Source organism: Pelmatolapia mariae, linkage group LG6, assembly GCF_036321145.2.
Source record: "Pelmatolapia mariae isolate MD_Pm_ZW linkage group LG6, Pm_UMD_F_2, whole genome shotgun sequence".
NCBI lineage: Eukaryota > Metazoa > Chordata > Actinopteri > Cichliformes > Cichlidae > Pelmatolapia > Pelmatolapia mariae.
In genome coordinates, this window is record NC_086232.1 from 12,722,070 (window position 1) to 12,794,158 (window position 72,089).

Genomic DNA, 72,089 nt, shown 5'->3' on the forward strand with positions numbered 1-72,089 from the left:
TGATTTATGCCTCTTTCACAATGTATACATGTTTGCAGCATGTATTTTACAGCCAGCTAGTGCACTATGGTGTGGAATATTAGTGTGCTATTAGTCTTGCTTGTTATGCTTCACCGTGAAGGCCTAAAAAGTGCAAGCCTCTTCTAATCCCTCCTCTGTGCAGTCATGTCATCTCCTATCACAACATGACCCTGCCTGGCCCAGAGGGCCTATTGTTGTGCTGAGAAGTAGTTGCACTGGAGCCCAATAAAACCTCAGCTGCTGCCCCAAGGCTCTGAAGTCCTCCCCTCATACTGTCTACCTGGAAGCTGCCTATGCTGAGTGCACGTTCTTCCCTTTTGCTTCTCTCTGTCCATGGTGGTTAACTTTTCTCTTTAATCTTCTATGGATCCAGTAACTGATGTACCAAATGAAAGAAAGAAAAAAAACAACAATTTCTGATTTCATTTGACAAGACAATAATTTATTGGCACACAAATTCAAATTCCTTTCCCTTTCTGCTCTCTTTTCTGCTCTCTTTGTCATCATCACTTCATTGCATCTATTAGTTACAGCAGAGATGGCAAGATCTCCAGTTTGCATACTTTTACAAAAATGTTTTTAGCTAGCAGATCCAGCTCTCTGTGCCATGTCGGTGGTCCTGTGATATGCAGTGTTAAAGATTTAAATTTTAACTTCTGCCTCAAAGAACATGGAAATCATTAGGGGCCCTGGGTAAGAGGAGACCTTTGGGTTCTATGGGCAGATGAATGGCAATTAAAGCTAATTCAATTAAATGTTGTATTGCATTTCAGAGAGGGTAAGAGCTATTCGCAGCTTTATCCACTTTGTTTTTCTCATGAGAAAAGGAACTTGAGCTCTTAACCAAGGCAGTGTGGGAAGCCATTTTGAAGGCAACTACAAAGTGAACCAGCATTGCATCTCTTTAAGTGATGCATTTTATCGAATAGCAGTGCTGTAAACGCTGTTACCATCAGTCTGTTCCCCATGAAAAAGGTAAGTTTCATTAGAAATAAGGAGAGACTGTTTTTATTATAAGCAGCCAATTTTTATTTTTGCTGCTTCAAAAAAGTTCATTACAAGTTCATTACAGATATTATGTTCCTCTGAGGGAAATATCTGTTACCTTCAGTGAACAGATTTGCATTCATGGATGCCAGCATGGATGCTGTGTGCCTACCTACCTACCTACCTACCTACATGCGTGTGTGAGTGCCAAGAGTTAAATGTCAGGTATATGCAGGTATGCTGACATTTGAAACTATGGCAGGACAAATGGAAATCGTTGTTAATTTAATGCTCAATTTAATGTAATGTTAAATAAAATATCACCTTGATTAGCAAGTGATTAAACAACTTCAGGTGTGAAACGCAAATATTAGCTTGCAAATATTTGTTTTCTTAGAGCAAACACACCCAGGGCAGAGCACTGCATGGGTTTCACTAATTCTGAAAAGCTGGCCATTGCAAATTCATCAAGTTTCACCTGAACAAGTGTATTTATTCAGTTTAGACCTGAAGCACAGTGGATTTTAGTTTGGAATTTATTTTTCTTGTTTTGTTTTATTTAGTTTTTTACATTTGCTTTACATTAAAGGCTACAAAATTCAGAGATTGTAACAATTATTTTAATTTTTGGAGTGCATTGTAGCAGTGGGACTAGGCATTTTAGCAACTTAGTCCCTAATGATGTGAAAAAACAATTAAAGCAAAACTAGTGTGTTCCTGAGAGGTCAAAGACACAGAAACCTAGAAATAAAAAATAAAAGCTTTTTTTGAAAAAACAAACAAACAAACAGTGGAAGTGACTTGGGGGACACAATGTGACAAAACAGTTTCTGAAGTGACCGATAGCAGGCATGTATCTACAGTATTGCATAAATCATGCTATTAGAACACACATTACCTCTTTTTATTCCCACAACACCAACAATTCCATTCTGAGTACTTTTGCAGCATTTTCGCAGTGCAGGTTACAGTGCATTTGTCCTCTCAGAGCCGCTGTACAAAGCCGGCCATTTGCTTAACCAAAAGGATTTGTTTGAGTCTATCCCCCAGAGCCAACCTGCCATTTCTAACATGATCACCTCCTACACTACAGTACATTCTCTTCACCTGTTTCGTCATGGGCATTTGTTTGTGAGTTATTTGTTAACATAGGAGTGGCGTCCTCCAAGTCCCCACACTATTCCCACTGGCACACCTGTATCTCCTTGGCAGTTACACCAGCTGTGATAAAACACCAATCCTTCCTCACACTCATCACCACATTGTTTCACCAATTAAATGCTAGACTTGCTTGGGCTTTTTAGCTGCTTGATTTCAATGTGCTTATACTTCATGTATTGGACTTAATCTTTTACTCTGCTCTGCAGAAACTCTGATTGCTGGATCACACTTTTACTTTTTACCCCATTGCACGGTTAAAAAAATAAACCTTTGAATTTACTGTATAAACCCAACAGAAAAAGGGAAAAGTAAGTAACAACTAAATACAACAAACATCATGAGGTCATGTGATGCCAACAAAGGTCAAAGGAAGAAAAATGACCAAAAAAGTTTGCTTGAAGTGGTTTGCTTGTAAATATATTTAGCTGTAAGAGAATGAATTTGGGGTTGCAGAGCAGTCTGGTACAAGTCCTGTTTCACATGTTGAAATTGGTGAGCTAATTTAAGTCCAAATTTCCAGTCTTAAACTCTCATCTCGTGCTTGAGGGCATCAAAGATTAGTTCCAGAATATTTTCCAATTTAAATGCCACAGCATTAATGTGGCTGCCTTAGATAACAGAATGGCAATTTAACAGTAATGTTATGAGTAATGACAGACAACAGCTGGGTCTTTTTATTTTTTTGTTATCTGTCAAACTAGTCAATAACCAACCAATCACACAGTGGAGTTGGTAAGGCAGGTGAATTGGTAACCAAGACATTTGTTTAATAAACTGTAGCTCTGCCTAAGGGAACTGCAGTGTGGATAATCAGTAGTCTCTGGCCTGGATACAAACCCCAAGACATAAAGTTGAAGTTGCAAATTTCCCTTCAAAGATTAGAAATGCATTCCAGAAAAAGACCACAGATCTCTGATAAGAATTCTTGCCAAAGTGTTTAGTGCATTCAAAACAGATTTTAAAATCTATGAAGCGTGTGAATCTTTTTGAACTGAGATATGTAAGCTTGTTTGTGCCAGAATTTTCTTTGTCCTAAAGATATAAACCAGTGTGCAAGCAGCTGTAGTAAACATCTCTCTATCTCTGTGTGGTACTTACTTATATATTACACAGGTATGTGAGCACTGATAGGAAGATATATTGCAGCACAAATGAGCTGCGTGTGGTATTCATGGTTGGAAGTTATGTGCAGTATCTACACATAAGTATGCATGCACATTGAAGAAGTGAGTTGAGAGGTTTCTGGGGTCTGTTCAAATCATTATCAAGACCAGCGATCTGTCTGCAGTTGGATTTCACTTCATTCACTCTTCCCTCGCCTCTCTTTTCACCGCTCACTCCATCTATCCACCCCCAGCAAGTCATGACTGCTTTCATTACAACCAGACTGTTCAAATAAATCAAGCCTCTCCCCCATTCCCTGCCTTCTTCGTTCTCTCTGAACACCAAGCACATTTAGAGGCTAATGAGGGTGACAGACTCTGAAGTTAAGGTTTGTTTTAATCCAAGGACTTTTAGTAGCCTTAGTTAATATTTTGTATGGACTGGCTGTTAACGTTAACTGGTTTTACTGGTTCATTTTAGTAAAAAACATAGATACTAGATAGGACTGGGTGATATGACCCAAAATTCATATCTTGATATTCTTTAGCTGGATAGCGATATACGATATATATCTCGATTTTTTTTTTTTAAAGCCATAAAGTAAGAACAAAAAGAGAGTTCTTAGTCAAAGCTGTGTCCCAGATCTCACAGAGGCACTTTTATTAACAAACAGTGTAGATGTACAAAAATTACTCAGAAACTAATTATCAGCATTTATTAAATAATAATGCTCCATAAATAAAATGTAACAATTTTGTTTTTGTGCATAACAAAAAGCTCACAATTGTGCACTCAAAATGTAAACTAAAAGACGCTGAGCATAATAACAAAGACAGACTGATTTTGCAGCTGCTCTATTCCGAAGTTCTACTGCGTGACTGACAGCGTTGAGATTGAAATCCGCTTCGTAAACATGTCTCTTAACAGGTGCTATTTGTGGTCCTTATATACACACAATACAGTAATATTACATTGAAGCACAGTACGTATTACTCCGCGAGGCTCCTGACTTCGGTAACAACAATGCATCAAGTGGTGCAGCTCCGTAGCTTACCAAAGTCGTACTAAAACATTTTTTGACAGATTGCTGAGTGCCGTGTACCACATAAAATCGGTTCGCAGTCAGTAAGCACAACCAGAATTCATACATAAGACGCACTGTCAACTTTTGAGAAAATGAAAGGATTTTAGGCCGTGGTGTCAATGAGTACTTTGGCGACTGTGGAAGAAACCTCCTGCAGAACCAGACTCAGGGAGGGCCGGGGCCATCTGCTGCGACCGGTTGGGGTGAGAAAAGGAAGACAGGATAAAGACATGCTGTGGAAGAGAGACAGAGATTAATAACAAGTATGATTCAATGCAGAGAGGTCTATTAACACATAGTGAGTGAGAAAGGTGACTGGAAAGGAAAAACTCAATGCATCATGGGAATCCCCCGGCAGCCTACGTCTAGTGCAGCACAACTAAGGGAGGATTCAGGGTCACCTGGTCCAGCCCTAACTATATGCTTTACCAAAAAGGAAAGTTTTAAACCTAATGATAAAAGTAGAGATAGTGTCTGTCTCCCGAATCCAAACTGGAAGCTGGCTCCACAGAAGAGGGGTCTGAAAACTGAAGGGTCTCCCTCCCATTCTACTTTTAAATACTCTAGGAACAACAAGTAAGCCTGCAGTGCGAGAGCGAAGATTTAACAGGGAGCCAATGAAGGGAAGCCAATACAAGGAGAAATATGCTCTCTCTTTCTAGTCCCTGTCAGTACTCTTGCTGCAGCATTTTGGTTTAACTGAAGGCTTTTCAGGGAGTTTTTAGGACTTCCAGCCTGGAAGTAATAAGTGCATAAAGTAGTTTTTCAGCGTCACTCTGAGACAGGATATTTCTAATTTTAGAGATGTTGCGCAAATGGAAGAAAGCAGTCTTACATATTTGTTTAATATGTGCATTGAAGGACATGTCTTGGTCAAAAAGACTTGGTCAAAAAAGTTATGGCGTTAATGTCATTTTAACGAGATTACTGCTACCAGCACTAAAATAGTTATCTCCAAATGTTTTCTTTTTACCGACCAGCTCCTCTTTGATAGCTGCCCCGTCCATCTTGTGTTCAGTGAAGGAAAGAGGCAAGGCAGAGTAACGTTGCGTAGAGACAAAAGTGGACGAAAGAGAGGCAAACTTGTGGCTCCACAAATATAATTATAACGTAACATATACTATATCGACATAAACGATATTGTCACATCTCATATCTCGTATAAAAATATATCGATATATATTTAAAGACTCAATATATCGCCCAGTTCTGATACCAGACATAAAAAAGTAAGACTAGGTGTATTTTAAATGTTTACCTTGGGTTATGTTTTTTTTTTCTTCTATCTGATATGCAGCTGACTAACCGTTCCTTAATTGTGGAAGCCATCCCAAAGCATTTTTTTGCTGTTTGTCAGGCTAAAACAAACTGAGAATAAACGTGTTTGTTGTTTCTTAGCTTCCACTGACTCCTCTGTCAGAGTCTGTTAGAAGATGCCCTCGAAAATTAGCTTTCTTTGTAAGTTCATCGCTGAATTTTACGTAACAGGTTTTACTGTTGATCGGACATTCCCAAACTCCCTTCCCACAGCTTATTTTGGTCTTCCAACTGATTTTGCTCTTTTTATTAGGTTAATTGAGTGACTTCTAAAAAAGCAACCTATCTTTTCTTACCACAGCTATAGAATGCCATAGAAGGGTTCACCCATCAAAAGTAGTTGCAGCAAACACACTAAACACCCAAACAAAAAAGTTTACCCTCCTAGTAATTTTCTGTGGAATTCAGAATGATAATCTATAAAAGCCTGCTCTCCAAGCCACAGTGGCTTCTGTCAGTTCTCCAGCTCTTTCAAAGAAATCTCCTTAATGTTAATCTCTCCCATGTTTTAGATTCCAAAAGGCTATAATCTGTTCCATGAATATATAATTAGGTATTTGCATTTTTATAGAGACTCCCTGCCTTTATGTTCAGCTGGTCAACCCTTCATGCAGAACTTTCATGCAGTTAAAGTGTATTTAGTTTCAGTCTTGCATTTAGTTCTTCTCTTTTAAACTGTATCCAAACAGAGCAGTTTGCAAATTTGTAATTTGTAAAAATTGGATAAGCAGAGTAGGAAAGATCCAGTCATTGATATCACAAAGCTAAAAATAGCAGAATAAGTCTAATTAATAGCATTCGGGCATTTTGTTTCAAGACCCTGGCATTTTTGCATGCTGACTCGATGAGACATCTGAAAGATAACTCATGTTTAAGTTACATGTGCATTTCCTTTTAAGGCCAGTCTGTCTGTTACTAATGTCCATGACATTCTAGGCAGAAGGTCCAATATTTTTATATAAGAACAGTCATGAAGAACATACCTGAAGAGTGAGGTCAAGATTGTTGCTGTTTGCTTGGATTGGCTCTAATCAGCAGGCTTTTTGTTTTTATACCTGATCTAATAATCTAAACGTCCACATGGTTATTAATACCATGGCTACCTAGATTTTCGTCAATTACTTGGACAACCGGGATACTAAATTGGCCATGAATGGCAAGTCCTCAAAGGTGCAGTTTGGTTTTTTTTAATTGTACATATAAACATACATTGTTTAGTTTTTAACTGTCTTCCAACAAATTACTGCATTTTTGTAAATGTAATTAATCCATTAAAAATACATAGGAATGGGGCGGCAGATTGCACACGCTGCCATGTGGCCTCTCCATCAATACTTTGGCCGAGATGAACAATGCCCTCTTGCCTAATTGCATTTTATGTATATGGATAGAAACAGTCCACAGTACATAGTATGACAAAGTGGAAAAAAAATGTGAAGAAAAGAGATAATGCGACCCTCATCTGGATAAAATCTCTTCCTCCTCTTCTCCTGAACTGAAGTCGGGGCTCTTACACATGAAAACGGGCATTAACATGCCTCCTACAGAGTTAAGAGCCATGGACGTTCCTTGAGCTGCCATAGACTCCTATTTTAAAATATTCAACTCTGCAGCTGAAAGAAAACACATTTCCAGCTGTCTGAGAGAAGTGAACAGGGGTGATATTTTTATAACTTAAAGCCAATGTGAGTGTTTGAGAGGTGCTGACAAGACAAGGCCAGTCAATGGCACTTCGTCGTCATGTTTGTCATTTTGTGCTTTCTGTAGCATGTTCGAATGCTCGAGATTTGGCGAACAAAATGGTCATTTACTTGTGTGGTACTGCAAATTAGCCTCTGTGGAGTCTGTGTGAGACACCCATATATAGTATAGCTGAGGTTTGCTAACAAAGCCTGCTAGTGTTAGCTGATAAGACTTGAATGTCTGCTCCAATATCTATGAAGTAGCAGAGTCACTTAACATCTGATTCGAAACCTTTTGTTAGTGTGTAAAATTTTCCACTGGCATCTGTTCTTCGCTATTAAGGGAAAAATACTTAAAATGACCTCCATCCACAAACCAACACAACGTCACATAGTAATCATGTTGTGGTTTAGGTTAGCTTAAGTGTGTGCATGTGTATGCATGTGTGTAATGAGGTAATAAGGAGTTACAGGCTGCGTGTAATCAGCTCCTGTTGTTAATGGAAATCCTTTTCTCAGTTGTTTACCATATTTCTATGACGACACTCGCGTTCATTTAAAACTAACATACAGCCTCAAAATGAGCTCGAATCCTTCTAAACCACACTGGCAGGATACACTGCAGTGAAAGAGCATATAAAAGTATCTTCAGGCTTCAGCCAACACCTCTTGATCAAACACAAAACCACAGTCGTGTTATCATCAGAGCATTTTAATACTGTTCGTTTTCTCAGCATTGCTTTTATGGCAAAAAAAATGTACACAGAAATGCTATTGACAGACAGAAAGAAAAACATACAACAATGACAAAAATACAAGTTTCCCTAAATAAACAGGGAAAGTAGTGTAACAAGCATGTTGAAAATATTTCAAATATTTCCTTCTCCTACGACTGTCCAAAGCAACACAGCGAATGTTTCAGTTGATATGTTGGGATAAGGGGAAAACATGAACATCTGTGGCTTTGTTTGGACTGGAGAATTGACAAAATAAAACAGTGAAAACAGAAAATGGGTGCTTGATTTTGGACACTTCGGGAGTATTATATAAGGACAATATGGGGTTGGAAGCATAAAAAAGGGGACACAAAAACAGCCGTGAAAACACACACACATACACATCTGAACAATCAAACTCATGTAAGTTACTGCTGTTAGATAACTAAGAATCAAGTAAGGCCTTTTTTTTTCAAAACCCTGACAAAAATTGATTGCATGGTGCTTCATTTTTAGTTTGTAATTTGACGCAATGCCATATGTTGTGAGACAAAATAAAGGCTCTATTGTTCTCGAAATCCACATCAGCATGTAATATGACACTAAAAGATGTCGGTAAGGCTCGGGAGCAATGTTGCTCAGGCATTTCTCTGTAAACCTATTATACTCAGTGATAGAGTATGAATCCTTTTTTTTAAAGGAAGAAGATATAAAAAACTGCAAATAATTTTTTAACCCCTAGCCCCAGACAGGAGAAAAAAAGAAATAAAACAGATACATTTCATTGCTTTTAGCATTTACATTTCACAGTCTGGTTGGCAGTAAACAAGCAAAACTACACAAACCAATAATAGTCACTGACCAAAAACACACGATGATGATGATTAAAGTCAAGGGGCAGACAAGTAACAGGGTAAGAGCAAACAAAAAGCTAAAGGGGCCACTGTCTAGACGATATCACTGGAACGATACAGTCAGCAGCCCCAAGAGAAAACTAGTGCCTAAAACTCTAAATCTTTGAACTTCCTTTCTTGGCACGTGTGTGCTGCTTTATAGGAGTGAGCTCTGAGGCTGAAGGCCTTTGAACAGTTTAGGGATCTTTACTGTTCAAAAACAGTCTGAGCCTTGTTTAACTATGTCTTTGTGGAGTGGAGGCAGACCTGGCAAAGAGACTAAAGTATTTGACACTGAACTTTTACATTCAGTTTAAATTTTGGAAAAAACAAAAAGCAGTCTGTATTTTATGTAAAAATGGCTGAGTTTTAATTAAAGTAGTTTTATGAATCAGCTTTAGTAGATATTTAATTACTCCTCGCTGCTTTTGGATCTCATCTTTGGAGAACTTTAGCTTTGATTTACTTTTACTTCTCCACTCAGGACAGTCAAAAATCCACCATTTATGCATGGGTTTATAGGCAGGGACAATTACTGTTTAAACTCATGTTAGCAATACTGCAAAAAAAAACAAAAAACAAAAGACATGCTAAAAATACAAAAAGACGTGACAAAAATGGAATACCATAATATCAACTAAACACTAATAATCTGCCTCTGACGGCACAGAACAATGCAGGCAAAGTCCATTCCCATTTACCTTTCACAGCAAATATATTTCCCACAAAAACCAAATGCTGTGAGATGTGACAGAATTATGGTTGATGGGTCAGAAGAATCCAAATCTGCACAAGACACTTGCATGTTTTTGTTTCAGATACTGTCCACAACATAATATAGAGTTCACACAGCTCATATGGTCTTCAGCTTAATGCTAATTTTCAAAATATTTTTATTAATTCCACTTCCTTTTGAGCATTAACCTTGTGGCAGTCTATAAGTGGATTTGAAAGGAAAATCTAAATGTTTTTTTCAGTGCAAGATCTTTTTATAATCCTTATGGTGCAGTCAGAGTTGGTTGAAACTCCAGTTTGTATTGGGACGTGTGGTCCAGGTGTTTTCATATACACCAGTGACGTGATCCAGTTCTGTAGCTCAAACACTCAGGCACTTTCCCCATACCATATCTACTAAATCCAGCAACAGGATTACAATTCAGTCACATTGTTTCTGTTTTATAAACAAAAACCTTTTTCAAAAAGAACTGTCAGTTACAGCGTCAATGCAAAAGGCACTTCCGTTTTCAGTTCACTAAGACCTTTCTAGTAAATTGCACTCAGTTAGGTTTCACCACCATCCAATCCTGCTTGATGACTTTTAAACCACTTCCTATTCATTGTCCCACGGTGATTTTGCAAATTTCCAATATGATGTCATCGTAATTTTACCATTCAGTGACTCTGAAATAAATCATCCGCTTTGTTGTGCCACCTTTTGACCTTGAAAGGATAGTAAGTGCCACTTTTTGAATTTTGGATGTTTGGACTGAAAATTCGATTTTAATCACTAAGTGAGCCATATCAGGATTAGGAACTATGGATGGGGAGTCTTTACAAAATCTTCCCAACAGTTAGAAATAAGATGGTTTTAATGACGTAACATTGTTATTTGAAGGGCAGTGCCCTTGCACTAAGAGTGCTACATAGTCCAACCCCCCGTTTTGTTGCATGTATGGAAGTGGCTGAGGAGTAAAACAATGATCAATCTCCGGCTGTTTGAGGGGTGTTGTACCGTTTCCTCCATTCTCCAGACAAGTTTTCCCCTCCAGTTCCATGGGATCAGGATCAGTGGGGCCCAGCTCAGGCTCCAATCCAGAATTGGCCTGCTTCCTTTTCCTTAGACAGATGATTGTCCCAGCCACCACGGCCAATCCCAGCACCAGTGCAAGAGCAGCTAAAGCAGGTATGAGAGTATATGTCATAGATGCCTGTGTCTCCACCCAGGGCTCTGAGGATGTCACTGGAATCCCTTCGGTATGAGCCTCTGTACATGACCACATTTCAGCAGAGTTGTTGGCCCGAGAGCTGATTTTCTCTCCTAAAGGACTAGCACAGACTGAATAGGTACAGTTTGGTCTCAGACCACGTAAAGTGTATTCAGGATAGTTGGGTGGAACATTCAGTGTAATGGATCGGCGATCAGGCCCTGAGAGGTTACGGTAGGTCAACTTGATGCCACGAATATGCGGCTGTGTCTTGATAAACCGGTGCAAGTCAAGAAGGATTGATGTGGAGGTCACCTGACGTGAACTGATGGCATCAAGTTTATCAGGCATCTCGGTGGTAACTATAGAATCTTCAGTTGCTGGTGGTTGAGGAACATCATCCATATTTTCACAGTAGAGGCCAAATGTTCCTGACAGACACAAACAGCCGAGTTCTCCCACTGGGTCAAAATAACAGGTGCCACCATTAAGGCAGATGTTTGGTGGACAAAAGTGCTCGTATTGCCCACTGGTGGAGCTTGGGAAGACTGGAGGTTCTGTTTTTGGAGAGATAGTTTCTTCACTAGGTGGTGGAGGAGGAGGAATAGCATTGGTATGGGTTGTTCTTGGAGATGTGTATGGCAACTGTGGAACAGAAGTACTTCCAATGGGAGAGCCCATTTGCAATGTTGTGGTTGATGGACATCCAAAATCTTTGTGATCCAGTTCTGAAAGCATCTTCCCAGCATTAACTAGAGGAAAGTGGCATCTGGTCTCTTCATGTCTCTCAAGAATCACTTTCTTCTCTTTTAGCCAGACAGGGAACCAGGCTAATGGGCACAAACAGTCAAATGGATTCTTAGCTGCTGTCAGGGTTCTCAACTTGGGGAAAGTGTGAAAAAAATGTGGTGGGAATCCCTGGAGATTTAGACTACTGAGATCCAGTTCTTGAAGCCCAGATAATTTATCAAAGTCCTCCACCCTCAGATCCCCCAATGGGTTGCCAGCCAAGCTCAGTTTAGTTAGCCCTTTTAGGAAATCATGTTTTAGGGCCCTGGGCACCTCAGCTAACTGGTTTGATGAAATGTCTAGCTCATGAAGATTCTTCAGGGAGGTTACGAGATCCTCATGTAAAGTAGTAAGCTTTAGAGAGGCCACCTTAAGTGTCTCCAGGTGGGGAGTCTGTAGGTCTGAGGGACTCAAAGTTGGAATATTGTTGTTGCTGAGGTCTAAAAGGAGAAGACTGGGGAACTGAAGTGATGGGAGCGAGGTTAGCTGATTCCCTTGTAGTTTTAGTTCTAGCAACTTTTCTAAACCTTCAAAAGCTTCCAAATGAATGCTCTGTATGCGATTTGAATGAAGATACAGCCTCTCCAGTTGTACCAAGCCAGAAAAACTGCCTTTGTATATATGGGTAATCTGGTTAGTGGATAAGTCTAAGTTCTTCAGTTTTGACAACATCTCAAATACACCATCCGGAATCTCTGTAAGCTCATTCTGGCTCAGATCTAAAAGCTCCAACTCCACTAGACCTTTGAAGTCTTCTTGAGCCAAAGTAATGATGGCATTTTGGAAGATGTAGAGATTTTGTGTCGTTGTTGGGACACGGGGCACAATGGGGGCAGGAAGATTAATGCAGAATATTGACCCCTGCATCGGGCAGTTACAGCTTGCTGGGCAGTCAGATGATAACACCAGCCCAGAAGACAGGACAAAGACCAGGAAGTATTGTATCATGGCGATGAAAGGCTTGCAAATCTGAAAGACATAAGTGGGATAGAAAATGGTTAGTGTCAATCATTAGTTGCTTGCTAAGGTGCCCATATTTACAAGATAAATTGAAACATAAACCTTGGTAATTTATAAATAGCTCTACAGGTAATATCATTTACTACTCTATGAAATAAATGAATGTTATTTAAGAATTTTGTCAACCTCGTACTCAAACTCAGATTCTTTTTGTTTAATAACAAATGCAACAGTTCCATAAAACATGTCCAAAGGAAGAAATTCAAGTATCAAAGAACACGGAAGTATAGAAAAGTACAATGAGGTGGATACACACATACTTATGCTAAAAAACCAAAACTTTGTTTCCATAAACACAAATATGTATGCAAAATATAACACCTAGAGCCTCATTATAGTGGCTTTGCTTTTTCATATTTGTAATGATCATCCTCCCCAGGGATAAAGGCCCATAGGTTAAGTGAGAGGTTAGCACAGCCCACCCAGGGTGACTATTTCTGAGTAGATAAGAAGTCAGTTCAACCACTTCTTACTGTTTATGGCATCGTTTTTAGCCCATGAAACCCAGTCTGCTGCAGTGAAGCATGACATGCACAGCCGCAAGTCTCCCATATACAAACATATCCGAGGCGAATATGGTCTGCTGACAGACACATTACACTATTGTTTTATAGTGACAAAAAAACACAGGACAGTAGAAAACTGTGGAAAATTCAAGCAATACATTGAAAATTTCCAACTAATTTTCCAGTGGATGTGTGAATGTTTTTGCAGAAGTCTTAAATCTCATCCTGCTTCTCTCTTAATCACCAACATTGCAGCACAAGATTTTACAAAGTAGTGTACAAACTCTGCTCTACAAAGAGATAATTGTGTCATCAAGCGTCTATACTTTGCCCACTTTTATTGTTTATAGTCACATGTCTTATAGGAAGAATAAAAATAAGCCCCATGTATGCAGCTCACCCAAAAAGAAAGAAAAAACACAAAAAAACTGATTTATACACACTTAAATACATAACTGCTGTGTAGTGAGTAAAGAAGTTTTAATAATGTGTATGGATTGAGCACAGAAACAGTAACAAACTGTTCTGATGTGGAATAATGAAAAATATAAAATTGTTTTAACTTACAAATATGTTGTTGTTTTTTTATAATCACATGTTTAAATGTTCCTTATTATGGTACACCATTTATCAATGTGCATTTCAGTCTCCATCCTTAACATTACATCAGCTCTTTGTCTTTCATCTTCCTCTCTCTCCCCTCCACTCCCTTGGCCTGGTTTCTATTTGTTAAACTCTCGCACTATTGCCCTTTCCAGGACTCCTGAGGCGGAAGTCAAGGAGAAACCTAAGATGTTTTATTAAAGTCAGGCGTGCACACATAGGGCCATACCTCTATTCCCTCCCTGCCCTATGTCTCCTCCATTCATTCCCTTCACCTCATAACATGAAAGTAGGAATTTGCAATATTCTGGGAAATTCTTTATGTGGTGACAGGAATGGAAAAAAGTGGTGCTGACAAGTGTTTTGAACACAACACAAGATTTTTTTTTTTTAGATGAACTAATAAGGACGATGCCCTGACCTGCTGCTCTCTTGATTCTCTGTTAACCTAAAGACACACTGTTATTTAACTGATCTTCCAGGACCAGTTAGAATGTTTCTAATGCTGTTTTATACAGATCACAGCACACTGTCTGGGAATTAGAATCTTATCTCTGATTTTTGTCTCTTGATGCCATACTGTATCTATGTGGGAAACTGGTTATTTTGCTAGTTTTTGTCAAAGAGAACAAAACTGTTACACTTTATGTCCATTAAGAAATAAACACTGAAACTAAATTGAACAGCTTTACAAACCTGCAAGTCTGCATATACTAGTAATTTTAACTAGTGTTTGACCTTTTAGGTAAAAAACCAAAAGAGCAATGCAAAGACATGTTTTCAGACCCAAATTTACTGGTGTGAGTAACATTTTGTGGCCGTTTATCAAAGCAATATATCCATCCATCATTCAGTTTTTTTCTGCTTCTCCAGAGAGGTCACCAGTCTGCTGCAGGGCTAACTTTGTCTGGCATTAGTTTGCTTTAGTCACCAAACCAGTACTAGTGGGAAAAAAACAAACAAAACAAACAAAAGCTACAGACACAAACCACAATGCACACCCTAATGCATACAATGAAAAGATCTAAAATCTGACAGCATGCTCCACTGAACTATTCCTGCTATGACGGACTTTTGTTCAGGAGGACGTCTTTATTTAAAGGCACTGCACTCCAGAGTCTGGAGCTTTCTTCGTGTGAAGTCAGTTGTTGTTTACAGAACATTATAGCTGCCTTTCAGTTCTTTAGGGTGGTATATATATATATATATATATATATATATATATATATACACATACACATACATGCCATTCTACTTTTAGGATCAAAAATATGATGTTGGAGCTGAGCCTAACAAGCTGCTTTAAGTTACTCACGCCCTTCTTCAGACATCCCAACAGTAATGGAAAGAACCATGTCACATGTGATATTTATCTTAGATGGTGTACAGAACTGTCCATGTGCTGATTCCAACATGTAATCCAAAGGCATACATGACTTATCAGCAGTAACAGTAACATGCGTACATGTATAATTAAATGTGACTTTTAGTTGCCCATATAAGCATTTCATGAGCTGTTTTTATTCTTCATGTTTCACAAAAAGAAAAAGTACAATATAAAATAAATTGCCTCTTTGTCCCTGTTTACTAAATAACTTTCAAAATATATTTTAATAATGTTGTCACAAGCTGTAGCTACAATACTGTAGCTGTGTGTTTGATATCAATATCAGTTGGTGTAAATAATTTTCAGTCATCTATGAAAACCTCGTCTCATTATGTCTTTTGACCTTTTTGACCAGAAATATTTTTCCAAGACTTATAAAACTTACCTGATGTCAGACAGCAGCAATGTAAATTATTAAAACTTGTGTATGCCTTACTTTCTACATCTTTGTTTAATCTTGACCATCGTTAATTTCAGTCAAGTAAAAGGAAAACAAGTTGGCAAGGCTTTTAGATAAGTGTTAAACACCACTGTGGCAGGCCAAATGAAATGCCTTAAACATAATATTTTCAAAGAGCTTACAGGAAAGCACATTTATTTGTAACGTTCTGCTTCACAAACACCTCATCTATTTTGAAATTTCAAAGGAATGACAGGATAAGTAGGAGGGGAAATAAGGAAAGCTTAAAGCTCAATCTCAACATAAGCACTTTAAGTTCCTCTGTTTCTTCTGCTGTCTGATATTAACCGGGTGCCAACATCATAAAGCCAAGAATCTGCCAAGCACAGCACTCCAAAAAAATGGACATACACAGTGCACGCAAGTAATCCTGCATTACGCTGCAGTCACAGAACTTGTTGCAAAACCAGTTCTCTTTATTCTTTCGTAAGTGTATAATTAAATGTCACTGCTTTCTGTTGTCACAGTAGGACTTAATGGCACACAGCATATCCTTAGCCATGGAGGCTGTGTGTTGAAAGGGGAACGTGCTCATCAGAAGATGAAAATTAAACAGTTCGACACACACCCGACCTGCAGAACAGCAACGCACAGGGCTCTGAATGTATTCACACAGGCACGCACACATTCCTGCACATGTTCACGCCAGGAGACACACACAAACACAGAGTCTACAACACAGCTGGATTCTGTTACCCACAATACACTGCAGCCATCTCTCACTGTGAGACAGAATGAGAGGCCCACATAAACTTTACTCCTCCCCTGTGATAAGAGGTGGGCAGCAAGAATAAATGGAGATGGGGAATTGCAGAGAACGAGTGTGAGAGGTAAGATGTTTAAATAGCTGGTTCGCTGACGCCTGCCACCGTTCATCCACAATTTGCTGTAAACAAAGACTCACTCCTCTAAACTTAAAGTGCATGGCAAAACCCAAACATGATTGTGTTGTGTATTCTCTCAAAGCAAGGTGCAAGGAGTCTTGGTCCTGTAGAAGCACAACTATGGTGACTTGACGACATAAGAAAGAAAGTTCCACGGCATTATTATAAGTTGAACCTTATTTTGAAAATCTGGAGAACAGTCACATGGCTTAAAAAAGTTAGATGAGAGATGAAATGTCTTTTCCCAATTTTGTTTTTTTTTTTTTATTCATAACAACAACCTCAAGAAACCTGAGCAGGCTTGCACAAAACATTCTGCTCTGCTTTTGGTTTGTTGCTATGACTTCTGGTCCATCAAACTTTATTGGACTGATGTCACTATTTTCCCAAATGTCAGCAATGAAATTAATGAAAAATAAACCTCAAATTGGTACTTGCTATGAATTATAATTTACCTCAAAAAGAACATATGCTCTCTCTCTCTCGCCCTCTTTCTCCCCCTTGCTATGGCTGGCTGTACTGTATTGTACAAAGGAGAAGTATACCACTGTTAGTTGTCAAGAATAGGATCATAGGAAGCACAACAATGGAAACAACACTCTTTGCAGAAAGCTTGTTATCTGACGCATGACCTTAGGGGGTTTGAACTGCCATTTCTCCCACTGAAAACTATAATTCGGTCACTAGATTGTAGAGGTAGATGCTGCTCTTATCAATGATTATCATGATGACCCTTCAGATGATAGTCATATCAGAAAATTTACAAATAGCAACTGCACTAGAAGTATTCCAGAGACGCACAAGGAAACAACCATGAAGGGGAGATCATCCAAATTTCAAACACCTTTGGTATTTGATCTTATTATTTGTGGAGTTGTAAAACTTTATAGTGGCAAATTTTATAGTATATTGAAGGTTAAAGATTGATTGTGTTGAAAGCTAATATGCAAATTATGGAAATTCGCATTGTTCTTACTGCTACCAAAGGCTGTGCTGCGTTTCCCTCTTGGCTAGAATATCCAGGTAAATGACCAATGCAAAAGGGCAGAATAAATTTAGAACATTGTTGTTTAATTATTGAATAATTATTGTCTTTACTCTTTATTCCTATCCAGTTTAAGTACTTACATGTCAAAGAAAGCAGGACAGCTAGGTGGTGAAGGCTACCTAAAACACTGGTATTAATTACACTTCATACCAGCATTATGAGGATTGGTAAACAGAAACTGCTAAAAACAGAACCAACTACAATGGCTGTGTAAAAGTGCAAACAATTGAGCAGTCATTTGGATAAATTATGTAGAAGACAAAAGTTTTTGGTGGCAAATTATTCACATTTGTTTTTCTCCTGACACTATATTGGATGATGGAGAGACTGGCAGATGTGAAAGAAAAAACATCAGTGGTGAGGGTAGAAAGAAGTAAAGTGGTGATCATAAATTTGTGTTAAAAAGTTGTTCTGCAGGGAGATTACTTCATTTTCTTTTAGAAAAGAAAGGAGTCTTGATTTAGTGGTGCCAACTCTTCCAAAGAGGAATATCGTGTTACCTCATGCTTGAAAAGCTTACCAGTAAAATCAGTTTAACAAGGTCTTTCTTTCTAAAACTCTTACCCTACAACTGTTTTGTAAGAAGATCAATTATAGCCATGCACTCTATCTGTACTGTACTGGGGTTGCACAGGAACGTAAAAGCACATGGACAAACATGTGTAAGGATATTATAAATAAAACAGATTAAGGCTTAACACACACAAAGTAAATAGAAATGTTATTCTGATGGGCGTGCTGCATGAAAGTTCAGTTGTGTAAAGGATTTTGTGGTTGAGCAAGTCTCTTTACTTTACCATGACCTCAAAAGTTATGATGACTTCTAGGATTAGTTTGTTAATCTGAGCCTGACATGACGTCTTTTCTTTCTTGCCTTAGGAACATATAACGGAGAGTTGCATCAATCTTATCTGGACAGAGTGTCAGCAAGCCGGATTTATGTTGCATCAACTATTCTCATAACCCAAGTATCAGTATAGTAAAAAAAATTAACAGAAGATTAGATTAATATATACCATTGGGTGAGATTAAATGAATATATAATCAGGGTTTTATGGTCTGAGATTACCAATACAATGACTGTAAATACAAATCATCCAAAAACTATAAATGCCAATCCAAAAATTACAAAACGCAAAGGAAATGTTTATATATTGTATTGTTTTCCCATAGATTGGATTTTTACTCATGGGAGTAGTACTTTAGTACTAGTTTTCCTCTACAAATATAATTAATTAAAAAGTCTTCTGTGTGAAAAAATAACAGAGAAAGATAATCAGCTCTCTCCGATGAGCCTCTCATTCTCCATATGGAGTAATCTTGTACTGTAGCTAGGATTTTTTACTTTGCACAGCAGCTGTGAGCTGGCATAGTGCAGCAATCTGTTGAAGGTTCTGATTAGAGTTGTCCTCCAGTTCACAGCAAAGCTCCAGAGCAGAACAATGACTACCAACACCAGATGCAGTCTAATGAGGTTTATCTGACGGCAGGATGAGAGACTCAGTGAAGAAGCAGCAAAATGATATAATAACCGTATATCCATGCAATCCATGAGATTGACTGGACTGACTGGTTAGCAGCCACTAAAACTTTATAATAGGAACAAATGGATTGTTAACTACAAACCTACTGGTGCTGGTCTTTTGATTAAAAAAAGATAAAGTACCAGAACTACAGGATATGTATTGAGTCTCGTGCAGTCCTTTAAGTCCTTTAATGTGAAATAATACATTTTAATGATCGAAACTATAAAAGAAACATTCCCACAAAGTTAGTCATCGCCTGTGAGGTTTTTGGCATCACACGTGCTGACAATCTATACTAGGATGAAGAAGAATCGCATGCACAACGAGCCACATGGAAGACACGATAAATAAATTACATTAAAAGCTTAGGTACAAATACAATTTATATTTCTTTGTCATTCTCTTCAACTGCATTTACTCCTTGATTTGTTCTTCTGTGTGCTCTTAATAGAACCACTGTTTTTGGCAAAGTATGTACAGCTCCACACTTAGACACGTATCTGTGACTTCTCTTACTATGTTCCCCTCTGTCTCTCATTAACCGTACCTGCTTTTGTACTGTTAATAGAAGCAGTTACATACTAGCTAAATTGTATGAGCGGACAACCTTTTTGACACTGGTAAGGGTAGCTTCAGATATATTATGAGGTTTGAAATATCAGATAAATGGCAATTAGAGCAGAAAAGCCAGAGTAGGGATCCAGTATCTGCCCTCTAGTAACTTACAATGGGTGAGTTGCGGTATCCTGTAAACAAAAATCTATCAGTGAAAGTATTATGACTTTAAGTCTGCCAGCACATAATGACAATTAACCTGGTTGTTGCCTTGTAGATATGAGATTCGTGCAGAGGATGTGTAATTACCAGGAGAAGCCATTATAGAAGCACTGAACAAAGTAACCTCAGTCAGCTTTGTGGATGGTTTTGGCCTCTGGCGGTTTCACCAATGCCTTGGTGTGGTGTTTTAAGGTATGGAAGTGTTCCAGTCATGCTCCTGCTATGCTGAAAATGCAGAGCAGTGTGCTGCGGCTGCCTGTTAGACCTTGACTCCCATCTGTGGGTTTAAGGAACATTTCCGTAAGGAAATCCAGTCCCCTTCCCAGTAGAATACTAGAAGGTAAGCTTAGCTTGAGGTATTCATGGGCAAAAGTCTACAGAAGAATATCTGAACAGATTTAGATTTCCTCCTGAAGTAAATCCAAACAGAGCTGTACTGACAAGTACTTGACAGTAGAACAGTGTTAGTGTTGTTGTAGTTTGTGTATTTGATTGGACTTTGTTTTTAAATAGGTGCAGATACTTTGGCTAATCTTACAGGGACTGAATGATTCTTAAGAATTGGTTGGCTTTATTACTCTTCATTGCTATTTACTTTTTAAAATCAGAATCTTAGCCATTACCAGGACTTACTAGGACACAATTTCTAACAAGCACATCTGTTATGCCCCAGATGTACCTTTCAACAATGATAATTGCTGAACTGCATTTTGGTCTCTCTGTGCCAGGGTTTCTGGCAAACCTTAAAGAGTCATTTTTTTCATCAAGTTATAAGGTAAGCCCATGTTTACCAAGTGAAGTTAAAAGCAATTATGTTGTTTTTGTGTCTGATCCGCCAGCATAACAAGAAGGTCCTATGGAGCTATTTGCTGCTCCCTTTAGGGTTCACCAAAGCAGATCATCTGCCTTCATTCCACCCGATCCCTAGCATGTCCTCCGCTACTACATGAACCTCCTTTGTGGTCTTCTTCTTTTCTTCTTCTTCTTCTCCACCAGCTCCATCCTCAAGATCCTTGGTCCAGTAAATCCACTATCCCTCTGCAAATGTCCAAACCATCTCAGCCTTGCTTCACTAAGTGTATCTCCAAACTGATCAACCTGAGCTGTACTAATTTCTAATCCTATCCACTCTGGTCACTTCCAGTGAAACTTTTAACATTTTCAATTCTGTCACCTCCATCTCCTCCTGTCTTTTTATCTGTGTCACCACCTCCAGCAGATCTCACTACCAGCTTATAAACCTTCCGTTTCACTACTCCTGTCACAAATCACCCTTAACATTCATGGTTCACCCCAGGGATGTAAACTCTTCAAACTTGGGGTCAGCTGTGACTCAGAGTGATTCACATCCCAGCTCCTCCAGACTGCATGTTGAAGTAAAGCAAGATACTGAACCCCAAATTGTCAGAGTACAACCGAGTTCACTTCTGTGAATGTGTGTGTAACTGTGTGAATGAGGCTTATAGTAAAAAGTACCTTGATTGCTCAGTTGGAGTAGAAAAGCGCTATATAAGAAAATCTAGGGCAGAAAACACATTTATTGTGCCTTGCTGCTATTAACTCATTAAACAGCTCTACACCACACTAACAGAACACAACAGAACATAAACTGAACTTTCATTCTTTTTTGCTAACTAGAAGAATATGTCTGTGTATCTTGACATGCTTTTGTTTCTTCTTAACAAAATTAAGCAGAGAGATATTGTGTATGCAAACATACAGAGGAGGAATTAGCCAGCCTTGATGTGTTTACAGTGGCTTGCAAAAGTATTCGGCCCCCTTGAACTTTCCCACATTTTGTCACATTACAGCCACAAACATGAATCAATTTTATTGGAATTCCACGTGAAAGACCAATACAAAGTGGTGTACACGTGAGAAGTGGAACGAAAATCAGACATGATTCCAAACATTTTTTACAAATAAATAACTGACCTGTCTGGTGTCTAAATCCAATGGAGAATCTGTGGCAAGATCTGAAAACTGCTGTTCACAAACGCTGTCCATCTAATCTGACTGAACTGGAGCTGTTTTGCAAAGAAGAATGGGCAAGGATTTCAGTCTGTAGATGTGCAAAGCTGGTAGAGACATACCCTAAAAGACTGGCAGCTGTAACTGCAGCAAAAGGTGGTTCTACAAAGTATTGACTCAGGGGGCTGAATAATTATGCACACCCCACTTTGCAGTTATTTATTTGTAAAAAATGTTTGGAATCATGTATGATTTTCGTTCCACTTCTCACGTGTACACCACTTTGTATTGGTCTTTCACGTGGAATTCCAATAAAATTGATGCATGTTTGTGGCTGTAATGTGACAAAATGTGGGAAAGTTCAAGGGGGCCGAATACTTTTGCAAGCCACTGTACTTGTGGTACACTGGCCACATGCCTGCATTCAGGGTGAATGTTGGAGACACCGGGTTTTCCACAGAGTTGAAGCCTCAACATCAGCAATGAGGCATCACAAGCACAGTTGGGTATTCTGATGTAACAATTGGAGCAGCAAACAAGTCACAAACCCGAAGGTTGGGTGCATGTCTTCACGCTCAAGTGCCTCCAAATCTGTTTTGTCAATCAACAGCCTGTCACCTGGAGTCAGCTTCACACAGGTGTGCCAGCAGGCAAATGGCAACAGGCACAACCCATACAAGCATGCCTATTCTTTCACCCACCTTCTCTTCTTACTACTTGTACAAATTTTTCTAAACCTTCCCAGTGAGGTATGTAATCCTCCAGATGCTCCTTTTGTGGGTATTTTCCTTACAGCAAGAGTAAGCGCATAAAAACAAGTCTGATATCTATAAATGAAGCCTAAAATAAGTAACACGCATGTAACTTGTTAATGTCTTTTTGAAATGTTTGTAGAGTCAAACTTTTTTCTTCCCGAAGCAGTGAGCCTCCTCATTCACCTTCCTTGGATCTATCAGTTCTTGGCCTGCAGTCACTTGTCGCTCACTTTAAAGCGCTGTTCGCTGTAAACAGAATCTCTGCAGCAAAGACAGTGACAGAAGTCACAACAGCAATGAAAACTTTTGAACAAGAGCCAAGGTTCTCTGAGATTTTTACTGTCATTTTTCTCAATTAAGTAAGCCCGCCCCATCTTCATTTCTATTGCATCCTACAATCATTACTTTATATGACAAGTTACGTCTTTAATGTTAAACACACGTGTGATGTAACTGTTCCTTCTTCATCTTTCTCCCTTACCTCCACCCCAGTTACTGACTGATGTTTGCCAGTTTGCCAACAGGGCGCCCTCATGTTTGTTCAGCCCTCTGGCAGGGTCCCTGTTAGGCATGACTGTGAGGGAAAAGTCGGGTGGTAGAAGCCTGTTCTCCGGTTTGTGCAAGTTTAGACAGATGCTTAAGACAGATAGCATCTTCACACCTTATCTGCACTTTAAGAGACATCAAGCTCAGGTTTGGTTCAGACTAATTTAATTTGTTTGGTTCATCACCGCAAACATACACAGAGACAGAATGTTAAGAAAGCAGAAACTCGAACTGAAGCTTATCTTAATTGGCCGTTTACTGGTCCACATGTACCATCTGTAACCATGTGTACAGAGTATCCCATTCATATGCACTCAACTAACTTTGAGTTACCAGAACCCAATAATAAAATTATCTTGGATAATTATTGATTTTAGGGGTTATAATCAGTTTTGTGTTTCATTGTATTGAACTAGTGATCTGTCCAGGGTGTACAGCTGCCTTTTAGCCTATTTCAGCTGGGGTACGCACAAGTCCATAACTTTAAATTTTTCCCCCCATGAAAACTACATTTAACCTCACCTGTACCCTGACAAATTTTGACAACTCAATATACATCAATAAATGACAACTTGATTTTTGGTTTTTCTAAGGCTAGGCCTAGTAAGCCAATCGCCCTCACTAACTTCTGATGCAAACCCAGTTATTTTGTCCTGGATTCAGGCCTAAAATAAGACAAAAACTGCTCAATTCAGAAAAAAGAAACAATAGTTATCCCTAGTATGCTTAGAAAGAGTTTAGTTGGATAAGCAGTTATAAAATTAATTCATCCAACGATTTCCTCAACCACTTATCTAATTTAGGGTTGCGTTGACTGCTTTTTTGTTGTAGCCTCACATTTCATAAATTTGAGGATGTGAAGTTAGTTTGAGGATGTTAAAGTAATACTTATTCAGTCTAATTTAGAAGAAACTGGAGGTCTCATTTCCACAACATTTTTAGCTTACTAGAGAAAGTGTATTAAAAACGTGTATTCAGATTTTTTCACCTGACTTTAAGTCAGACCCTGGGTTTCTGCCGATGTACAACATGCAAACGCTGGGAATTTATTTATTTTTGGCTCACGCTGATTATGTTAGCTTATCCAACTAATATTCTAGTTAATAATCTTTTATACATATACAAAAAGGCTGAAATAATTACAGAAAAGCAAAGAAATGTTCTTACTATATACTTTCTTTTACCTGCATAGCTGATATGCAACCAACTTCTCTTTTTCCAGTATGTTACACTATATTTATTCAGACATTTCTTTATATTATTTATATAATATTATATTTCTTTATATTTTAGTGTTCAAAATATTACATAGAACCAAATTTGTTCTGTGAACGTGCCGGAACTTATTTTCACCACAAGCTTCGGATGCTAGAGCACCGTTTGCGCGACTGTCATGGGAGTTCTCGCTTGACCAAAATGTACTCTGTAATTTGTGCGGAAATTTCACTGGGGTGGTGAAAAATCAGAAGCAGTGCTGTTGTTTACAGTCACACATCTAAAGATCAAATTTCACCTTCTGAAAAACCCATTAATATGAGGCACAAACGGTTCATGTTTGTATGTAGACGTGCATCACTAAAGAACGATTTTGGCATCGATGTGGGTTGAGTGTTTACTTTGTCACTTATCTATTTACTTTACCTCCTGACAGATCCTTTAAAATAAACACACACACACAAGCCCATTCTTGTCCCTGCTGGAAGGGGAATCAATTAGTGCAAACTGAACTGCATGTGTGTATGTTTGTTTGGCTCAGTTAAAGCCACTGACCTTGACTGGTTCATGACCCAGAAACAAAGGCTGCATTTTACACAGGAACAGATTTTTAACTCTTTGCAGTGCTGTTCAGAGCTAAACCAGGCCGTCTGTTCTATCAGCTTTACAAGACCAGACCTGTTCCCTGCCAGCATTTCCACAGTGTGAACGCAGCTATAGACACATAAAATGTGTCCTGGGAGGGCGACTTTGCTGAGAAGCCTTTGTGTCGGTGAGAGACGGGAAATATATGCGTATCAAACATACACACAAACAAACACACTCTCTAAATTACTCATCTTCCCAGCACACCATTTATAGTGGCAGGAACCAGGTTTTCTATCTGTTTGTGCTTGCCTCACTATCAGCGCTCACAGATAATCAAACTCATCATCAACTACCTCGAATAACCGGAAACTGCCTTCCAGTCAGTCTGCAGTAAAGTGACTATAACTTACTGTGGTGCACCGCAGAGTGTAAGATTGCGAGTCGAACCACTTAAGTCGCCCAACGAATGATGTAGTGTCACGAGGTCAAAGGTCATGTTAACAGTCTGTCTTACTTCTTATGTTTGTTTTCATTCAAGAAGGAATGTGATGGATGTTAAACAGCAAACTATACAGAAAGAGGAATAGGTTAAATCAGAAATTTGCCTCCGTGTGCAACCAATTCATTTCTGTTATCGCTGTTAGCATGCTTTTTTTTGATGGCCCCACATTGCAAAACTATGACTTTAGTATTATAGCTAACCAAAAATATGTTGACTTAAGTGATGAGTAAAGCTGTATCGTCTCTTTAACCGATCGACTGCTTGAAGTAGAGGAGGATGTAAGTGTTTAAATCGAGATTACCTTAATTTGCTACAGCATATATAGTGCGCTCTACTTGCTGGTCTATCTGAAGACCCTAAGTTGGTGTTGTTTCTTCATCATCATAATAATGTTTGTCCAGGATCAATCTTGCAACAGACCAATCACGTTGTGATGTCATACCTTTGGAATGTGGAGGAAAAAGGAAAAGAAATGCCTTTGTTTACATATAACACCCTTCTAAAACAAATGGTAATCATTCCAAGTGTTTTCTTTATTCCTTTATGCTTTAGAATAAATAATAGTGCTTTCAGCGTTAGCACGGTTAGCTCGTTAACGTTTTAGCGCAATGCAGCCCCACGCACGGGGTGATCCGCATTAACTCGCTAACGGAGATTTGCCGCGTTAATGTGGTTATGGCGTTAACGTCATTTTAACGAGATTAATGCTGACACTTCTAATAAATATATAATCAAGTTAGGGTTGTTCATAGCCAAATTTAGGTTATGCATGTTGGTTTGCTAGTGATAGTTTTTAATGGCATTAGCTAACGTCTTGGGTAATGCTAACTGAATGCTCAGACAATGTGATTGGTCAGTGGCAATATTGATACCGGAATAATGCCAACACAAGGATATCAGATTGTGCCTATATGCTATCCTTTTAAGCCTAAATTAATTATAAATGGGAAATTCAAGCTAGTATTCGTAGGTTATTACATTTTTTAAAACAACTTATTTGATGAGTTAGCGATATGCAAATGTTTGCAAAGTTTAACCTCAAATTTGGCCCATTCGTTTTTAACAAGGTGTTACTTAGATTGGTGACAATCAGTAAAAGTTCAGTAAACACAAACATAAAGTTTGCAGGTGCCAACAGGTTTTGGCACTTCCACAGAACTCGAAGTAAAGGGTGGTTTCAAAGGTTGTTTGTTCCTCCCGCTGTCAAAAATCATTAATCAGTCCTGACAGGCTTTTGATGTCCTGTCAAAGTGAAAATAGATCAGATGAGAGCAGACTGACCTAACCATCGACCAGCTGATCCTGACACTATGTCACTCGATGTCAAACAGAGTCCAAGAAAATTGATTTCCAAACAATAAGAGAGTCAATAAAGAATTTAGCTTGGAGGAACGACTTCCAATATCCATGCCACTGAGCAGCTGTAGCTGTGAAGCAGTCAGACAAAACTACATAGTTTTAGCACTTTTATCAGTGTATCAACAGGTAATTGCTACAGCCACTGGTGTGTGGAAAAGGAAGCTTATTAGACATGACAAAAATTGTGACTGGCTGATTATCATCACCTCTTTTGGCTGTACTGTACTGTTAACAGCAGTAGCCGTTTGTTTTTCTAACAAACTGTTTTTAAGGAGTGTGCTACAGAATCAAATCAAACTGGTTTAATTTAACTTGTGGTGCAGAATGACAGCATGTTGATTTAACAGCAGTTACACAAAAAGATCCATGAAAGCAAAAAAGTGGAAAATGCTACAAAGTCATTAGTTCAAGCTAAAAATATGAATGCTGGAGAGAGTCACATGTCACACTGCTGTGCAATAGCAAAGAACAGTGTAGCTGCTGGAGAATGGTGAACAAGACATGAAAACTTTTATTACCTTTAAATTCCACATATGCTGCCCTACCTGCGACAAATCCAGTGCTTCTTTTTTGTTTTAAATAACAGACATGCCATTCTGCATGTCTGCAGTAAAATGCACGGTGTGCTGCAATCAGACTCCTGGGAAGACAAATGTGAAGGAGCAGTGCTGACACGCTTCACTGCAGGCCAGGCGTTGACACACGACTCAGAAAAGCCTCGAGGCTCGGAGGGATGTTTGGAAAAGGAACGGGGAGAAAAAATGGTGTCGTGTTTATGTAGATGGATGGAGTGTGAATGCACAATCGCAACACATACACACAGACTCCCACTGAAGCCACAAGTGACCTCCTTTGATTTTGCACTGATGGCATAAATTAGGCTGGCTTTTTATGTATGCCAGCTCCATTTAATAGCTAGACTTGATATATATTGTAGGTACCTATAACAGTTAATTTGCAGAGTGTTAACTTTTGCAAAGCAGCTGATGGTATCTGCTTCACATCTCTGTTTCACAGAAGCTGAAAGAGGTCAGTGACAGCAATCAAGCCTACTCTAATGCTCAGGTTATTTAAAATAACACTATTTTAGTTAGGAAAGCATCAGTTTGTAGAAAGTACGACAACAAGACAAGACAAAAGTTCCTAAAATACAACATGTAAAGCTTCCATTTATAAAAAAAAAATTGTTTGTTTCAACTAGAGGAACAAGGCTGAGTCAATGTGCACTTTTTACTTTAATGTGCTCTGGTGTCTGCTTATTCAGCTGTCCTGTGTTGCTATCTCCAGCTGACAGACTACACTGAGTTTAAAGTCCTTTGGATCCTGTATGAACTCTTAGATTTCTATCTACAAGTCATTTTACATGCAAGGCATGCAAAGAAAATCTGTAGTAAGTTTCTTTGGTTTGTCTCTGATCTTCTTACTGGTTAGAGGGGGTAAAAGCTCAGTTTGAAAAACATGAAATCACTCCATGCTACAATCAGTTTAATCTCAGTTTAACAACTTCTGAATTAGAACTGGCAGCTCTTTATAGTGTTGCAAACATGACGTTCCCTCTAGATCTGGCAACTTCTGAGGCCTCTTTAAAGATGCCCGCATTAAAAAAAAAAAAAAAGTTTGGCGAAAGTCGACTGTTTTAATGAGAACAATTTATGTTACAACATCAAGAATGTGCAAACTATTTTGAAAAATCTAGCAACGTTTAGCAACCCTTATAGTTTAAGTAGAAGCTTTAGTTTCTTAGTGTTGAAACCACAACTAAACTCACTGAAGCAGAACAACGGAGAAACAAAGAACACCTAAAGATCTTTTGCTCTTTGTTATTCCTCATTTTTTAATATTTTGCTTGGAAAATGGGTGCAGGGATTTAGTCTTTGGCCTTAAAAAAGTTTTTTTATAGAGTTGTAAAAAAACACAATTTGTACAATTCCAGTAAGCTTGGAAGTTTTTCAGGAAATGTTCTACAGAAAAAGGCGACAGTCTTTTCAGTGGTGGCTCCTAATCTTTGGAACAACTTATATCTGTCAAACTGTGTTATGTTCACAATTTGACAAATAAATGGGGAAAAACTGTGTGTCTGTGCAACAGGCTACAAGTAACAAGGTGCCTAAAAATATAATTTATGACAAAATACTAGCTTATCCCTTGAGACAGGCGCCTTTTTTAAGTTTGAATGATTCATAGGTCAGTGTTGAGTGGCTTAACAAACAAAAAAAACATTCCTCTGAAAATATTCATTTTCAAGGACTGGACTGAAAATGAGTGAAAAGAAAGGCCTTCAGAAAGCCTGGAGAACTATTGCTCAAGACCACGATTAAAAAGAAATTACGTCTGGCTCCTTGGACACAAAATATAAAGAAATAAAGTGGTGGACCAAGACTTTTGCAGAGTACCATATATGAAGACTAAAGAACAACAGCTAACGTTAATGGTGCGTGAGGTTATCTATCACCTTCATTTACTGGCAAACTCTGGGTTTAGCAGGACACATCCCATCCTGAACCCCACCATATGCACACTTTTTCTATCCCTTTGAATAATGGCAGCCATCAAATTTAACTAAGCAGGGGGTTTAGTGAAAGCCAGAAGTCTGTGAACTGAACAGCAACCCAATCAAGACTCAGCACAGATATATTAAGACCAAACTGCTGTGATTGAGCCTGTGAAATTGCTCCATCAATCCTTGCAACCTCAGTCTGTCTAATATATCCCATCTGTTCTGGGGAAGGGAGTCTGGTGTGTCTTGGCCTCATCCGTGGTATGGAGTAAGGTTTCTGCAGTTGCCTGACCTGCTGACTGCTTGTTTTGGACTTTGCATTGGTCTGTCTATGTTTATGGAGTGTCTTATCCAGCAGTCACAGCTAATGTAGAGCACATTTGACGGACACTAGTAAATCAATACTGGCTCCTATCTACAAACTTAAAACGGAGTCTGCCACGTATCTGAGAGCAAATTTTAGTTAGTGCATCCTAAAGATTAATAAAACGTGTCGTTATTTGCTGTCTCAAAATCAAGCACAGCATTAGTTGCAGCAGTCCCAACAGATCAGCTCACCTTTACTCATGGCTCAGCTGATACCTTAATGCAAATCCATTTGGATGCAAAGACGTAAGGCACGGCTAATCCTGCCTACAGTTGCGGCACATCTGCAGGCTGCTTTGCAACCCATCTCCAATTCCACGGAATAATTGATGGAACAGCTGCTAATTTGCTGCTAACAATTCACTAACAGACCCCAAAGCAGCAAAAAGTGTGGATAATTTTAATTTTAGGGGATAAAATTATCAAAAGTGTCCCATCTTAAGCATACACTCTAAACTTCAAAGTTGAATTTTTATATCTTATACCATCCGTGTTTGGCATCGATATGAATACACTTGTATACACAGGCTACATTTCCACTATGAACCCCTCTGCTTGCCATTGTTGTTTAAGCTGCTAAAAGCTAACTCTTGATCCACCTCTGCGCTCTTTGAAGTGGAATTCATCTGTGAACAAGATGTCCAAATTAAAAATACCACAGGCTTGCCCACAGCCACATTCTGCTATGCAGGATTTAGCGAGACGGCGATGTGTGTAAAGTGCCAAGTCAGATGCATGTTAGACAACAGTAACTCAGACACACAGCTGCTGTCAGACACCGGGGGAGTTTAAATAAAATGTAATTGCCACTTTTTACCCAAAATGTTGTCGTACCCAGGTAAACATTGTTTGTCTTGAGAAACCCTGGCTTGTGGGAATTATAAGGAAATAATCCTCTTCATGATCTTATCCATGTTACACATAAAAAGAACAGCTTTAAAGTGGTGACGTGCACAGACGTTTCTCATGAACAATAATTACTTGGCGTAATTCTTCTCAGCTTTCTGCTCAATTTAAAATCCGAATTCCTGTTTTACAGCAAACACTGTGATGAGTCGATAAAACACGCTTTGGCCTTTGATTTTTTTTGTCACTGCAGTGTGAGATATATACATTTGCATATGTAAATACTTTGATCTTTTTTTCATTCAAAACCCCATGATGCATTGAGCATTGTAAAGCAGTGAAGCCAGAAAAATCTGAAAGATATATTATCATCTTGTGAAAAGCTTACTTATCTTTTCCTTTATATAATCATTTCTAGGTTTTATATTCCAGACTTAACTGCAGTCAGTTTCACCTTTCAAAATGTCGCACACCTTGGAACATCGTGACCCTAACCTGCTCTCATACTAATAAGCAAGCAAGTAACAGTTGCACAAGCCTCTTCAAACTCTTTTGTCTTGCTTTGGTGTTCCAAGTATCACCACAGGCTCCTGGCGAAACGGAAACCAGTCGAGTCAGTTTCTTCCTATTTGGATCACCTCTATTGCAATTTTGACTCAGACTCAACACTTTTTTTTTTCTTTTTTTTTTGCCTGTCCTTCTTCTGCTTGGTCAGTTTCTTGTCCCAGTCTTCTGGTTGACTGAGTCCCCCTTTGACTCCTGACCCCTTAATCCCCTGCCAGCTGCAGCGAGGCCCCCCAAGGAAGACCTGTGACTGTGCGTGCCTGTGTGTTTCTATCAGTATGTATGTGAGAGAGGCAACAAAAGTTCTATGCAAGATATGAATGAGCACTAGCATACAGTACACTTCTGTACTGATTAGCAATGTCTAAAAGCTTTTTTCTTTACACATCATCATTGTGGATTGGCATGTGCATGACATTTATCCTCTTACATGAAATAATTTCTGTTAAATGATAACAGTAGTCTTGCCAGTTATGGTAACTTGCCAGTTACAACATAACTGGCAAGACTCAACATTCATACAGACAGCCCATAAAGTTGCTGCTAATCCACCCGAGGTTGTTATTGAACAGCGAAGCAGTGATTTATGTTATTCACAGACATTAAGCGTCTGACTGTTGAATTTCTTGGGTAACGAGTGTAGCATCACACCTGCAGTCATGGATGTGATTCAGCTGACTTTACAGTAACTTTTGTTGATATCTTTTCACTGTTGCACAACTCCTTTTACCCCCAAAGGGATCAGTTATGCCTCTTCATTCATTAGTCACTGTTACACTCCGTCTATCTATTGGAGGCCATCCCAGCTGACATGTGACTAGAGGCAGGGTACAACCTGGCATATCCAGCCCACCCCAGTCCATCAGCAACCATTTTTACGCACATTCACACCAACGTCCAGTTAACCAAAGACTATGTTTTTCTTCCGTTTGTGGGAGGAAGCTGGAGTACCCAGTTTAGTTTCACCTAGCATTTTAAAGAGAGGAATCCTGAAACTAACAACCATTAATTAGTTGGTTTGTGGTTTTTTGTTGGTACTCCCTTAACTTACACCAAATCCTGATCAACCGCCTAGAGATTATCCTTCCAGTACTCTCATGTACCAATTGACTGTTCTGTTGCTATCACAGGGCAACTCTAACGTCTTATTTAGAGTTAAGATATCAGTCTCCAAGTTAGTAATTTAAAAATACAAAATTTAAAACCAGATTCCTACCCAAAAACAATGGCCTGAGCCCAGCTCTAGAAATTAGGTACTAAACTTGCTAGCAATCGGTCCCAAGAATACTCTTGACTTCATTCTGCCATAGCAAGCTTTCAGTAACTCTTCACTGAGTTAAATGTGCAATCCTGACAACACAACACCAAAGAAGACTGCAGAATGCTACCATGATAATGCATGCTTTGAGAGCCATTGGTGCACTCCATTTGAAGTCGAAATGTTTAAGGTCATAGATAGAATTTTCAACTGGAACGTCCCCTCAGGTCAGACTTCCAGCCTTACACCAACACCCGCACTACCAACGCACGTAATGCATGTTAACATTAGTAAAACTGTACAACTTGCAATGTTTAAAGTCACTGTTGTGTATTTGTGATTGGCTAAATAAGTGATATCAGGGCATTGACCAGGATCTGCCTTTCAATGTGCTGCAGCTGTGCTTTTAAGCCAAAATAAGCATTACATTGCATTGCTAGTGATGCATGGATGCCTGTACCTTGCTAAGGGGCTAAACAGGTCCTGTTTTTCCTTGCTTTTCCAAGTTGACTACTAAAATGCACTCAACACAGGAGTGATGTCACTCCCACCACCGATATCTGACTTCTAAGGCAAACATTAAGCAGCGTAATATTGTGACAGACCAGCATTAACATTTTAGGAAACATATAATAGAAGATCTACCTCACATCCTGTAGAGCAGGAAAGGCAACAGCAAGTCGAGGTATTGCTGCTAAAGGTGCTTCATGAAGCTACTTAATCATCTGTAGTCAGCTCTGTGCAGTCTCACAGAGCTGCAATTTAGAGGGTATTTAATGTAACCGAATAACTGTTTTGTGTAACACTGATCTCAAATTCTTCTTTAAAAACCTGTATGTTAATGTGCATTATATGCTCTATTTAAAAAAAACCTCACTCATGAATTGTGCAAATAGGCAAACAGAGATTTACAAACAGACAAAATCAGGTCTTACCTGTCTGAGAGTAAACACAATACTGCACATGCACCTCTATGCAGACTTATAGAGGTCCCCTAAAGTAACACATCACCTAACAATGACTCAGCGATCTTTCAAAAGTCCTGATGCGTACAACTAGTTAGGCACACACATCAATTTTAGTGCACACGGCTGTGTTGAGCAACAGCACCGGTTTGTCAAACGGCCTCTCTCCTCACCTGTTGTGTGTTTGACTTGTTGAAAATATCACAGGTCCAGACCTCTGATCTTTGAAGTGCTTTGTGAGGCCCTGCAGTCCCCAGGCCATGTGTGTTTGTGTGTGTGTGTTGCCTTGTGCTGTTGAATGGGAATGAAAGGGTGTATATGTGTGCAAAGCAAGACTATGTGCCCCCAGGAGAAAAAAAAAGATGGAAAGGGGCTCAGAAAGAGGGGGCTGGAAGTTGGGCTTTCTCTAATCTACTACACTACCCCCATCCAAAGACACACACACACACACATATACATAGATACACACTTGCCCTCAGGTATATCTCACACTGAAGGACAGGGTGGTGAAGTGTTATCTTAAAGGCAGATTAAGGAGCAAGTCTGAATTTGAAAGCTTTCTTTATATGAAACAGAGACTGATTCTCTCAGCTCTCAACTGGCAAGGAAAATGCTTACTTGCTTAATGGCCATTGTCATTTTTAGAAGCTGATTTTGCAGTTTTATTAAGGTCTCAATCCCAATGGGAACTTGTGTTGAATACTAAGATTTTGTTCTTAAACTCATCACACATTAAGTGCTATAACCCGAGTGGAAAAATAGGTATTTTCAAGTCATCAGAAGGTTAACTGTTGTCTCATCCTGCATTCTGCATAAAGCAACACAGACACAGTTGTTCTACTGGAGGCATCTTACATCTCCTGGTGTCTCCTGGTACCACGCAGGAATGTTACAAGGAGCCTGCATGTGTCACGTTCTTTACCTTCCTATTGAGCCGCCAGTGTTTATACAACACACTGTGAGGGTGGGGTGGGTGTTCAGGAAGGGGGGTGGCATGCTTCATAGGTTAGTAAAAGGAGTAACAACTCCTAAACCATCCTTGGTGGTGGAAGGGGAGTAGGCAGGGTTTAAACTCAAGGAGGGGTTCCCCTCTGGTGAGCATGTTAAGCCTCACGTTGTTATGTGTTGTTTGAGTCTTGAATTCCTCGGCTGTCAAGGAGGCTTGTAAAGATGTAATGTGAGCCTTTTTTTTTAATGTTGCTGAAAACAGAGACCAAATTTAGCAATATAGCCCAACTCCTGTCATTCAAATGCATGTTTTAGTGGATTTAGGCAAACATTAGATGCATAACAGGCTGCAAGAAAAAAAGAGGCATCCACTTCCAGTAACTGAAACAATATTTGTATCAGTCTTTGTTTTTTTTTAAGTAAATTGAGTATAAGCGTATTTTTTAAGCTGTTGTGTGTTTCATGACGTTGCAAATTTGCTGTCTTAAAGGTTTTGCACAAAACAATTCAAAGATGTTTTTTGTGATTGTGGAAATTGGGATACTTCAGTCATTGAGATAATAACGTGATATAAGTTCCTCTTTCCGACACTTAAATTGTTTAAATATATCACACTAGTTAAGTTGGAAAGAAATGCATTCATCAACTGCTAAAATAACAAAAGGGAGCAATTCCAGAGCAGCGTAATGACCCAACTCGGTAGAATGATTTATTAGCAGTCGGAGGCTTGATGTTGGACGTCTGCTCCATCGGCGTAGCCCTCACTTCCTTAAATGTTCCCAATTGAGCTGAGCAGCTCAACCCACCACACATCTGCAACAGCAGCAAGAGCGACTTCTTCCCTCTATTTTTACCCTTTGTGCTCAAATACCAATGTGATGGAAACGACAGTTGCAACTGAATAACAGCGGAATAACAGCTGATGATACTGATAAAGTGTTTGGTTTAAAGATACAATGTGAAGACATATCTATGTAAATATTCAACTGTTCAACTGATATGTTTTTTTGTAGAAAACGTAACGATTCCAGGAATGGATTTTTCCGAGAGAGGAGATATGCTTTAAAATTTCTTACAACTAATTATGAACAACAAATTAAACACACATAAACTCAGTATTGGACTTTATCTGAGATTCAGACACGTATTTCTATGTTATTAGAGTATACTGAAACAAATTTAAGGCTAAACACCGGAACAGCACTAAATAAACAAGGTAGCAGATGAAAGTCAGTTTCAAATGAGGTCTCTTACATTCATTTTTTCCATTGCAAGGCTTCTGTTGAAAGCTTTTTGGAGTTCTAAACAGACTGAGGGTGTTTTCACACATTCGCTGTTGAGTCAGTTAAACTCGAACTCTGTTTCATTTCCACCCTTGGTGCGGTTCACTTGTGCAGATGTGAACATGGTAATGGCACTTGGGTGTGGACCAAAATGACCACCCCTGATAGGAGGTGGTCTCAGCCCGGTATCAGGCGAACTCCAGAGTGGTTCGTTTATGTTGAGAATGTGATCTGAATGTGATCTCGCGCCAAGCCAAACACCAGGTGCACGCTGCAAGTTTGAGCTAAACGCTGTGCATTCTGGGATGCAGCAGTACCGCAGATATGCAAAGTACACAAACTGTAACAACCAGAAGTAAAATGATTAAAGTCGCCCAGATAAATACAAATGTCAAGAGTAAAAATTATCCACTAGTTCAAGCTACAGCACTTTCTTCCTATACTGACTTTGATGCTCCCACCTCAGACACAATCTGACCTTCAGGCCTGAATTTGGTCAATAGCTGACTAAAGTTTTTATAGGCAATATAGTATAATTAATATAATTGAGAGTATGTACTGTCTGGTGCCTGTAATAAGGTAAAGTTTCCTCCAACACTGTGCTATTAATATTTCCATTATTTTCTCAGCTTCGATGCGCTGACCTCACACTACTTCCTGGTTTCTCAATCCTCCTCACATGGTTTTGTAGTGACGCATTTCAGTTCACTTGGAGTTTTCTCTGTTGGAAAAACATACAAGTTTACAAACTCGTCAATTGATTTAGAACAGAGTGTAAAAAAAGGTGTGAAAACGCTCTAAAACTTTAAAAAATTGACACTGAATGTAAACAAATTCTGTTACTGATTATGATACAGGCAGGGTGGTTATCACAATTTACCTTGGATTAATTGGGACTTTCTGTTCCACATGAAAGAGAAAGCCACAAAAAAACATTAGTCTTACAGAAAAAAACAAAGCTGGATAACAGAGAAGAAGAAACCAGAACAAGGGAGCAGGAGGGTGAGGCTTGACGGCAACCTCTCTGCAATGTAAAAATGTCACATCTGCACATGTAAAACGCAGCGGACGCAGAAAACAAGAAAGGAATGACAGAATGGTAAAAGTGGTCAGGATGAAAACAGTAGCGAGAAACTTTTCATTCAGGAAAGCCAAGAAAAACAGTTCCGCCAGCTCATCAAGGCTTACAAATCTACGGAAATATAAATAGCACGGTGTTGGAGGAAAGTTCACTTCATTACAAGGGCTAGAAAATAAGTACCGCTTTTTGTGTCACTAATGTTGTTTGCCTATAAAAAGTCTACTCAAATTTGGTACAGTGACCGAATTCTAACCTCAAAGGAGGGGTGTGTGTGTGTTTGTGTTTAAGATCTAGGTGTTATTCAACTTATGTGGATGTGAATGCATTTGCAAAGTCACATTATGGAAAGTCTAGCTAGTGTTATATACCTAGAATATATAAAAATGATAGGGGGCAGGTGTCAATAAGAATTTATTCTTCTTCCTGCTCCTTTTCATGCATGGAAACAGTGTTACTTTAATTGAAAGGAAGGTTGTGTATGGGAAATGAATTATTGCTGTACCATGTGTGAAATAAATAAATAAATGTACCGACTATGACTTCACCCATCATTTTGTGGACTTTTATTCTGAAGCCTGGCGTTTTGGGTGTTGTCATCTTGGATTTTTGAAAGCAGACAATCAGGAGTGGGACAGTAACGAACTGCCAGTCAAAATCACAAGACAGCCACACCCTAAGGCATAACCCTGCTCTATTGCTCAAAATCATAATTTACAAAATGAACATCAGACTGCATTGACTAAGATTTTTAAACTAGCAGCTGAAACCATGAACTCCTTAAGAACGGGTTTACTGAGGTCAGAAATAAAGGGAGAAGTGGGCTCACTTCTGTAGAACGTGGCTGGTGGGTCGCCACCTGTTGGCCATTAGTAAGAAAGGATCAGTCACTTTTTGGATCCACAGGCTATGTTCACTCCTTTAGCAAAGAGTCAAGGTGTTAAGGCTAGGAAAGAAGTCAATAATGTTGAGCTTAGAGGAAGGCTCGTGGAAATGCAAATAAATGTAACGTCTTCTGTATAAATGGTTACTTTTAGCTGTGAAACATCTGAGGACCACAGGGCTCATTTAAACTCCACTAAGAGGGGGGGTTTTAGCTGGTGTGGCTGATAACAAGTGAAATCTCACACACACATCCATCCAATCCTCTTCACCTTGTACCTCTTTACTTCATTCATGGGCTTATTAACTCCCTGATGGAGGAACTTTCCTTCATGTTCCCCCCTATTTAGTTGTCATGGTGGCTCGGCCTGAACACTTATTAGCTGACCCCTGGGATTAGTCCAAGCTTGAGACGAGGAGAGTTAAGCCTTCACCTCGAGGTGCTCGCTGCAGCATCTCACCAGAAACCTTAATTAAATTGCTGAGACACCGCGTCAGGAATGTTTGCTTTACTCTCCTGTATTCACTTCTGTCCATCCCATCTGTCTCCACCTTTCTTTGCTTTTCCCATAGTCATACTCCACGCTGGGTTTGTTATACTACCCCAAACTCATCACGGAGCAGACAGTGAAGGCAGCGAATTGCAATATAAGGAGAAGACGGGAGGTCACATTCAGCATATTGCTGTCTAGATTTATTAGATAAACAAGTCAGTCATGCATTGCAGGCATTCCTTCTACATATTACCACTGCAGTATCAGAGAGTTTAGACATGAATATTGATGACTAAAAGTGCTCTTTTGGATGGATGGATCGAAAAGATGGAAGGATAAGGATGGATAAGATATAAATATTGTTTAGAATAACTGTTTATTTTTCAAACGTTAGAAAACACCCCTGTACCCTGCCTCTTGTCCTATGGCAGACTACGACCCTGAAGTGGATGACTGGGAAACAGTAAAATGCCCAGCACAGCTTTCCAAAACCCCTAGAGGAATCTTTGACTCCTTGCCTTCTATTATCAAGTTCAGAGGTTTATGCATTTGTGTTCTGTTGCTTATTCTATAAAATGTCAGGGGGAAAAGTGAGAAATCCACACCACATGATCCCAAAAATGACAGCACCTTGTTCAACTTAGAAAGTTTTGTCACTGATATCAAAAGTTTTTTTAAGTGTTCAGTTTACAAAAACATCAACCAAAGACAAGCGCAAAAAATAAAATAGTCCTTAAACTTGAGTTGGAAGTTGGAATCTGTGTTTTTGATCATTATCATACTTTTATATTTAAAATATGACTGAAGGCAAACTCTTTAAAACAGCCACTACATAAAATGTAGTACATATATATATATATACATATATATATATATATATATATATATATATATATATATATATATATATATATATACACACATACAGAAACATACATACACATACAGAAACACACACACACACACATACATATATATATATATATATATATATATATTCATACATATATATATCCAGGCTTGACAGGATAACATCACAGAGAAAACAATATTAAATCATCACTCTGAACTGACTGGCGGTATGTTCCAGAGGTGATACTTTGATTTGTCTCTGGGGAATCACCAGCTAATCGCGGAGATTAAAGTCTCAAACAGCCAGAGGTGGGAGAGACAGAAACGGTGAAGGGGCAGATAACGAGTTCTAATCCGATACATGCGACTCCAACACGGTCTGAAGCAGCGACCAAGATAAGAGCTAATCCTGTTTTCTATGTATCTCTGTAGGAAACGGTCCTCTCAGCGTCTCTTCTGTTAAGTGCGTCTCCTCTGAGCGCGTCTGGCCAACAGATCCCGACCCGAGATACTGACCCGTATATGCCGGGAGAGGAATGCGAGGATATGCTGACAAAATCACAACCACAAAGAAAGCTTTCACGTCCGGAGCTGGCTGAGTAAAAGGTACTAGAAGGAGCCGATGCCGACACCGGATTAATTACGAGTGTGCTTCGGAGCGTCCAAGTTTGCAGAAGAACGGATTAACTCTGCACGTCTAATCGATATCACAGCACCCAAACGCATGAGCAGATTTTCTTTAATACAAATCGCTTCAATCCAAAGAATTAAAGGAACCACATCACAGTTCAGTGTGCACACAACTTTCAGTGTGGCTATCAAAAAGGCTTACCTTGGCAAAGAAACCCAAAGTCCGCAGGAAATCGCTGGAGCAGCTTCTACCTGGACGTTTTATCCACTTTGTTCCTCTCAAATGCAAAACCCTCCAAGAAAAGTTCAGAAACCTCCTCTTGCAGCGCAGCGTGGTCGGCGTGTGCACGGAGTTCAGACCAGAAGGTGTCTCATGGCACTGCAGCGCGCTGGCTGTGCTTGGAGACTCTGGTCCGCTGGCGTTCAGCGACGCACAGACTTTTCAACAATATTGCTCACTGAAGTAAAGGAGGCGAGCACTTAAACAAGCTGGGGAAGTGGGAGGTACGGTGCAGAGCCGGAGCGCGCTGCCGTGCGCGTCCTCGAGGCAGGCTGCACCTGCGAAAGCCATCCCTTACTCTCCACCTCACTTTATAATACAGCCTATTTTATTTTGAAAAAATTATATTTACATACAAATATGATAAACACCAGGAAACAAAGAAATAATTTTACCCTAGGTCATTTTCAGTGCTGCGTCATTTCCTGGTCATTTTAAAGAAAAACAATATTTCGGTGTGACTTAACTTTTTCACAGCTTCATGTTTTTTACATTGTTACTTAATATTCGTTATATATATCAATGTGATTATGTCAATGATGGATTTTCTATTATTCAATTGTCCTTGTTTACTTGCGTGTCTCCTTTTCGGTAAGTTAAGCAAAGCAACCCGCACCCTGAGAAGTACGGCGTCGTACTAAGTCAGATGGGAAAATAGTGTTTGTTATTCTGCTAAACTACCAGGAAAAAGCAGTACTTAAAATTACTCACGCACTACTTAAATGTATTAAAAGTTGTTTTGGGGGTTTGTTTGTGTGTGTGGGGGGGGTGGGGGGGGGGGGGGGGGGGGCTAACAACCTGACTTGTTACCCCCTTACTATATGTACCTACGTTTAAGTGTTTAAATATTTGCATCTGAATATAGTTATGTTCCATTTAATTACAGGGTAATGACACCTTTAGTCAGGGGTCATATTATTTTATATTTATTTATTTATTTTTAGAGTTGTGTCTTTGCATTTTGTATTCATCCCTCTTTCTCTTAGGAAAATTTGTAGCTTTTAGATTCCAAATCCTGCATCCTCAAGAAGAAGCAATGAAGCTGAAACGCAGACAGAAGTGAGAATTTAATCTCTAATCAGCTACAGGAAATGATCTTATAACAGGAGAGCTTACAGGCTTACAAGAATCGGGTTGTTGACATCTGAAATCAACCAGTTTAATCTGTCCTTAGATTTCTTTTTTGTTTCCTTTAGTTTCACCCAGATAGAAGACAAATGAAGGGCATTTACAACACATAACAAATATGTCTGTCATGTTTAGAATGAGTTACAGGTCACTTTTGATGGTTCTCCCAGCTTTCTCTCAGTGTTTTTCCACAAGCCCCCGTTTGCCACAGTTACAGCAAATGAACACATACATAATGTAAACCTCTTTTTTATTGGCTAGGCATTTTGCCTTAATTTTTAGTTAGTTAACACAAATGCTGTAAGTTCAGCGATACCTCTATAAATGCTTATTTCTGTCCCTTCTACAGTGATGAAAAGCTTGAATCCTCGTGCAGAGTCCACATTTCCTGTTGAAGTGATCTCATAAACATTATGTAGGTAACCTGCTAAGTCATAATTAGCTGCTCTGAAATCATTCAAACATATATGCACCATTCATGATAAAAGTTTGGTCTCCCCAATAAGTCTCTCCATAAACTTCAACTTCTTCAGAATTCTGCAGCTCGGGTCATAACTTGTACTCCCTTAAGAGACCATATTACCCCAATTCTTCAACAGCTTCACTGGTTGCCCATAGAAGCCAGGATAAATTTTAAAATCTTAGTTCTCACGTTTAAGTGTATTCATAACATTGCGCCTCCTTATCTCTGTGATCTGCTTCATATCACCATTGTTTCCCGCTCTCTCAGAGCTTCATCTGCCACTCATCTTGTTGTTCCTTCTGCTCGTCTTATCACTATGGGGCACAGAGCTTTCAGTCACTCTGCTCCTCGGCTCTTGAACTCACTTCCTTCAGCCTTAAGAACTATAGATTCCCTTCCCTTATTTAAGTCACAACTCAAAACCTACTTGTTTAAACTGGCTTACTAGCTTTAATGCAGATTTTACTTGCTGTCAAACCTTGTTTATTTGGGGGGTTTTGGTTTGTTTTTATTTGTTGTTTTTGGTATTTTAATTTATTAAAATCGAATAATTTAATCTACTGTTTTATTGATATCTTTTTCTCTTTGTAAGGTGACCTTGGGTTTTAGAAAGGCACCCTCAAAATGTATTATTATTATTATTATTATTATTATTATTAAAAGAGGGAAGTACAATAAATCTGCTTTACTCATGTAGACATTTCCACGACAACTGCATTGCAGAAGTTCAGCCACCTATCGCATTCCTCTGTTTTTCCAAGTTTGCATTTCCATATTAGGCCTGTATATTTATACACAGTCTTGGGAAAGCTGCTGCAGGTGCACCACTAACCAAATACTTCCGCCCGTCACTTAAGCTGTAAATGAGCTGTTGGATGGAGAAACTATATTCAAGTGCAGAGCTGCACCGTGTGGACGGGAACCGACTGAAACCTGAAACTGTCGTCATGGTCACCAGCCCTCAGCCTGGTAAAATGTGTTTAACAACATCGTTGATAGTGAATCATGCTCACTGGTGTCACTCGGGTATGCAGCAAGGCAAAAATTAATAATCCACCAAAGATAAGACAGAGGAAAAAGAAATGTTTTTAATACAAAAGTACAGTACATGTACAGCTGCTCCCCACACACACATGCCTCTCGCACATTAACACATTCTGGGAGATCTGACAGTCTAAACTGAGACGGTCAGTCAGACAAGCCGGGGCATGTGTGAGCAATGTCCAGATGAAATCCATCTATGTGACACACGCACAATAAAAACGTAAAGTAATGTGCTCACAGTTAGCCAGAGACACGGCTGATTGTGTAGAGGATCATTTTAAATTCTCTGTACAATCAGTTTGTAGAGCTTTACGCCTTCCCCAAGGTAACCCATGACCACCTGTTAGCAGTCCACAGCGCGGGGCGCATTTCACTGGGTGGATCATGCCATCCCATGGCATGGCATCAGGGACAGTACACTTAGTTGGTTTTATATTTGCTTTTTACTTCTCTTTGGCAACTATAGATAATTACTCATCATGTACATCTTACACTATCTGCACTGCAGCCTTGAAGGGTAAATTTGAAGGTCCTATTGTGCGAAACCTACTCCAGACTAGCATTAAAGGCACACCTTTGCCATCCTTTTTTCTTATTGTCTTCATATTTTACTTCTTATGATGATATTTTCTTTTGGGCATTTTTACCTCCACCAAGGCGGTTGTGTTTTATGTAGCGTTTCTGTGAGTGCGTGTCATTCTGTCTGTAAACATGATAGCTTTTTAAATGAATATCTGAGGTTTGTAGAGTGGGCTCATGTTAATAATCCATTGCAATTTGGCTTACATCAAGGTTCAAGGTCAACTCAGTGATTTCTTGGCAAAACCTGACAAAATGCCTTGTAACTTAGAAAATATGATTCTTACAAGTGTGCTGTGTATTGTCAACATATAGGAAGTATTGTATAAAGATTTAAAATATCATGTCACATTTGACCTCTGACCTTTTTATTCAAGGCCAACAGAAGGCCAAGGTCATAACAATGCTACGTAGAGCATTTTAAAATTATGTTGCATACTGCCATTGTTTGTACTGACAACGTATAGATATATAGGTAATGATATGTGGGTATTGTAAATTCTTATTCTAAATTTACTTTATTATGATATTGTAAAGTACATTATAGTAACAGGTCACAACATTTAAATGAGTAATATTTTAAATACATGTACAATGTTCCTGAAAAAGTATTTATTTTTTTGGTAAACAAAATAAAATTGTGATCACAAAAAAATGAAATGTAATTTACTAAACACTGAAATGATGTTTCAGTGTTTAGTAAAATGTTTAAACAGTGTGGAAAACAAACAATGCCTGCACTTGGCACTTGGTTTTACTGCACTACAAACTTTTTAAAGTAGGTTTAAAAAGAACAAAGAAAAAATTAGTTTACAAAAAATGCAATAATACTCCACTTAGATTAAATACTGCTCAGATAGTGAGCTGCCTCGGTTGAAGTTTAAACTGTCTGAGTGCTTCTTGTTTTCTTGTCGTTGTAAATCATAACTTCGCCTTTGTGTTTTTCTGCTTTGACTCCCATGTGATACAACATCATCTGGTGGTACTCTAACAAAATCAGATGCGATTAATCATTTAACCTCCATTCTTCATCTGCTGTACGTGGAATCAATCCGTAGCCCCGACTCTCTCACGAACATCAGCTGGCTTTTGTTTGATGGGTCCCATCACAGAGCTGCTTAGCCTCGTGTGAGCCTGTGCTTGGGTGTTTGTGTGAGCGCACATGCGAGGCTGAGAAAGAGGAACAGATTTTGACAGGAGCGCGAGAAAACAAACACAGCAAGCCAGATCCTTTGCAGCTATGTTTGATCTGCTGCTTTACAGCACAACACTAATCTGGGATGTTCTCAGGGGAAGAAATCAATACAGCAAAATGATTAACCTCAAGGTAGGAAACCTAGTAATGGCTAGTATGGATGAGCAGGGTAATTAGGGCATAAGAATAAATGTCACATAATAATGTGTTAGTTTTTCACATATAGATTACCAGATTAAATCTGGTAACATTACTGAGCCTGTGAAAATCATTCTATAATATGTTTTGTGGTTTTGGTAGAGCGTCTAAAGTCTCTATCTATCTATCTATCTATCTATCTATCTATATATATATATATATATATATATATATATATATATGTATATATATATATATACATATATATATAAATATATATACATATATATATGTATGTATATATATATATATATATATATATATATATGTATATATATATATATATATATATATATATATATATATATATATATATATATATATACATGTATGTATGTATAAGAAGTCAATTTTTGAACTCCGTCAGACCATGAATGGACACTGAAGACATGCAACAGCACTTCCTTCCCGAAACACTCTTAATACCACAGAACAAAGTGGTGTGTGCTGTAACAGGCTAAGTGTGGCTCTTGCTGTGTGAGCAGAGTAGGAGGACTGCAGTCGGGTACAAAGCGGGAGTGTTTCACTCAGTGTTTATGTGATTCACACAGCCGAGGCTGTGGAAGGCTTGACCCTCCAAAGACCTCCCCAGCACAGCGGAAATGACTTCTGTCTAAGTAAGACTTCAGCTTCTCTGTTTCAGTCTCTCCCAAAGTCCTAATTTGAAGCTTTAGGAAATGTAAATAAGACAGGAAAGTAGCTTAAGCAGAGGGAGTGTTACTTTGCTTGTGCTTGCATTCTGTGTATCAGGCACTGTGCTTTTGTGTTTTTATGTGTATACGTGCCAGCCAGGGTGCATGTGCTTCTATTGTGCACATAGCTGCCTGTGCAGTGTGTTTTACAAGTTCTTCGGGCAAAGATTGTTGTGGCAGAGAGGAAAACATGAAATAACACAATGGAATTCAGGCCTGGAGTTACTCTCCCCACGGGAGGCAGGCAGACTGCGTTTGGTCTGGAGCCAGGAACACTGAAGGAAAATGAGAACAGTGTCCATGCTACTTTTCTTATTCTCTCTTTCTCTTAAGTTGTGACAGCGTCTTTTTGATTTTTTTGTGTGTGCTTGTTTGGGGGGGGGGGGGGGGGGGGGGGGGGGTTTGTTCTCTTAATGCAGAACAAGAGCTTCCATATGATTCTTCTTCTTTCCTTGTCTTTCTGCATATCTGTGTTTCATATTTCCTGTGTGAGTGTGTGCTCCTCTCACTCTGGTATATTAATAGCACTTTGCAGTGATGATTAGGTTGCCACCTGCGCCCTATCACAGTCCCGGCCCACACAGACACACACACACTCATTGGCTGTGCGTGTGTGTGTGCGCGCGCATGTGGCGCGGGCGGGGGGGTTACAGTATGGGAGGGGCAACATATATATATATCAAATACATGTATACATGTATGTATGTAGGACACTATGTATGTTGTAAGGAAATATCACTGCAAGGAAATTCACAGCAAATAAAAATTATGCATATGAGAGAAGGTAGTGAATATGCAATAGTTTATTTGATAAAAAAGGGAAGGGGTCTATGCATATTTGTCTGATATCCAGTTCAAGAATATCTTCTCCAGCTTCTCTTAGATGCCTCAGTGAAAGTCCCACTCTGTCCCCTTGCACTTGTGTCTCAGACAATGTGTGCAGTGTTCAACATATCAAACTTTCAGCTTGATTTTTGGAAAGTGGGCAAGAAAGCAGGGAGACATACCTGGTAAGGAAGGGAGGCAGTTGGTAAGACTGGTGTGGCCAAAAAGCTCCTGACTTTTCATTTTGATCTGAAGTCAGTGTTTGTTCAGTGTCCTCTCCATGAGCCTCAGGATTTTATAATAGAAATCAGCATGAAAGGTTTTGCCTTTGGGTGCCACGTCATGGTGCACAACCAAATGAATTTAGGGAGAGAAAAAAGGACAAGCATGGTTTTGGTCTCTCCCCTTGCCCTGATCATTGAGCTGTGATAACCTTTAGCACAAATATGGGGTTGCTCTCTGTCCAGGATTGAGGTCCATGATGAAACCGCCAAGTGCACAGCACAAGTGGTCAGAATGGGACGTCTAGTGAGTGATCTAAAAATAGTAGCTGCACTAGAAGCTGTCTGGATATGGCCAAGAAGATGCCTTCGAATGGAGATATAGCCAAATTTATATCAGGTAAGGGTTTTTCACTATTATTGGCCTATGCCCAAAACTTGTCAGTCATACCTGTCTGTATGTCACAGAATAACAGAAAGATCATCCACGCACAGAGCACTGAAAAAGTTCAACAGGTTTATTTTTTCTGGATCTACCAGAGGTTTCTTCCTGTTAAAAGTGAGTTTTTCATTCCCACTGTCGCCAAGTGCTTGCTCAACGGGGTTTGTCAGACTGTTGGACTTTTCTTCTTAATACTGTATGGTCTTACAATATAAAGCACCTTGGTTGCTACACATAAATAAAATTAAACTGAATAAAATCAAATTAATATCAATGCTTAAAATATATTTGTGAGTGTTTGCGTTTTAGTTTAGCAATTCCATCATTTGTTGAATAACTTTATCTTGATATTCATATTGCAGAAAAACATCCTGACATTTTCTTTAAAAACATGATGGCACAATAAAGAATCCATGCTATGTGTTCAATCACAGATCAGTTAAATTGAAACTGTGTAAAAATAGTTCTTTTACCTTTTTCAGCTTCATGAGCATCAATTATTCTGATTCTGTGGAATTCTGAGAAATGTCTTTTTTTTTTTTCAAATTTGCACAGAAACAGAGAAAATTGAAAAGCAGTTTTAATATGAAAGAGTAATGCAGTTATGTTTAGATTTTTCAATTTCACTTACATATTAATGTGCAAATCAGTGGAAGTCACCAGTACCACCAGAGAACCCACACAGACATGCAGAGAACATGTAAACTGCACAAAGAACGGCTCCGAGCAGATGGTGGAGTCAAACTCAGGACCTTCTTGCTGTGAGGCAACAGCACTGGCAGATCCTGTGCTTAGCATGATAGATTCTTTGAAAATGTGTAATATGTTGAGCCCCAAAAAGGAAAAGATTGAAATAATTGGAAGAAAATGTGAAACCTTGAAATCAGTAGGCCTAATTATAGAATTGACTCAGTTTAGTTTCAGTGTGGTTATAAATATAATCCAATGTGACGAATGTCTCAATATCTTAATGAATTAAAAGTTCTACATTATCTTAGAAACCACCGAGCTGCTGGAGTGCTGGAGCTGGTGGGCAGGGGAGAACAGGGAGGACAAGAAGGAAAGACAGAGGAGGTGACAGTGAGATGTCAGCACAACAGGAAAGCAAAATGATCTGACAGGAACTGGGAGGGTATAGTGAAAGAGAAGACAGAAGAGCATAGAGAGGAAGACTAGGCGAGATTTAATGGCGGAGAGTGAGTGGGAAGAAGAGAGCAAGAAAAACAACAAGGCCGAGGGAGGGTGGACAGGGGAGGGAAGCTGGGATGACACAGTCATGGGAAACCACGTTCGGTCCCTGCCCCAGACTCTGCAGTTGTTGGCCTCGTCAGTGTTGTTGTTTTGTTTTCACATGGCCTTAAACCTCTCTGTGTGGACCACAAACAGATGTTAATGACGTTTTTCACTGCAGTTTGTGCTCGAAGTCATCAGTGCTGCAAATGGGCTGTGGTGAGACGTCCTGTGAGGATGGACGCCAGCACACAAGAAAGATGTTAAAAAAAGAAAAAAAAATCTCAGAAACACTCATGAAACAAAAACATGCGAAAAAAAATTGTTTAGAGATGTTGGCCAAAAACCCAGTTTGCTTACTTTACAGTTATACCATTACAACAATGATGAGTGAAGGCCTGACAAATGTCAATATTAAAGGGTTTACAGCAGTTCCAGTCAACACACAGCAAACAGAAGCCGGGGGTGCAAGTCTTTGTGGCTACAGCTGGGGGTGAATTCCATTCAGGCTTTCTGTGGTAACAGGTTTCTTACAAAACATATAATTAGCAACAGTAGAACAATGCACCACATTATGATTAAAGATCAATGACAAATTACACAAAACTCCCACAGCTTGGTTTATCAGAAGTGCTCATTAGCATTGATTCTCTTTGATTTCCCGTCAGTGCAGCTGAACATTTATTTTAAAAGGTATTATCTTAATGTGAATCAATTTAAATGTTTGTTTTCAAGTGTGGCTGAAAGTAAAATACAAAAGGAGCCCACCGAGCCAGCCTAACCGCAATGCAAGCCGGGATTATCCTGGATATCAGTGGCAGTTCAGGGAGAGAGCAAAAATACGTTTTTTTCCAAAAGTAGTCTGTTATGCTTCTTCACTTATACAGTTAGGTTAATATATATTTGGACACTGACACAAGTTTTGTTTTTTACCTGTTTACTGAAACATATTCCAATTATATTGGAATATTTATATAATTTACATGGACACCATGTGTAGACTCTCAGCTTTCATTTGAGAGTATCCACATTCAAATTGGATGAAGGGTTTAGGAAATTCAACTCCTTAACATGTCCCAGCCTCTTTGTAAAGTGACCAAAAACAATGGACAGTTGACTCAAATGCTATTTTATGGGCAGGTGTGGGCAATTCATTTTGTTATGTCATTATCAGTTAAGTAGATAAAAGGCCTAGAGCTGATTTGAGGTGTGATGCTTGCATTTGGAGGATTTTGCTGTGACGATATGTGGCCAAAGGGGCTCCTATGCAGGTGAAACAAGCCATCCTTAAGCTGTGAAAACATCAGAGAAATTGCTACAATATTAGAAGTGACAAAATCTACAGTTTGGTGCATCCTGAGAAAGAAGGAAAGCACTGGTAAACTCCGCAATGCAAAAAGATCTGAATGTCCATGGAAGACAACAGTGGGGAATGATTGCACAATCATTTACATGGTAATGAGAAACCCCTTTGCAACAGCCAAGTTAACAACACTCTCCAGGAGGTAGACATAATGATATCCAAGTATAAAGTAAAGAGAAGCCTCAAGAATAGAAAGGCTCAATTGTACTTTTCTAAACAACATCTAGAAAAGCCAGCAAAGCTCTGGAAAAATCAAGACAACCTCTACCACAATGACAGTAAGAAAAAAGTATGAAGAAGGGGTGGAACAGCTCATGATCCAGAGTATACCACATCATCTGTAAAACACTGCGGAGCCAGTGTGATGGCGTGGGCCTGCATGGCTGCTAGTAGAACTGGGATACTAGTGTTTATTGATAACGTGACACAGGACAGAAGCAGCCGAATTAATTCTGAGGTGTTCAGAGACATACTCTCTGCTTAAATCCAGCTAAATTCAGTCAAATTGATTGGGTGGCATTTCATAATACAAATGGAAAATGACCCAAAACATCTGTCTGTCGATCTCCCGCTCCTTTCTCCCATCACTCGTAACCAAGACCCGGAGATACTTATACTCCTCCACCTGGGGCAGGAACTCGTCTTTGACCAGGAGTGCACACCGCACTCTTTTCTGGCTGAGGGGCATGGCCAGATTTGGAGCTGCTGATTCTCATTCCCACCACTTCACACTCGGCTGCAAACCATTCCAGTGCGAGCTGGGGGTCATCACCCGATAAAGCCAACAGAACCACATCATCTGCAAAAAGCAGAGATGAGATTCTGAGACCACCCAAGTGAAAGCCCTCTGCCACTTGGCTACACCTAGAAATTTTGTCCATAAAAATTACTAACCGAATTGGTGACAAAGGGCAGCCCTGACGCAGCCCATCACCCACTAGTCCAACTTATTGCCAGCTATGCAGACCAAGTTCATGCAATGGTTGTATAAGGATTGTATGGCTCGTAGCAATGGGCCAAACGCCCCATAGTCCCTAAGCACCTTCCATAGGACACTCTGGCGGTTACGGTTGAATGCCTTCTCCAACACCACAAAGCACATATAGACTGGTTGGGCAAACTCCCATGCACCCTCAAGAATCTTTGAGAGGATAAAGAGCTGGTCCAGTGTCCCACAACCAGGATGAAAACCGCACTGTTGCTCCTGTATCTGAGGTTTGACTAATGGACGGACTGTCCTTTCCAGCACCCTGGCACAGACTTTCACAGGGAGGCTGAGCAGTGTGATCCCCCTATAGTTGGAACACACGCTCTGGTCCCCTTGCTTAAAAGTGGGAACCACCACCGCAGTCTGCCAATCCAGAGGTACCATCCCGGATCTCCACGCAACATTGTAGAAACGTGTCAACCAATTAAGCCTTACAACATCCAGAGTCTTCAGGAACTCAGGGTGAACCTCATCTACCCCAGGGGCTCTGCCACCAAGGAGTTCTTTAACTGCCTCAGTGACCTCACGCCCAGAGATAGAAGAATGAGTTGTCTTATTTAGAATGTATTGTGGTAATGTACAGAACCAAAATTTGAAAAAAATGTTCTCTCCTTCCAAATATTTATGGACCTATTTGTATTTTCCAGATTTGTCCTTTGTAAATCATAATCTGGGAATGTCAAAGATTAGACCCAGTCCAGCCTGCTGGAGTGCTTTGCAAAGTGTGTCAATTTCAGCAAAATCATCATCAGTACTGCTACTGTATGTGATAGTGTACAGTACAGGGCCAGTATTGACAATATTCCTGATACTGATACTTTTAACTTAAATGCAGCTTTTTTAGGGGAGAGCAGTGTGTCATGGTTTATGAGATTAATCATCATTTTGCAAATTCCCAAACCCATTTTAGTGACCACTAAATGATTGTGATTTTTACTTTTCATGATAACTGGCGAACAGAACAAAACATCTATTTTGACATTGTTTTTTTTTTATAGAGGACTTGTAAATGTCTCTGTCTCTAAAGCACTTTGGATCAGTTTCTGCTGTTTAAATATTATATAGGCTATAAATATCATAGACATGAAAGTAAACACAGAAAGGCTTTTTTTTTTTAATTTATATTTGAGGTACTCAAAATGTTGATTTGGTTCATCGAGACGTGACATTTTCAGATGAACAGAACAGAATCAACTTTTTGGGATTTCGTTAGCTGGATGATTGAGCATGCATCAAGACATATTTAAAGTATATTTCAAATAATAATAATAATAATAATAATTTAACAAAATTCAGAGATCTACATACTGATCTTAGAGGACCGAAACAAAGTATCGGTCCTATCATATCATATACAAACAACATTTGGATCAATCTGCAAATCTTTAGCCAGGAGTACTGGCATGACCAGGAAATAGCAAGTTAAAGGTATTTTTAGATCTTGATAAGTTGTTTAGGTTAAAAATACACTGTTATCTGTGAATTTCATATGTAATGCATGCATAAATGCATTGTATATAGTGACTGCATATGGAAAGAGTGAGACATACTGACTAAAATGTATTCTTTCATTGTGTGTGCACAGTACTTGAAAGAACTTGACATATAACATATATGTCAACTGAAGTAATTAATTTAGTATTGCTCACTCAGAAAAAAACAAGTTATTCTAAGTACTCATTTTGAACAAGTTGCCCTAACTTCAATATCTTAAATAAACTGTAACTTTTCTAATGCAGTGAGTCTGCATAATCTTTTTAAGTACTGGCAACTTGTTAGATTTTACAGTGTCAAAGCACAAGTGGTATGGAAAGCATTTCCCATGACACACAGGCATTAATCTACCTTCATTATAACCAAAACAAAACCAAAAACTGTCCCTGATAGGGACAGTCTCACGGTCTCACTTTCTCACTAGTGTGGCTACAAGAACTACGGTATCACCATTATTTTTACAATTATGTTTACAAGAAGTATGTGTGTTAAGAAGAAATTATTCCAATTTTCAGGTCTTTCAACCATCAATAAAATAGCAGAAGTTGTGATTATATAAGAGATATGTAATAAATCAAGAGCACGCATAGATCTTATGCTGGAGCTTCTTTTTTCCTGTAGCAGGGCAGTCTGAACAGCTGTGTTTGTTATGAGAGAAAGAGGAGAGAGGATGCTGGAGAAGAATCGGGAGTAAGAGACTGTATACTATTATGTACACTTGTTTAATTCTGTGTATATACAACATACATGGGCCTGTGACATGTTTGTGTGTGTTTTTGTCTGTGTCTGCATGTGTGTTTTTAGGGAGCTGACCACAGCGGGAGGCCTCCAGCAGCAGGGGCTACCAGTGATTCTCACAGCCCGCAGAGTGACTCCTTGACAGGGATCGTGAGAACCTGAGTGGCAGGGGTCCTTGTGGTCAAGAGCAACTTGACTAAATGTAAAGAAACGAGAAAAAGCAGTGTACACAGAGCATCTGGCAATTCTGCTCAGGCAAACAAGGATGCTTTTGATTTTCTCCTATTATACTCCTTGCCACTGAAACATCCTCTTTTTTTAAAAGAAATAATCATTATGAAAAATTATTACTCATTGTTTTTAAGCATGCAGAAGTGGTCGACATGACCTGCCAAAGCTCAAAAGATGAAAGAAAATTGATTCAAGTGACTCTGAACCTGGCATGGTTGTTGGTGCCAGGCGGGGTATTTCAGGAACTGCTGATTTACTGGGATTTTCCCCATTCATTACAACTGAGGTATGGAGAAGAGCATCCCTGAATTGCCGTGGAACATTGAAGCAGATGGGCTAAGGAAGCAGAAGAGCACACGTTGTGCCGTGTCGAAACTGAGGCCAAATTTGGACCATAAAAGATTGGAAAACCAATCTTGTCTGAAAGTGTCAATTCAAGCTAAAATTTTCAATGGTAGGCTCATAATTTGGCATAAACAACATGAAATCAGGGATCCATTCTTCATTGTATCAGTGTTTCAGGCTGCTGGTGAGGTAATGACATCAGGGATGATTTTTCGGCACGCTTTGGGTACTAATTGTACATCATTTAAGCACCACAGCCTACCTAAGTTCTGTTGCTGACTGTGTCCATCCCTTTATGAACACAGTGTAACAACAAACAACAAAATCTCTGAGGAATGTTGTTGAATCTGTGTCATGAAACATTAAGGTAATTCTGAAGATGAAAAAGGGACCAACCCCGTACTACCAAGGTGTACCTAATGAATTGGTTAGTGAGTGTATATTTTATTTGAAATGGTTTGCTCAAGCCCTGAATTTGATTTTTTAATTGCTTATCATTATCGTTATTATTATTGTGAAATAAACAAAAATGTGAAAAATGCGATAGTGTTAATTTACTGTTTGTAAATTAAAATGCTTTACAGTGCTCCAACATTTAATATGTCTATGATGAAACTAATTTGTAATTTGTAAGGTTTGAATTTTTTGTTTGTTTGTTGTTTTACTTTTGATTTTTTTTTTCATTTTAGAAGTTTCTTTTTTGTTGTTGTTTTTTAAATAACAATAAATTTATAATCAGTCAGAGGCTCATAATCACAGCTGCAAAATCTTAAGTGGAGGTAACTACATTCTTCTGTGATTTTTCCAAACAACTTTGTTCTGTATGACTGCTTCAAGTCCCTCATCGCTCTTTGACACTGAGCTGGAAGCAGCAGGACATCTGATTTTCTATCTGTTCCCACACCTGTCTTCTTGCTCTTTGCTGCTGTTCTTCTTTCTCTTAGTCATCAAAAGACACCACGTCCTCTCTGTCTTTTCCCCTCTGTCCTTCATCTCAAACTCTTACTTGTGTCAGTTTGTGCCTGTGTTATTATTTATGGGCTGGTGAATGGAGAAAGATTGAATGAGACCCAGAGCTTGGCCTTTACCCTCACACTGTCTGCTACTCCTAAATCACCACAGAGTCTGGCTTACTTTCACATTAATGGTTTGTCCATGGTGTTTGTGTGGGTGAGAGAAAGAGCCAGGCACAGAAAGAACAAAAGACCCGTCTTTTGTCCTTAAAATACTTGCTTGTTTGTCCAAAAGCCTCGTATAGCCTTTGTTTTCTGTTTTCTTGTTGTAAAACAAGTATTTTATTAAATAAAATTCAGTTTCTTCAGTTATGAACAACCACTTAGTGACAGTGAAAAGGAAAAACTCTCTTTTAACAGGAAGAACCCTCTGGCAGAACCAGGCTGAGGGAGGGCCAGGAGGCTGCCAGGTCAAAAGACACACTGTGGAAGAGATCCAATGATTATTAATAACTAATGATTAAATGCATTTAATGGCTGGTGTTTTAAGTTTATTTAGTTTAAACCCTAATATCAAAAGTATAGAAACTATCCAATCAAAACTGGGAGCTGGTTCCACAGAGGAGAGGTTTGAAAGCTGAAGGTTCTGCCTCCCAAAATTGCAAACTAGCAGTCTGAGAGCCAAATGCTCTGCTGGGGTGATATTGCTCTATGAGGTCTTTAAGATAAGATGGGGCCTGATTATTTAAGACATTGTTTGTGAGTATTCACTCTACTGTCAGCTTGTCTCCAGATTTTTTTCAAATGAGAGTGTGCCAATATTTGAGGGCTGTACAGGTAAGAAATGAGCTATTTTCATATTGTCATTAGATTCATTATACTACTAGCTTAGCTTAACTCTGTCACTGTGGTTTTCATGTAAAGGAGCATGTTCATGTAGCACAGAGCTGTTTTAACATATGCAATTAAAACTCTTCAATATAGTTATCTGTTTTATGGTTTACTGCCCATAAAAAAACATAATATTCTGCACATCAGTGCAACTTAAACCACTGTACCTGCTTTAAAGATACATGCACTGATGGATGTTTTTGGTGTGTGTGTGTGTGTGTGTGTGTGTGTGTGTGTGTGTGTGTGTGTGTGTGTGTGTGTGTGTGTGTGTGTGTACGGGTTCGTACTATCCTGGTGGGGACCAAAATCTGACTTTTACTATCCTGGTGGGGACTTTCTGCACCGTGGGGACCAAAATCCAGGTCCCCTCGGGGTTGAAAGCAATTTTCACACTCAAAATGCGGTTTTACTGTCAGGGTTACAATTAGGTTATGGTTAGGTTTAGGGTAAGGGTTAGGGTTAGGCATTCATTTTTAATGGTTAGGGTTAGGGTAAGGGGCTAGGGAAAGCATTATGTCAATGGGATGTCCCCACGAGGATAGCAAACCAGACATGTGTGTGTGTGTGTGTGTGTGTGTGTCTCTACGGCCAAAACAGGACCAGCTCAAGTTTATGACCCTGCAGTGCAGTCTTTTTTCTCAGGGTGACAGAGGCGACAGCCGATCTGCAGGGGGAATAGGGGGCAAGTCTGAAGGACACCTGGTCTGCGAGGAGCTCAGTTGGACAGTATTTTATGTATTTTGTACTTTCAAAGTCATTGAAGCAATTGTAAAAATATATTTTCAGAGTGTCCAATGTTGCCTTGTCATTGTGATTTAAATGGACATGAAGTTTAAATTGGGTTTGCACGTTAGCCTGGAGCAAAATCATCATAATCCCTCTGTTTCCCTTTATCTGTGAAGCAAGTCACCTTTTTATGCTTTGAAAAAAAAAACAGCAATCGTGTCATTCATTGGTATGTCTGTTTTTGTCTGTGTATGCTTAACTTCTTCTCAGCTTCAGTAAATTCAAAACACACTTTCTATTCTCCCGCACCAAACTACTGAGAAAGGCTTTTGTTTCTTAGGAACATAAATGATATCCAATTCTCCTCAAAGCTACAGAGAGAGAGAAGGAGAAAGACTGCACACAATAAATCATTCTGAGCTCCATCAACTCAATCCCTTTTGATAGCATCAAAGGAAGGAAGAAGATGAGCAATTTCCTGTGTTGTGTGTGTACAAATTGAAAAGTCTGTATAGTCTCTGTGAGGGTTTGTGTTTATACCTGAAACAGGAACACAATATATGGCCTAGTAACATGCTCAAACAATCTGTCAAGTGGGCAGAGACGGGAAGTAGTCTGAAAAGGAGCAAGAAAAAAAATAGTTGCAACATTTAACATTTAAAGTGACAAAAAGCACAGCAGTGCTAAACCAACAAACTTATGGTACACTCACACTAGCACACCCATATGTGTGTGACCTTCAAATTTAAAGTTTGTTTGACTAGTGGGATTACTGGTCCTGGTCTTACAGGACGCACAGGTGGGCCCCTGTGTGGATCAGTTGGAGCCAGACGTCACTAACACATGTAGTGCGATCAACTCCAACAGCTCCCACAACCTGGTACTTCAAAACCTCAAGGAGAGTTTAAGGTACTGGGAGTCAAAATTGGTGGGTAATTGTGCTAAGTAATTAATAAATCTGTGAGGAACAGTGTGTGCCCACTTCATTGTGTCACCAAAGGCATAAAATACTGAAGGGAGAGAGAGCATGACAAAGAAATTGTCACTATGTAAATTTTTAGCTGTTTTCTTGGTTAAGGCTGCAGTCAGCAGGAGCTAGAACAGGGCCTTGACCGAAAGTTAATAGATCAGAGAGCTGGAAATAATGAAAACACATAAACCTATCACATTACCCCCGTGGAACAGAGACAAACCATTGTATGACCACTAGTTCTGAGCATGTTACTCGCCGGTTTTCCCCCCTTATTATCAATATGAAAATTGCTTTTAAAATTGCCAACAATGACTGTAATTCTTTCATGCATGCTTTTCATATTCTTTAAGCATCTTTAAATTTTAAAAAAATCTATGATGTCAAACCATCATTCCCCAAATATAGTATTAACGCTCCTGCTGTAGGCACAATACAGCACTCAGTTGTGTAGACTGTGTGAAAGAAATACAGGAAAGTATTTTGTGCCTCTAGCGCCCTCTGTCTTTATTGTAAACATGAAACTGCACATAAGTGATATTTAAAAGTGTCAGACAATCAAATGCACGTCTCTCCTTTTAGGTTTGGAACCCACCAAAGATTTCAGTACTCACTGTTGATTTCTACTGGAGCCAAAAAAGATTCAGTTCTTAATACACAGTACCCATGAGCACTTGCCTAAAACTCTGACCTTGATGGGTCAGAGGTTTTGGTGCTTCGTTATGTTCATCAACATGTTCTGGAAGTTTTTTGTGTGTATGGGCGAACTCACTGGCTGACAGGATTAATGGCAGACTTGCCTTTCATCTCAGCATCGTTGCTCCTCTTGACACAATGATGAGGAGGAGGTTCCTGGCACTCCTCCCGAGCTTCCTGATGCGTTCAAGTCAGCATTCCTAAATCCTTCTGTGTGAGCTAAACCTTTCTTTAGATGTCTGTTAAATGCTAAAAGTTGTATTTTAAAATCATCTCGTTTTAGACGAATGCCACTGCTCTCAAATATATGGCTAGATAATGTTAGGCACATATAATTAAAAGTAGCTTAACAATTATATATTTTACCTCAAAATTTCAAAATTTCCATCCATTTGGAAAACAAACACCACATAGTACATTTCTTTGATGCTGTATTTTTGGCTAAAAATGAAAAACTTCAATTGGACTTAAACAGACATAAAATGATTTTTATTTAATGTAAGTATTATATTTATGTTTTGAAGAAACTTACATCAAACTTTTAAATCAGTGGGGTTGATAAATATGCAGCACATTAATAAAACCTGTTGTTGTTTAAAGTGGTAAGGAGCTTTGTGGCTTAAATTTTATCGAATCAAAGTCTGCCATCTTGTGGAACTATGACAAACTACAACTGTATTCCCAGTACTGGCCATTTTGTTTAAACTCATGGTACTTTTCCTATATTGCATTGCAGCAGGATCATACATGCAACATAGTTTAGATAACATCAGTTTAGCTTGACATAGAAACAAGTATGTTACATGAACTAGGAAAAACACCACAGCATTTATATCCTAAATCCTATATATCCTTTATTTATATGTATATCCTTTGGTGTTATCCATACCATAACACCAAATATAAAAGACAAACACAGGCCGGAGAGTAAAAAGTACAGAAATACAAAATAGCTGGAAAAGTTAAATACAAGAAGATATAAAAGTAACTTAAACATCTCACACTTGAGGACAAAGGAGGCCTGGCTGACTTCAATAAAAAGTGGATTACAGTATCATTTTATCATTTGAAAATCCAATATCACCACAAAGATCTAACATGTAAATATATAAATATACTCTTAATACTAACCCCTGCCAAAAAGCCTCTCACAACCTCTGTGCTTCAGTTAAATATATTGACCTTTTTCAAAGGAAAGAAAATTATATTAACTTGGCCTAATGATCAGATTTGGCAAGATGTAACAAAGGTATCTCCATTTTGCCACATAATAAATATGCAATATTTCATTTTTGTTTTAACCATTGGCCAGATTCAGGTTCCCACTCCCATGATCCAAAATCCTACAATTATAAACAATACCTTTTTTGGAAAACCTTCAGCACTGAACTCCCCGTTTGATCCTCTCCCAGTAGCCATTCATCTGCAAGATGCTTGTTGTTGTCGAAGCGATCACCTTTGAAAGACTGCAGCTGCTCAGAGAATGGCTGGGCTTGACAAGAAACATTGTTTCTTCAGGAGGGTCAGTAGGAGATACGCCCAGGCGTTTCAGACACATGCCGAGGTAAGCATCTTCAATGTAGATCGGTTTGATCTGAGGTGACACTCCCAAGATCTTCCCAGGAAGGTCTAGTGACATGACGTAGGCAAAGCCGAGCGGATACGGGGGGTACTCTGATTCAGCAATCACAGATTGAGGCATGTAGAACTTCATAAATTGGTTCCTTAAAACAGGACTATGCCACCAAACCAGCCCAGTCATATAGTTTTGTTTAGCTGTGCTAGGATCCAGCAACAGTTTCACCAGATTCGGGACATTGAGTATAACATCGGAGTCGATCTTCATGACAAAGGAAGCCTTAGTACAGTGTGCAGCCAGCCACTCCAGCATGACCATAGTCTTGATAGTCAGATTATAGTAGCTGTCCTGAAAGTTGCTCTGAATCAGGTCATGGTATTGCTGATTCTCCTGCTGAAGCTTCTCTTGCTGATGTTTAGCATCACTTCCACCAGGGAGGCCCACTATGAAGACAGTCTCTACCCGCTGACCCAGAACCAGCTTCTCATTTCCCCACGTCTGTCGGATGACATTCCGAGTTCCCATATTACCGGGTGCAACAGGAACCATCAGAATAAGGAAAGGAGTTGTGGCCCTACATGTAGGCGTGTCATCCATGATGAATTTGTAGTTTCGTGGGTAGGCCACATGATATGGTCCTGGATCCTCCCAACGTGGCTCTGCTGATGCTGGTTGATAAGGAATGTTCCTAACCACTTTCTTGGAATTGAGATAGAAAAAGATGAAAATCACTGCTGCTGCAATGCAAATGAAGCCTTTTAGGTGCCTCTTCTTGTCCATGAAAACTACAGAGAAAGGAAACATATTTTATCATGAGAACTTGTACAGCACGTATTCTGCAGGCTTCATTGAGTGGTGGCCTCCAGCTCACTCTAGAGGGGTTCACAGCTGAGTGTTAATGACACTCAGCGCCTCCACATCTGAGGACATGGCCCTCAGCAGGAAAAGGCCAGACTGCCCACTCCGGGTCAGGGACGAGTCACTGCCCAGGAGCAGAGGAGTTTAAGTATCTCTGTGTCTTGTTCACAAGTGAAGGAAGTGGGAGATTGACAAACAGATTTGGTGCCACAGCCGCAGTGATGGGGAAGCTGCACCCGTTTGGCATGAGAGGAGCGTGCATAGAAGCGAAGCTGTCGATGACGACAAGCTCATCATTAGGGCTGGGTATCGTCACTGATTTCTAGAATCGATTCAATTCCGATTCACAAGGTCCCGAATCGATTCGATCCACGATTCGATTTAATTCGATTCGATTCAATTCGATTTGAATCTGGGAAATTTTGACAGTCAGAAATATTATAATTCAGATCAGTACATTTACATATTTTTGTATCTATAAAAAGGAAGATGACACACACAAGACTTTATCAAAGGTGTGAGCGTCACAGCAGATGCCTTTGTGTCAAAGTAGCTGAAGATAAAACACAGAAAAACATGAAGGTGATTTTCCTGACCTGGGATTTTATAAAAAAATATTCTGCAGTACATCAAAAACGAAAGAAAACCATTAATCAACATATGAACGTTACCTCTGACGTTACAGCGGTTTTATTAGAGACACGGCTAAGCGTTTTGCATTTTGCATAATTTTAAAAAGTTTAAATTGGTTCAGTATTGAACGGCAGAAATTAGGTTTTCTTTTCGGAAGTATGTAAAAGGGGAAAAAAACAGCGGCCGACAGCGCTGTAAACAACGGTAGACTTGAGAGAGAGAGCGAGAGCGAGAGAGAGAGAGCTGTGCATGAAGTGTGATTTTATCGTGGTGAAAGCAAAACAGTAAAAGTCAGAGTGAATTCATGACGATGTTTATGTGAAGCGTAGTTTGGATCTTCTTTTGCTGCTGGTTCGGTCAATATTGTTTGGAGAGAGATAAAACTAACAACTTTAGAATCAGCGCAAAAAGGGCGTGAACACAAAGCGCAGACCCGCCGACAGATCAGAATCAGCGAGCTGTCGGCTTTCAGCCCCGACCGTGAGAAAGGCGACATCTCACTGATTCTGATCCGCGGGTCGCGCTGTGTGTTTAAGTCTTTGCGCAGAATCCGTGTTCCTGCTCTCATTTACTGTCTTAGCTGTTTGGTGGTTGTTGAAATTTTGTGAGAATTCACCTGAGATTCTGGCATTTCGGGCAAAATAAATTTATATTAAAAAATCGATTCAGGATTTTAATGAATCGATTTTACGTTATCCAAGCCAGAATCGATTTTAATCGATAAATCGATTATAAAAACCCACCCCTACTCATCATCACTTGATGTCGACTTCATTTATTTCACAGTTTGCTTTTTAAGGACAATTTTTTCACAAAAGTGCAACACTTTCAGCACAACTCTATGTCACAGGACAAGGTCACATTTGAAAAAAAAAAAGATCTTGCAAAGTGCTCAATACATAATGGCCTTTTTTAACAACCCACTGAAAAAAGAGAAGAAAAAAAACCTTCTAATCTTGCCGGTCATTTGTGAAGCCAAATTATCTTAATAGTCAAAATAGGAACAACATCTAGAGTATATTGTTAAAGATTCAGAATTTTAAGTTCCGTGAAATGTTTTGCATACTGAACCTGGCAACTTCCCTTGTTTTATGCTCAAACAGGTCTACAATGAAAGCAGTCTACGGGAATTCTTGGACTTTAATGCAGAGAGCACTTGCACTTGTGATACAGCACTTAAAAACTGTGCAATCGCATAGGCACCTGTTCTGCTTGTTTTTCTGTATAAGGAAATATTAGCCCAACAGTAACTCTGTTCTATAGGGGATGTCTATCCCCTATAGAATCGGTTTCCCTTGCGCCTGGAGCACGGATCCAGTTTACTCCGCCTCCATTAAAACTAACTAGACGCGAAAGTCGTGATGTTTTAGTTTAGTGGAAAAGTGGAAAATTACAATACATTACCGTTTAGTTTGTGAATTACAACAGAAAGTGATATATTTATTGTTTTTCACCTGTTAGAGATTATTTTACTATCACGAGGACATTTGCCACATAATTATTTGTATCCCCCTCTAACTTAACTGTATGAAGAGGTAAAACCTCCAAAATCTCAGGAGTAAGAAGTCATTATAAGAAGTGTTTGTGAAATAAAAATCAAGTATGTGGGACACTGTTTTCTCCGTGTTTGGACAGGAAAAACAAATTGTGGCAAGATCAGCATGATATTATTTTTATCCCACTGTAATCTTAATGTATAGATTAATATAATGTATATAAAGCTAACATCTTCAAAGGAGTAAAACGTCATTATAACAAGCGTATTTGAATTAAAAATCAAGTACGTGGGATATCCGTGACTTGGACAGCCCAGCGCGTGCTCCCGACGCAGGGGGAACAAATTATGTCGGGGATACCTACCTTGGCACAACCGGCCCACTTAGCAGCCAATCAGCATTTAATCTGCGTTTGGGTCATCCGCGTCCAGCGACCTGTAGTTGACCTTTAGAATTGCACGGAAATAAATAAATAAATTTAAAAAATAAAATAAAAAAAGAATTGTACGGCGTTTACAGTTTGTGAAGCCACCCTGTCTGTTCACTGACCGAACGGAAAAATAAAAATAAAATTAATACATTTAAATAAAAATTATAAACACCATAAATGTACGTTTTTAGCGACTATTTCCGCTTTTTGTGAGCTTCCTCGGTGCATGTAAGCCGACTATGTCTTAAAGAGAAGAGCTTTTCTTTATTCCAGAATCCGGTGATGCTTTTTCATATTTACAGCGATCAGTGCTCACCTGTTTTTGTCCCCAGCGTTCGGCATTAAAAGTAAAGCGTGGATTGAGAGTTTATTCAGCACGGGAATACAAACTGACGTAGGTTGTGTTGTTCCTTGATTTCCATCCGCTTGTTTGTAAAAAGCGCTCTTCTATTTCTCTTTTCATTTGAATTTAGATAAACTCCAGAGAGTTCCTACAACGGGTGACCACAGGGAGATCAAACAGGTAAACTCCACACCCTGAGTCTGAGCACCGCCCAAGTCAAGTCACTTCCTTACGTACTCTAGAATTCTCAAACTTTAACGAGCTGTGTGCTACTGCTGGCACTAGTACAAAAAACAGCAACAAAAATAAAACAAAAACGAAAAAACACCCACAAATATTTCCAAAAATGTAATGTTTTCAATTCAAATTTCAATTTGAATTGAATTTGAATTCAATTCAAAATTCAAATATTGTATAACAAGGCAAAACTAGAAACCTAAAAGCAAGATTTTTTTTCTCACTCTTAACTAACTGAAGCGTTTCTTTGAACTACCAAGTAAACAAATTAGTGCTCTCATTCTGGCCAGACACGTGGCAGCACCTCTGCTATAATTTTTTTCGTATTAAAAATAAAAATGCAGACATAAGTGTACACATACGTTTTTGACTGCTAGTAAAAAATGCTTTCTTTACAAATAACTCTCTCACTGAACTAACACAGCGAACCTCTCAACATATCTGTACTCTCTGCTCATATTGCCTTCATACTAAATACTTTTTTTGCTTTTTAAAGAACTTACTTTGACATCGCACTCAACAACCAGAAACAAAAGAAAAGTAGCTTCAAAGGCCAAATTGTATTATATTTCTTCACGTCAATATACGGGGTTGACCTGACAGGTAGTTGAAATACTGGTTTTCTGAGATACAAGGAAACGTCAGTGTAAAACTATACTGTAATAACCGTTTCTGACGTTGGAAGCAAATGACATCCGCGCAGTGTATTAAGTATATGTATTTTTTTAAACAAAAAAACAAACAAAAAAAACAAGAAAAAAAACCCACATACATAAAACAGGGACAACTCACTGGCCAAATTCACAGTGGTGCGTTTGATTGAAGCAAAGTTAACACCTCCAACTTGTTTTTCCCCTCAAACCATACCTTAACCGTTTTTGCTTTTTGGCATTATCCTGCTGAAAGAGGTCACGGCCATCACGGAATACTTTTTGCATTAAAGAGTGTAAATAGTCTGCAACAATGCTTAGGTAGGTGGTACATGTCAAAGTAACATCCATGGATGGCAGAGTTTTTAGAGTCCCAGTTAACGAAAATCAAAGAAGCTGCCAGACAAGACAGGCAAAACAAATTACATTAAAAAATTTCATTTTGCTACACCAATTTAGATTTTGCCCACATTAGTCTACAAATGTCAAACTGAGAGTGAGATGCTTTTCTTTACATGCAAAACATTTTCTTTATGTTTAACAACAAATCAACTCTTTTATCTGCCTGCAACTGTATAATGTGAGATCACCATCATGACCCAGTAAAGATATGAGACTACACAGTGAGCAAAGATGTACAAGCGTCATCAAGCCCAACACTTCAGACCTTGAATAAAACTTGATATTCTACAGCTTGTTAAATGTAAATAGGCATGTGTTTAGTCTTAGTTTTTGCCTTTTTTTTTTTTGAATAATCAGAGGCAATACATGTTGCAAATAACCAGTCAACCATTGCAAATGTCATTTCCAGTAAGTATATCCCTCGTTACTACAGCATACTAAATAAAGTACTACATGGTGGAAGCAGTCTGTTTCTGGCAGTCTGTTTGTGTAATTAGAGCGTGTGAATCAATTACAGTCTTCCAGTCCATTTTAACCTTTAAATGCTGGCCATCTTTGAGATCAGAACCCTCGTACTAAGGTGCATTTTGCTTTAAGATGTACAGTGAACCTTGACTTAATGAGTCTTTACTGCCAGTGTCTCTTATTTCAGGTGGGACGGACTAAGACACAAGAGGAAGTTAACAGATGTATGCAATGAGACAGTTAAAACAAAGGAATAGTCTAAAAGCATTGAAAGTGCTCAGCACATTGAATTGTCTTCTAAGGGCTTTCAATGATCCCAGATTTCAAACTGATAGAAAACAAAACAAGACAGTGCTGTACTGTGGTATTATCATAGACTCAAGTATGTGAATGACACTTCTCACAACCACTGGAGAAAGGTTCAGGTTTTGAAAAAACATATTAATTACATTCAAATGAATAAGAACAGTCCATTTAATTTAAGTATACTTTAATATGTAAAATAAACCTTATAATCTTTTAAAATATTTACACCTTTCACTAGAAGTCACTTTAAAGTTTAACCCCAGCTGTATTATTTCTAAACACATTTAAGTAACTTCAGGATTCTTTCTCAAAATGCTCCGCATACCCTTAAGAGGTAAGCGAAGTGCTGAGTTCTTTCACTAATGCATCAGTAGCTGTAGTGGATTTGTCTGTTTGTTTCTCCCCTCTTACCCCTTTTTGTGTGTGTTTGGGAGGTTGTACCTCTAATCTACATTATAACCACAACCCTAAGTGCACCCGAATGGTATCCGGAAACCAAACGTACTGCAACGGTGATAACCCGAGGTAGTGTGGTAACTTCTGCTGTACAAACAACTCCACCCCGTCAACCCTGCCAAAATGGCTGAAACTCAAACATCAGTTGTAGAGTTTTTATTAACCCTTGCCTGGGATACCTTCAAGTAGTTTATGTTTCAAGTATTAAAATGTCCCACAGGAAACTGAGGAGCCAGGTACCATTGGTCAATGCAAATGTAAATTCCCTGCATATTGCTCTTGATAAAACCTTAAATGTAATGCAGTAGCTCACTTTCATCTTTACAACCCAGTAACCCTAAATATACAAATAAATAAATTTCCACAAATTTCTCTGGAAGATCATTGGAAAAGACATATCCCATACCCAGTGTGTAGGTCGGGTATTTAGGCTCTGGATACAATTCCTCAGGCACATACCACTTGGAGTTCTTGGAACGAATGACTGGTCTGTTCCACATAAGCATCCCTGTCAGGTAGTTTGTCTTGGGGATGCCCGGCTGTTTTAGCATGATTACTAGATTGTCAACATTCAGAAACATGTCAGAGTCAATCTTCATGGCATAGGCTGCTGCAGGGCAGTGTGTACTTAGCCAGTCCATGATCACCATGGTTTTGATTGTTAGGTTTAGATAACTGTCTATGAAGTCACTCTGGATCAGGTCATGGTGCTGCAAATTTTCCTGTTCGAGCTTCTCAACATTATCTTCTCTAGAGACACCCAACATAAATAAAGTGAGTACCAGCTCACCCTGAACTATGTTTTCTTTGCCCCATGTCTGGTGGATCGCGTCCCGAGCTGCCACAGTTTTTGGTGCCACTGGAACCATGAGGACCAGGAATGGGATCTTGTTCTTGCAAACCTCTGTGTTATCCATAAGAAAATGGTAGTTGCGTGGATAGGCTTGGTGGTACTGAAGGGAGGTAGATCGCACAGTCGAAGGTTCAGTGGTTTTGTTAATGTCATTTAATATAACTTTGTGTTTGGGGTGAATGCGATAAGCAGGTGCATTAACCCTACTGTTCTGGTTTAAAAACCACTGGTATTGTTCCTGCAGTGGGAAGCTCTGCCATAGTGACAGCGAGCGGCTGGACAGGGTGTAACACAAGCCTAAGGCCAAAACACAAAACAGAAGCAGGAGCTGAAACCAGGAATGAAATAAGATCTTCTTCTGTGGAAAGATGCTCTGGACAAGTTCCCTAAAAAGACAAGAAAGATAAAAGTAGTGAGTTATATCATCTTTCTTTGCCATTGTTAACAAAGTGCACAGCTTCACAACATTAGAGTTAGAGCTGAAAATCTCTAAGCTCACTGATACTGAAGATTTATGCTTCAGTGGGAAATCTGCACCATATCAACACTCCTCTGAAACCCTGTGCCATAACCTATGGAACAACTTGATGTGCACCTCCTTAATGATGTAAGTACAAGCCAGGTGAACACAGCCCACAGATATTGTGATCAGCCTCTTTAGTACTGCCAATTTCTGTTGCATGTTTCCAGCTACTTTTATGCTGCAGTTTTTGAATTTATCAGTGAAAGAATAACAATCTGTGACAGGTTAGGTCCGGGAGCCACTCCTGGGTTTTTGCTTTTTATAAGCACAGGTGCAGGTGTTTAGTGTATCTCTTGTGGGATCCTGGAGCTGTACGAATGCCTGGTGTAAGCTGTGTTATTTGGGATTTTTAACTTTTCTATGACAGCTTGATGTGGGTCCCATAGCCTTCTATCGGAGCGGTAGTTCACACAAAATGTTCCACTTGAGTTTAGTAGAGTTTGGTAGAGGTTTAAAGTTATTTGTACCCCTGTAGGAAGAAAACATTGTTTTTTTCCTGTGGAGAAACTTGTAGTGGACTCCGCTACTGCTTGTCAATACTTATTAGGGTGGGACCCTTACCTGGAGACATGTAACTGAACAGTAGATATGAAGCAAAGTGGGAGGGATATATCCTTTTGAGGTAAATTGTTCAGTGTAAGTGATGTCCTGCTTTAATTTACAGATTGCCAAGCTGCTGCTTTGCCGGGGTGGATTTCAGGCTGCTGGGCCAAGGTCCTTATACACAGGTGGCTATTGTAACTTGTTTTAAAACTGGTTCAACTTGACAGTGAAGCACTGAAGACTATTGTGACAGTTGTGGATATTTGTTTGTGTTTCATTGTATCAGTAGGCTCAATTCTAAAACACAATAGGCTCATTCCTATTGAAATAGGTACCTCCCCCAGGTCACAAACCATTGTTTAATTATCAGGAAAAATCATGATAGCATTGACATAAGGACTCACAAATGATAACAAAATCCTTGAGGTAGATAATACAGTCATAATCAGTAGCGGGTTTTGATACGGGCGACACGGGCGGTTGCCCGGGGCGGCATCGTGGTGGGGGGCGGCATCACGGGCATCGGCAAAAAAGCGCATATTAGGAATGGCATGGGCACCGAGCGGCTTTCTATCGCCCATTCGCTGGGAGTAAGGGCGCCCTCCGTTTGCGAGGTGCGCCTGCTGCTTGCTGCACAGGGAGGAGAGGGCGGGGCGACGGGGGACTCTCTACCTGGCTGGAGCAGCATCTAATAACCAACTCGCAAGATAAAACAAAATAAAAACAAACCAACAAACACGAAAACACCAGACATTATGATACAGACTTATAATTTGCACCGATGTTTTTCTATACACGAAAAGTGAGCGCGAGAGCCCTCGGTACGCCTGCTCGCTGCTGAAGTCAAAGTAAACTTTATTGTCATCTCCGCTACATACAGTCCAGCATATAGAGAGACGAGACGACGAGGCTCCAATTACAGCAGTGCAAGTAAACGAACAATAAATATTTAAGAGTAAAAACATGAATATACACTTTAGGACTATGGGTAAAGGGATCAATAATGATTTAAAATGTATATTTTATATTTTGTTGATTTAAAGTCTCAGTTTAGAAAAAAGAGAAAAGAAGAGGAGGAGAAATGAGCAAAAGATAGAGGTAAGCAGATGTGTCATTGGATAATGGCAGGTCATCCTGAACAATCAGAATCAGAATCAGAATACTTTATTAATCCCTAAGGAAATTATGTGGGTTACAGTTGCTCCAAGAAGAAATGGTAAAAATAGTAACAGTAACAGACTAAACTCCAGACAATACATTATGTTACAGATTTTACACATTTAAGAAATAGCACTAATATATACAGATCACTCAATTATAAATATCAAGGATTAACAGAGGTGATTATAAATAAATATTAAGAAGATTGACAAGTATATTACAGAGTAATAAAGAGGGTGTATAAAAAGGGTGTAACTATTGCAGTGTTCACAGTGTATTAGATAGAGGAGTTGTACAGGGAGATGGCCACAGCCAGGAATGATTTCCTGTGTCATTCAGTGGTGATTTTTGGTCATCTCAGTCTCTCACTGAATGTGCTTATGTGACTAGCCAGCATGTCATGGAGTGGGTGGGAGGTATTATCCAACATTGTCTTTATCTTGGACAACATCTACCTCTCAGACACCACCCTAACGGAGTCCAGCTCCATCCCTACAACATTGCTGGCCTTGTGGATCAGTTAATTTAGTCTGTTGGCATCTGTGACCCTCAACCTGCTGCCAGAGGGAGTGTTCGCCCAGGGCACCAAACAGGCTAGGACCGCCACTGGTCATAATGATACTTGCAAAAAATTAAATCTCTTTATTTTATACACTACCAGTCAGAAGTTTAAGAATACAGCCGAGGCTGATCTGGACGCCTGTCCTTACCTTTCCCACCCCCGACGCTACCCTGACACACCGTTGCTTCAGCTGGACGCACTGCAACAACCTGAAAACGCCAACGGAGCTGCGAAAGGGGGACCGCACCCACCGGAGATGGAGGGCACTAAACGCAAGGCGTCCTCTCACTACACGGGAGGAGATCCCCAGGCGGGCCTCGGCTGACGGAGCTGCGACATCACACCCGAAAAGAGAGTCAGAGCAATAGAATGCTGACCTCCACAAAGCTGCATTAACACTGTACAAGGCTGTGGCAAACCAGCACGGAGGATCAAGCGGCAGAAGAAAAGGGCGTGGCAGAGGCAGGAGAGACAATCGAGGTCAAAGGCCACCCTAGAATGGACAAAACACAGACCGAGACGCATGTTTCACCTGCGGCCATCATGGACACTGGAGAAAGGACTGCCCTATTCAGGGTCAGAACCAGGGTGGACAGCACTATGAACAGAAGCACCAGTTGGAGGGCAGGACCCCAGGGGATGCTTCAGACTCCCAAGACACCAGAACAGGGTAGTGATGCACACATATACACATGCTGATGCACTGAAGAATGCTTTGCAAAAATGCGCTCGTGCTGATACACAGAAGAATGCTCAACAAAAGTACACACACAGACTCTGTTGCAAGAAGCCATTGAACACTTTGCATAAAGGAGTGAGAGCACCACATCTGTTTCAGAGCTCCCATGACTATAGAATTGTGATGTTTTGATGTGTATTTGCTGCATGCAGTAATGAAATAGATTGACCACAACTGACCTTGTTGCAGACTGTATTAACAGAAAATTCCACCACATTATATAGGGCAACCTAGGAAATAAAGAATAACTCAAGAATAACTAAATGAACTTAAACTTAAACCATAATACAACATGACATTAAAACCCAAGAACTCAAAACACTGGATCAAATGACCCAGGAAAATGATAGGATAAGAGCCTCGAGTATAGCTTAATAGTGGTCGTAGTAAGCAATCTCAGTTTCAGCTGTGAGAGAAGACTTTGAGCTGCAGGTTTGACAGAACAAGTTGCAGCAAGAAAGACATTGCTAAAATGTCAGAATAAGACAAAGAGAATTGCCTGGGCCATGAAATACTGCCAACGATCAAACATGAAGGAGGAAGTGGGATGTTCTGGGGCTGTTTTGTTGGATCCAGGATTGGTGACCTGAACAGAGTGAGAAACACCCATCCATGCAATAACCTCTGGTATGCGCCTACTTGGTCAGGGGTTCATCTACAGCAAGATAATGGCCCAAAACATAAATCCAATTTTCAAATATTGCATTGACAAGACAAAACTGCAAATGTGAATGCAATTTTTATTTCTCAGTCTTAACTAAAGCCTTTGATACCATCCGCTATGGTTGCACAACCATAATAGTAAAGAGACCTGTAGACGGAAAAGACAAAAAGAAAGAAAGTTAAGTTGGGGAGAAAGTTAACAGAAAGGGAGAGAGAGAAAAAAATGCCAGTTGTTGAGAAGAGGCAGGGGGGGAGCAGAGAAACCAGAGCAACTACCAACATAACAGTGATGTTGTTAGTGAACAGCACACAGTACTAATAATAAAAGATATTTTTAGAGGCAGCAGCAGCCCAAGATGACATGTGTCTGTGAGTACCTGCTTGTACATCTGTGTGAACATGTCTTGCCATGCGGGAGCGTGCTTGTGTTCATAAGGTTTTTCACTGTAACTGTCTAACAGTGTATGTGGGGAGCCACAGTCCCGCCCACCAACACCTGAAGAAGGCATGGAGGAGACCTGGGCCTAACACATCCAGGAGCCCACCAGACCATGAAAGCTCCAGGAGGACCACCGCAGGGTCAACCCTGTGCTTTTAGCTCCTGGGGGAGCCTGAGATGTTCTAAGAGAGGTGGAGTGTAAGACCAGACCTAACACAGACATAGACAAACAGCCACACACATGCATTCCCCTTCCTCACACACCCAACATCAAGACATGCAGAAATGAATATTGTACACTCACACTACCCACAAACACTCTATACTCCCAGGTCCAAGCACCAACACCCCCATAGGGGCAATTAGCACCCAGACCCAGGAGATGTTCTCCTTCACTCTGGGGTGGAGACAAGCAGTCCGCCCGGCCCAGCACAGCAATCCTGTCAGCGACTGATTGTTATAGGAAGGTATTACATGAGGGTTTTTTTTAAATAAAATATTATGATATTTTAGTATTTTATTTGTGTTTTGAAGGAAGCTTACATCATACATTTAAAGCAGTGGGGTTGAAAAATATGCAGCACATTAAACATACCAACCCGTTCTCACTCCCAAATCGTAACATTTTACGCTAGGTGACAAATCGTCAACATATTACGTTTTCGGGCACCCAAGGCGTTCCTACGTCACGACATCGGAAAACTGCGGACACATGAGAACCGTTTGGACTCAATCTACACATCTTCGCTTTTTCCCTTAAAATCGCTTTAGAAAACACTATTTCACCTCATTAAAGTGCTGGTTAAGGTTAGGAATAAGGTTATGGTTAGGTTTAGCGATAAGGTTAGGTTTAGGCTTAGGTATACGGTTATGGTTAGGTTTAGGGATAAGGTTAGGTTTAGGCGTAGGGATACGGTTATGGTTAAGGTTAGGAATAAGGTTATGGTTAGGCATAAGGTTATGGTTAAGGTTAGGCATAAGGTTATGGTTAGGCATAAGGTTATGGTTAGGCTTAGTGATAAGGTTAAGTTTAGGGCTGCAGTACAGGGCTGGAAACCGCCGCGTACCATAACAACGTGGAAGGTCACCTTTCGCGTTCCTCAGGAACGCCGCAGGACGTGACAAAACGTCGGGATGTTACGCCTCGGGAGTGAGAACGGGCTCAACATACTTGTGGCTTAAATTTTATCGAATCAAAGTCTCCATCTTGTGGAACTATGACAAACTATAACTGTAGAATTCACAGTACTGGCCAATTTTTTTTTCTTTACAGTCATGGTACATTTCGTATATTGCATCACATCAGGATCATACATGCACCATAGTTTAGTTTAGATCAGTTTAATTTGACATAGTTCATGTAAAAAACTTGTCTCTAAGAAACACACCACAGCTTTTATATCCTAAGCTGGTTTACAATGCAAACAAACAAATGAAAAAAAAACAAGCAAACAAATGAAAAGAAGAAAGACAAGGAGTCAACAACATACACAATCTATAGTAAATATACACATTAAAACAAAAAAATAAACAATATACTAAAGTAGTAGACTAAAGTATAACAAAATAC

At 39.4% G+C, this 72,089-nt stretch overlaps 4 protein-coding genes across 5 annotated transcripts in view; all 4 read right to left on the reverse strand.

Moving 5' to 3' along the window:
- Nucleotides 1-8,082: 8,082 nt before the first annotated feature.
- LOC134628965 (vasorin-like) lies at nucleotides 8,083-39,915 on the reverse strand. The gene is made up of 2 exons (XM_063475822.1): nucleotides 39,692-39,915; nucleotides 8,083-12,648 (listed from the first exon to the last, which is right to left on the reverse strand). Exon 2 carries the CDS (start codon nucleotides 12,625-12,627, stop codon nucleotides 10,537-10,539), a length of 2,091 nt encoding a protein of 696 aa, XP_063331892.1. The 5' UTR covers nucleotides 12,628-12,648; nucleotides 39,692-39,915; the 3' UTR covers nucleotides 8,083-10,536.
- An 18,644-nt stretch (nucleotides 39,916-58,559) lies between these two features.
- Nucleotides 58,560-59,540, reverse strand: LOC134629678 (beta-1,3-galactosyltransferase 2-like). Its single transcript, XM_063477203.1, has one exon. The coding sequence runs from the start codon at nucleotides 59,538-59,540 to the stop codon at nucleotides 58,560-58,562; it is 981 nt and encodes a 326-aa protein (XP_063333273.1).
- Nucleotides 59,541-65,326: 5,786 nt separating this feature from the next.
- LOC134629679 (beta-1,3-galactosyltransferase 2-like) lies at nucleotides 65,327-67,494 on the reverse strand. The gene is made up of 2 exons (XM_065471211.1): nucleotides 67,421-67,494; nucleotides 65,327-66,275 (listed from the first exon to the last, which is right to left on the reverse strand). The coding sequence occupies exons 1-2, from the start codon at nucleotides 67,492-67,494 to the stop codon at nucleotides 65,327-65,329; spliced, it is 1,023 nt and encodes a 340-aa protein (XP_065327283.1).
- A 3,957-nt stretch (nucleotides 67,495-71,451) lies between these two features.
- Nucleotides 71,452-72,089, reverse strand: part of LOC134628475 (beta-1,3-galactosyltransferase 2-like) — a 4,367-nt gene continuing 3,729 nt past the window's right edge. For both annotated transcript variants that reach the window (XM_063475156.1, XM_063475155.1), the window contains exon 2: nucleotides 71,452-72,089. This exon is cut by the window's right edge and continues 1,515 nt beyond it. The gene's annotated coding sequence lies outside the window, so the exon portion shown is untranslated.

Coding starts and splice junctions, on each gene's coding strand:
- LOC134629678 (XM_063477203.1), bottom strand. CDS start 59,540: ATGGACAAGAAGAGGCACCTAAAAGGCTTCATTTGCATTGCAGCAGCA.
- LOC134628965 (XM_063475822.1), bottom strand. CDS start 12,627: ATGATACAATACTTCCTGGTCTTTGTCCTGTCTTCTGGGCTGGTGTTA.
- LOC134629679 (XM_065471211.1), bottom strand. CDS start 67,494: ATGCGCTTTTTTGCCGATGCCCGTGATGCCGCCCCCCACCACGATGCC. Junction 66,276..67,420: donor GGCAACCGCCCGTGTCGCCC/GTATCAAAACCC, acceptor TTGTCTTTTTAG/GGAACTTGTCCAGAGCATCT.